We start from the raw sequence: 72,089 nt of genomic DNA, 5'->3' as shown, positions 1-72,089 counted from the left end.
ACATCTGGGTAAACGAAAATAAGTGCAAAAAGCATGGCCACCTAAAGATACGGCCTGATTTGTCACATTTTGCAGAAATTTCCAGGTTTTTCTAACTTTGGGCGAACGTTTAAATAAATTTTTCTAAAAATTAGACTTTTACGCTTTCTTTATTCTTTTCCCCAGATGACACAATAGGTTTTAACATTCTCACACGTTGAAAAACGAAGAAAATTTGATTTTGTAAATTTTTGTCAGACTGTTAATTTTCAATAACAGTCTGATTTTGCGTTTTTCAACTTAGTTTTTCTCATTTGCTACTGCTTCCCCAAGGCAACAAAAAAGTTTTTTGTCATTAGAAAACCGCTGAAAATAAAAACATTTTAACAAATGTCAGTTAAGCACTACCAGTAGCTGTAATCAAAATGTGACAATCAGGCCGCATCTCCAGGTGGCCATGGCAAAAAGTAATTAAAAATACATTGAAAATCCTGATATAATATTGTAAACGTTGTCAATATATTAAGATGGCAACACTGTCTAAATAATTTTTGTATAAACTTAACAAAATGGGAGAGTAGCTAAACAGTGCAACGATGGAAATCTTTAAAACAGTTTTATTAATTGGATTTACACAGAACAATAAAAACGTTTTTTTGCTCCAAACACTATTTCACTATTTTGCTCCAAACCTCATATAAGTACTCTGCAGCTTTATCTTCTACCAGTTAATCACTGCGCGTTGATAACTGCACAAAATTACAAACAATGATATTAATATGCAGAAAATGTTGTCAAGTTTTATTCACTTGGGTTTACGCAGCTTCTGGAACAGTAGCCATCACATCTGCACTTTAATGTTTCTCTGCAGTCGTCATCTACTTTGCAACCTCGTCCGCATGTCATGTTGTTTCTCTTCACCCAAGAAGAGCTGTAGTTTTGGCAAGATACTAAGAGGACAAGTAGAAAGAGTAAATTGTATAGCACAAGGAAGATTTTTCTAATTAAAAAACATTTTTCATTATATTATGAAATCGTTTGTGGTTGCATGATTTCAAGTGGTTGTAGGCTATTATAATCACATCTAATCAAGATCTACAAATTATTGCATATTGATCTGGGGTAAACTTTAGTCTGAAAAAATTTATGTCTTTTAAGGAGTTAATAATATGCAGCATCTGACATCGCCAACCCATGCTGCTAAGTTTAACAGTTTTGTGCTGCGGCTACTGTTACCACCGTTAACTGTGAAGTCCTTGTTATTTGTGTAATCTGCTTTAGTGTGTTGATATTTGGGGTAATCCTCATAAACCTAGTTGGTTTAAACAAGTGAAGGAAAGGAAATTTATTAAATTTAAGATTCATGAAGGAAATTTAGAATCAAACAATATTCTGATATTTACTTTGATAATTTACTTCTGATATAGTGAATAGCAAAACTATTCTGTTTTTGTAACCAGCAAACTCTCCACTTAAACGAACTTTTTACTTAAAGTGCATGGACTTACGGATACAAACTGTAGCCCCTGTCCATCCTCTTTTCGAATGGCATAAATGTTCCATGATCGGAAAGTCTCGTTTGTAGCCTGGTTTGCACACGTATTCAGCTACGTCGTCGTACTTAAACCTATTTCCTGACACCAATACGAGTGAACTGTTCGAAGATCGTCGTCTCACTTTTACATTAAGAGAGTTTTGAACTGGTGGCGGGGGCGGACAGTAGCTCCCTTCAAATATTAAAAAAGTTTTATTTGCAGAAAGTGTAAATATATTCTTTGTATTTTCATGCGTGTAAAAAGATCCATTTGTTTCTTGGAACTTCACATGATTATGAATGAAGGTGTCTGAATATTTTTTTGCGTGTAATTTTATAAAAAACCGCTCTGCAGCCTATTATTTTCATGTGTAAACTATTTTAAAGTCACGTGCATGGTCGTTAAACAAAAATCAACAAATGCTCCCTGTTGAACATTGTTTCATAACAAAGGAAGTATGAAAATGAGAATATGTGGAAAATGTTTTTTCAAGAATACTTCTTGTTCCACGATGAAAATCACTCATAAATATATTTCTGTATACAGATAATATGAATTCATTTTCGCTGCAATCGTGTTATCACGGAATATACTTTCAAGAGGCTTTTTAAGAAGACTTAACATTATAGCAGTAGACAGTTCAAGATATTTGCTTTCAGGTACGCACGAATACCCGCATTCATAATCGCAAGTGCAAACGAGAGACTTCTTGCAGTTATCTGTTTGTGTAGAACTTTTTGGTACACATTGCTTCCTGCAGCGTCGTCCTACTTCAATGGCGGCAGTGTTATTTCGTGGATTACATTGACCTAAAAAATCAAGAAAGTACTGCTGTGATTAAATCAGAAGTCTCTATTCGTACCAACAGTAGGTCTAAAACTGTTTTCAATTTTTTGTGGACTCCTGCCAAGCTATACGAGCATTCCAGTAAAACGACTAATTTTGTACGTTAACTTAAAAGCAACTCTGCGGAAAGCCAAACAATAAACAGTATAACTAGACGTTTGTGATTAGTTGAGGTCTGAACAGTCATAATCAACCTTAGCATGTGGGTTTAAGTAAAACAATCGGTATTTCTAAACAGTCAGCCTTATAACTTTATCTTTTGCGTGACTGCAACAAATGAAAATGCACAGACACAAAAAATAAAGGCTGTAGAAAGACATTTGTGAGCTGGTCAGCAGGGAAATAAATTTCACCTGCTAAATTTTTGACCTGAAAACATATAGCCTAAGAACACATAAACAATTTTTTTGACTTTTGAGTCATGCTCACTTAATTTTTTATAAAGTTGTATAGTAGGCCTACTGTATGGATAAAATATTACAAGACCACACTTTAATCCTATGATGTGATGGATTTCTTAAAAATCTTTAGAATGCCTTTTGTATGGAATTATTTCTCTGTTTGCATTTTGAGAAAAAACGTCCATTAGCCTACTTTCTTTGGTTCGTTGGGCCGAGTGACAGACCAAGCTACACTTAACAAAAACATTACCGATTTTACAGAAGTAAATTCTGGAAGATAATTTAGGCTACTGTATCACTTCTACTAAGGAATTTTATCTCACACGATCGCTTTAAATCACTGATATCTTGATAAACGAAACAATCTCACATTTTTATTTTAGCTTACTTTTCAACCGTAAGAATGTTGACAAACTATAACTCTTCGCAAGCAATATGTAGAGTTGTGTGTTAGTACTCTACAAACGTGATTGCGCTAAGACGTCATTTAGCCATTTATTAGAAAGACTTTTTTGGCATTTTGTAAATATGTTTTTTTTTAAACTGGACGTAATTATTCACCTGTTACTGGCCACGTCTCAATAACCTTGACTGCAGTGCTGTACTTTCGCTTGTTATTTTCAAGTCAAAGCTTTATTCGTATTTTACAGTAAGTTTGACCAAGGTAAGTAATCACAGATTTAGGAACTAAGTATAGCAAACTGGAGATGCAAGAATCATATTCATTGAAATTCAACGACGCAATTGAGCAAAAGCTTCAAAAAAGAAATGTAATTTATTCTGCATGGAATCAATTAATGTATTAAATACATTAAATAAAAATGTAGATCATCAAATATAATGATGATGAACTCAAGTCGTATCATTGCATAAACCCGGTAGGTGGCGATAAAGATGGTGTTGACTCGTATTGCAGATTTTGTCGTTCAAGCGTATCTTCAATTTAGATTATAATTATTGGCAGCACTTCGGAACGAAGATAGCAGTAGATTTAGATTACCTGCTAATGTAAAGGATTACCCTTTAATTTTTAAATTAGTTGATCACCTTTCACAACGCAGTGTTGATTCAACGTGCACAACCATTTACACCATTTACACTGAGCATTACCGCTGACAGGGGTGCCCAGGACCCGGCCCGGGCGAAGTTCAGGAACCCGGAACCTTTTCAAAGAGCCTAAAACATGACGAAGCTACAGCGTATTCTTTGGATGCAGTTGCGTTTTTCATATAAATGTATTGATTTGAGATCCAAAGATCTCGTTGGTACCGGTGTAATGGTCCTGGAGTGACCGCAGTCCAAGAGTTACCAGGGTTGCAAAATATAATTAATTATTTTTTTATGAAAATAATTGAAATTTCTACAGCTCAAAAAGTTACATTGACAATTTTAGGCATTAACTAATCTTAAATGAAAAGGTGTGCATTAGTTTGAAAGTATCTACTCAATTAAACTTTCTTGTAATTTTTTTTTTTTTTTCTATTGCTTTCAGAAGCGCCAGGCAGCTCTGATCATTTGTGGTCTGACGTCATTTCTAGACTGCCACGCTGCAACTGCACGGTAACTTTTGGACCGCAGTAACTCCTGGACCGTTACACCGGACCCAGTAGACCTCCCGTCCTGACACTGAGCAAGCATGTGTGAGCTATACTAGCCACCTACGTCATCTAATGGCGAGATTAAACAAAATGGCTGGAGTTGCCGCCATGCTGCGTTGGAAAAAGGAATATTTTGTTTATGAAGTATTTGATCTAATGAACACGGAAAGTCGACTAAAAAAATAAAACAAATGTTTAAAATTTCATAAAGCCGAATCACACATCTTGATTGAAAGCTCTTTCCCAATAGGTTTACACCATTCTCTTGCATATTTCAATACTGGCTTTGGCAAATCGATTATCTCAAAAAAAATTCTTTCAGATTATCTTTCGTAACATGAACGTCTTGGCAAACTTGTTGCTTTTCAAATAGCTGCATTGTTCTTATTTCCATGATGGGTTGTCAACAACGTTCATGTAATATACTTCCCTTATTTATCTTTAATTAGTTTAACTTCGAAAAGTTGTAATCGATAGAATGTATATATTTGCTGGTATTACCCAAGCAGAAATGCAGTCTAAAGCCTGACTGGGCCATGACTGGGCTACCAAAAGCAATAGCAAATACTTAAAATATGGCTGACGCGGTTTGAATTTGTGTTTGAGGTTTTGAAACCAAAGGATTAGTTGTCTGATAGCTGCAGGCACTAAGTAAACAAAACTTCCAAGTTCCGAAATGTAAAAAAATTAGCTATTTTGCAAGACATTTTGTAATTTTCCACTAGCGGATTGGCCCTACTAGCTTCACCAGAGCTTTGCCAGATTTTATTGACGATATTTTGCACCCAACTGGTGTGAAATAAATTATTACTATATTACCCTGAGGTAGTTTGCCTGGCACATGACAAGGCAGTTTGCATAATGTTTGCACAGCACAGGCTTGGATACAGAAATTAAAAACAGGCTGTTGCTGGAAAATTCTAGCCGTAGTGCGATAAGTGTGAGGCAGTAAGTTAATTATAACTTTACAGTTAGGCCCGCATGGATTTAAAGTTAAAGTTAAGGCAGGTGGAACAACTAATTTATTGCGTCGCGAAACTTATAGCTACCTTATGACTGAAAAAAAATTAGTTAAAAATGCTTGCAATATGTGGGAAATAGACCACGCACTAAAAGAAGAGAGGTAACATTAGCCTACGTAAAAACATTTTTGTAGACTTGTTCAACTTTCAGTAACTTTTTGCCTTTAATTTTTTAACACAATCTTTCATAAGAATTTGTTTTGAATATTTTGCAGACAAATTTCACCAACAAAACTACAAGATTGAAGACAATGCACTACGACGTTGAAGTATTGCAATGTAACAAAAACTACACGCTTCCAATATGTCATTGGCATCGTTTAACCACAGTAGAAGCCGGTTTCAGTGCGTTGTTTTCAGGGCCTGTTTGTTGTGACAATCGGATGTTGTTTTAAAACAACTGTTAAGATACTTCAGAAAACAAATATCGCCTTTCTTTACATTATTTCAACGTCCAGGACGTCCCAACTTTCGTCCCACCATGAGATAATCATAACTACAGTATGTGAATACAAACAAATATATTTCTTGCTTATGTTCTCTCTTCACCTGGGTTAGAACTCTTTCGTGTTTTCACTAACCGCCCAGACAGCAAAATCTATCATTTTAACGTCTGCTGACGTTGAATCAATGTAAAAGTCACTGATTTTGCTGTCTGGGTAGAAAGTACGGTGATTCACCAACATTTAAGAGTCTGCATGGTATTGGTTTAGTTTCGTGGTGATTAATGGGAAGCTTGCTCAAGTGGAAATTTGTTCATGCTTCGTTACAGTTTGCATGCAAAATGTTTTTTAACACAAACATTCCTTAAAAATTAAATAAGGTTGTTCACCAGGGATTTACAGTAATTCAATGACATGATGCGTTCTTCTTGTGTTATTAACAAACGTTCCTTTCAGTTGCTCTACAGTCTTTTGAGAATGTTTTTAACATAACGTTGAAGTTATAAATCGAGTTTCAGGTACAATAATTCAAGCAATAATATATTTTAAGGTGAGCATGCTATTTCGAGTTGTGGTTAAGTCTTAGTGAGAAATGAAGCACTACCCAAGTTTTCTTATTTCTTAGTGTATATGCGTTCTAAGACTATTTGTCTTGCAAAGTACACGAGAAAAGAATCTCATGCGTTTTTACTGGATATATCTCTTCTGCTTCTATTCGATTGCAAGTTGTGCTAAAGGTAAGAAAATAACAGGTGTAATGATTTCGGAAGAAGATACATAGCTTTAAATTGATCAGATGACTGGTGTCGAATAACTCATTTTTAATTTGAGCTTTGTATCTTATTTACAATGTCATTATATTATCCTTATTGTGATATACAAGAAGGAATATCATCGGTACCGTTTTTAAAGTCTTTGATGTGACGCTATCTGTAATTGATCTTAGACCTACCAGCACTACAGCCGAACGTGATAACCACTCGGCCACCCCAGACAGAAATATCCGTCTGCAGACGTTGAATCAACGTAAAATGACGGATTTTGATGTCTGGAACTGAGCTGGTTGGTTGGTCTCGAATGAATCCAAAACCTTAGTCACCAATGATTTAGCAGTACCGTATAGCATCCAACAGCAGGTACTCGCAGAGTTCCGGGTAATTACCATTGCGCAAAGTCTTACAGCATAAAGTTGCTTTATGCCTTGACACTACAATTGAACGAAGTAGTTTGACCCGAAAGACTCAAAACCCAATCACTGGTTTCAACTTTAAGTTTCTCGTTCGAAGTTGAACATAACGTAACTTGGTCCTATTTTAGCAATGACGTGATCTTTTAGAAGTATTCTACCTCACAAGCAACTATTGAATCTTGCTGAAGATTTTTTATTTAACCATGTAAAGACTGGGGGTGGCATAATGTGCCAACCCCAATTTCAAACGAATGTATTTTAATGGGCATACGTGCTAATAAGCTGAAATGTCTTGACTTTTCCTAAATATTACTTGGCTAAACGTATTTAAAGTTTCGTGGCTATACCTGATTCAGTTTGGGAGATATTTTAGCGTTTTTAGCTTGTACCTTGAAATATTTCATTGATTTGCTCCTGGAGTGAGAGCAGATTGCGCTTGGTTGGTTTCTTTTATAAAAAGAGTGACAGATCATCGATCGTTTATTCAAAGGCGCCAAGCCGCCAATCCGAGTCGCCTGAACAGCTTATCGCGCGTGTAATTTGATTAGTTGTGAAGACACTGCATGATATTAATTACCAATTTGCGTCTGGCGTAAATTGCATCAGTTACTTCTGTGTTTGACTGAAACCACGGCGAGCTACTTTGTACGGACATGCAGATCATGAATTCTCAAGATGTATGTATTGCAAAAATCAAAACATCTCGAGAAATAAATCGAAGCATAACAAATAAAGATCCCCATCATGCATGTATTAAATAAAGATGCTACAAAACTAAACAGTTGTTGAAACTGGGCAGTCAATCTATTAAAAATTGTTGTACTACCAGTATAGCCTATTGAAAGTCAGTATTTAAGTTAGTTTAGATTTGTTAGTTATCTCTACAGTAAGTAATCCACACAAATTAATAACATTACATTCTACAAAGATTAGCTTTGGTACTGGTATTTAAGAAAATAAATGTAATATCAGTGAAGTAATTTTTTGTGAATATTGATATCTTATGTTATCTATAAGAAAATGGTGAGTGGACAGAAGACATGTTGCTGGCAAGCAAAAAAATACATGAAGATTTGTAATATAAAGTACAGGTAAACATTTAGTATCAACATTCAAAATTGACTGAAGCTGTTAAACTAACCTACCAGTAGTGAGTAACATTGCATACAACTGAACATATAAATGGAGATTTATTAAATAGGCCTACTCTATTTGCTAACTTTAATAAACCTGGAAGAAATACAATTTTCTGCCTGAATTACCTACAACATGCTTCAAGGAAGCTGGGCAGAAACTTAAAGGAAACATAGATTGGTAATGGCAGTTTGTTGTGAATTTTCTGTGTAACCAATGACTTCATGAACAGATAAAAGCTCCTTGAAACGAAAACATTGTAGCTTATACCTAATTTTGTTAAACTAAGCTGCATAACTGTAACTGCTTCAGCTTTTCATAAAGTTTGTAAGTTGTAACTAAACTTCTACTTTCTGGCAAAGATGCATAGTTAGTGAACAAGTTAAGGAAAATATAAAAAATAAGTTCAGTACAACTAGAACCTTAGCATAAAAAATAGACTATAGATGAGACATCTTCCTCCCAACTGATTAAGTTTAGAATAGGCTGTCAGTCAGTTTGAAGTACGTGCGATGACGTGGCCTCTACTAGAGGGCGCCATGACTGAAGCAAAACCATTTATTTTACGCTGATTGAACATCATTGCACAATAAATCAACGCATGGACAAAACCGGATAGTCGAAATTGATGATATTTTTGATAGTAAAATTGTTTCATTTCGCAATCGTTTAACATTAAAAGTCGAATATTTATAAGTCGATTTGTTATGGTTTTATCCACAATTTATACAGTATCGGCAACCATTTTTATTCAGTAATTTTTCAGCCGACAAAACTGTGCTGTTATTTCGTCGATTCAACGATTAGCGACAGCTATTAGGTGTAAAAACATGAAGATCGGCTGATGGATATCATCAGTGACCAGACATTGCGGCATTGTCACGCTGAAAGCAAATACAATTTAGTATTCAAGTTCAGTGGGACTTGATTCTAGGTGGCTGGTATTGTTCAACATTGCCAGATCTCAACGTACTCAGTTGTTGAATTTAAGTAAATATAACCGATTTTATCGGCGGACATATTTTTCCTGTAATAACCTATACTTCAAAGTTTGGTTGGTTTCTGGTTTGTCTATATCAGATTTTCGTCGTTAGATGTACCTCTAATGTGAAATTGGGGAAATGAAGCAGGTATCGACAGAAATCTACCTACATCTCAAGAAACAGTTGTTTCCGATCTTCGCATCTTTCCAAACAAACTGAAGTCAAATAAACAATTTTCACGTCTAACCACTGTGGTCAAACGTTGAGTCGATATAATAATGTCGCACTTTTGCTGGCTGGATAATTACAGAATAAATAGATTTTCGGCAGTTGATGAGCGGTTACGGTTATTTGTGTGAGATACAGAACGCAAAGTGTGACATGGGATTACAGTGACGCTATTATCTCAAGCAGAGCAAGCCTTGCTTCTTTATTATAATTTACATCTAACTTTGGCGATTTGTCTCCTGTCTAATAAATCCATTACAGCTATACATAAACATATGATTCGAAATCAAGTTTGAATTTGTTGGAAAGTCAGATGAATTTTCTTTCACTTGGTAAAATATCTAACTGACAGCATGCATATCAAAGGCGTAGCAAACGTTCAAAAACGCTTTACGCCCCCCCCCCCCCCCAACTCAAGGAATCCCTTGAGAAACCAGTCTGAATACGGTTAATAATAATAATCTTTTTATGACGTATTTGAAGTGGAACAAACTAACAAGTGTGATTACTATGAAATGCTATGCAGCGTTAAAAGCATTGTGCTTACAAATGGGAGCATTCGTATTTTTGTCACTATAAGCCTAATATGGAGAGCACTAGCTGGTAGTCCCTGAGTACGTCCACCGTTGGAGACTTGAAGAGGGCACAGGCACACTGCTGCCTCAGACGTTTCGACTTACTTGGAATTAGACACGAAGATGAGAACAGAACAAGAGATAGCTAGAAGACAGATAGCGATAGATACCTCAGTTGGCAAAGCGCTTGGCTTTGTGAACGAAGAAACTTCAACATCAAGCGACGCTGGCTCGGTTTTCAGAGTGTGCGCTTGAGCAACGCATTCCAAGGATTGCTCTCGATTCAGCTGCTCCTAGTGGATGGAATAATTCCCCGGCAACAATTCAAAAACTTCACTTTACCAATCTCGGTAACTTGGCATGCGTCAGTAGTTCAAAGCCTCCACACAGTGGCGGCTGGTGAGTTGTAGAAATTGGGGTGCTGCGTGTTTTGAAAATTTTTGAAAAATCTCATTTGATTAGGTGCATTCGTATTTTCAGGTCTAAATTGTGATAAAAGTTTATAATAAAACTGGCTTATTTAAGAGTTTTGCAAATGTGTAATATTTTAAAGGGACGGTCAACAAAAAAATGTGAATAACACGTTCAAGCTTTTGTGCCGTCAAAGCATCTGAGCACGACAGGGTAATGCAACTTACATGGTAAAACAATGTTAGTATTAGTAAAATATTAATATTCATTACAGTAACAGGCGGCAGGTCTGACTGGTCAGTCATAAACAACAGCTGCAAAGCTTAAAACCAAACAAGTGGGTTAGTCATGTGAACAACGTTTAAAAGGCCAAATTAAAAAATGCCAAACAAAATTTTTTGGGCAAAAAGAAACAACAGAAAAGGCCAAAAAACTGCCAAATTTTGTAAAAATGCCAAACAGGAGTTTTTCATGCGAAACAACATAAAAAATGCCAACCTGGCAACCCTAAATTGTGCTGTTGTAACACAGCACAAGCTTTTGCTATTAGTTTGTATTGGCAAGTCAAGAAAACACCCGGCTCGTTGACGTCACCATCGAGTTTTTCTTTTATTGTAACCTTTCGCAAAATATTTCACAGCACGCAGAGTTGCCAAATATAATTTACACAGTCAGCAATTATGTGAACAGAAAACATAAACGGTTATAGGTAAATTGTTCGTAAACAATTGTTCGTAAAACAATTGTTCGTAAACAGTTGTTCGTAACATTAAATCCCTAAAACAATTCTTCGTAAAGCATTTCTTGGTATACATCAATTCTCAATTACATGCACGAAGAAATGCTTTATGAAGAATTCTTTTACGAAGAATTAATTTTACGAACAATGGTTTTACGAACAATTGTTTTACGAACAACTGTTTACGAAAAAAACGTCGGACACCAACATGAACTACATATTGGGCAGAAGAAACGCTAAGATATTTGAGAAATTTTTCGTGAAAACTTTTGTGGGAGTGCTGCAGCACCGCAGCACGCATTAGGGAGCCGCCCCTGCAGTGGCGTAGCAGCCACATGGCGGTTCTGGCTCTGCGTCAGGGGCGGCAGGCTGCAAGGGGGCGGCAAAATGAAGCTGCACAGTGCACACAGCACGAGAAATGAAGTAATGCAAAAATAAATAAAAAGTAAAACAAGAAAATGATTTACAAAGAGACAGCTAGCACACCTTAAAAAAATTTAAGGATAAAACAATAGCTAAAAAGCTCGAGTTGCTTCTTGCGTGATGTTTGACATGTTTGATGTTTTACAGTGGTTAGCTGAATCACACCTACTTGAATATTTATGCTTGTGTCTGAAAGTTTATCTTACCATTGGTGTTTCAATTGCGAGCTGTGAGAGGAGTTTCTCAAAGCTTAACCCTTTGAAGGTTGGGGGGGGCTGTCAATTTAATTTTTTTGAATCAACAGTTGTATCTCTAAAACCACTGAGGCTGCGACTACGAGATTTCTTGACTTTTCCTAACTTTTATTCACCTCTATCGTTTGAGCGAATAAAGGTTATAAATTGAGAGATATAAGGCTTTTCACAGCACATCCTCTGAAATATTTCATATTCTATTGTTCAAAATTTTCCCACCAGCTGGATAAAAGTAATTAAGTTAGCCCATGTCTCGTTAATCCTAACTTTTTATATAAAATTATGTAAAAAAAATTTAATCACAACATTGCAATGCATGTTCTTCTTTACTCTACCAAAAAATAATGTGTAAACTCACGCTACAATTACAGTCATAAGTCACCTCAACATTTCAACGTATATGAGCAGTTCTAAAATTCACATAGTTTTAATTTTCGGATATGCTCAGCGTAAATAATTTTACAAAGTGAATCCCAAATTTTGAAACAGTGGACTGCCTTACAAAATAACAGAGATATCACTCCTAAAGCATAAGAAAAATTAACGGCCTCCCTCACCCCCAAACTGAGCAAGACTCCAGGAGCCCAACCTTTTAAGGGTTAAAATGATAAAGTCGTATTTATGTTCTACCATGAATGATGAGCGGCTATCAGCTCTATCGATTCTTTCTATAGAAATAGATTACGTTCAAAAATTTGATTTTGAAGATATTATCGCTGATTTTGCTTCAGCGAAAGCTCGAAAAGTTCCATTTTGAGGCGGCTATTGATCTTTTATTTGCCTAATACATCTGTTGTCCATTTTTTGTCTTTTATTTTTGGCCTTAACGCTGAAACAGTCAGGCTTCTTTCTCAAGCAATATAGAACTTCTGAGACGCGGCACATTATTTGTAATTATTTTTATGTATAATCGTCGTCCGGACATTGGCCTAAATGAGACACAAAAAAATTGCAGTAGCCTATTTTCAGCATTTAAAATAATAATTTAACAACAGATTTCATTTTATTCAGGACAATGTAATGCAAGGGATAACAACGCTGCCACTCAAAATGGAAGACGCTGTAGGAGATATTGCGTGCCAAGAAGTTTAGTATCACGAAAACGCTGCAGAGATTCTTCTGTTTGTATCTGCGATCATGAGTGTGGCTATTCTTGCATACATCGAGGTTAGTATTGCCAAATATTCTTAGTAAATGAACCCACATTCACACGCTTGCTTATATCAAATTGTATCAGTGAAATCGTTTCTCTTTAATCTCATTCAATTCGTAGCTCCGCTTACTATTCATTTACAACATCTTACTCCGCTCACAGTTTAATTTTCGAAAGGTTTGTTAAAATGAGTTTCGTTGCTGTATTTTGGGCTTTGTCGACCTAGCATTTCAATCGCTTTTCATCTAAGTTTATGTTATTTTTTATTAACCGAAAGTTTAAAACATTTCTAGAGGCTCTCTGCCCGCCCCCGCCGGAAGTTGAGAACGCAATAGAAGCAAAAATAAGACGGAGATCTTCAGACGGGTCACTCGTATTGGTGTCTGGTGATTCGTTCAAGTACGATGATGTGGCTGAATACGTGTGCAAACCAGGCTACAGAAGAGATTTTCCGATCATGGAACATTTGTGCCATTCGAGAAGAGGGTGGACAGGGACTACAGTTTGTATTCGTAAGTCAGCATAAATAAACGGGAGATTTGATTGTGCCAACAAACGGTGATTACTGATTAATTTTTCTACCTGATATCAATAATTGTTTCCACTAAACTTCAATGTAGCACAGTAAAAATTAACATTCTGCAATATCGCTCGCAATATTATATGTTCTAATTGTTACGCTATTAACCTTATTTCCTGTGGGGGGGGGGGGGGTCGGTGGGGACTTGGTACTTTTCAAAGCAATATCATTAAAGAACTACGCGATCCACAGCTTTAAAATTTCTTGACTTTTCCTAAAATTATTCAAGTATTTATTCCGCTTTAAATGACGTTGCTATTGTCTATAGTTTTAGAGATATGGCATGATTTTCATAACATACTCTGATATTTTAGCTAGCAACTAGCTAGCCCTTTTGTTTTCAAATTATACGGATTAATAGGATTACTGAGCGCCGCCGTGCGTGGAACTGCGACGCAGATATCTCATGCGTTGGCTTTGTTGTAAAGCATTCAACCGTAATGATTCCGCCTTTTGTTTGCAAACTCGAGTTTTGAGTTGCTTTGATTAATCTTTTAATTACATCTGAGTTGCTTTGAAAGTATCAGAGAGCATCCGATAAGCTATGCTGAAAAAAATGTAATTTTACGTTGTTTTCTATGGCGAATACATTTTGTTTCTAACTTATAACAAGAAGCAGTAGGAAAATTCTTGCCAAAACTCTGTTTATCTCATAAAACAATCAGACTGATGTGGTAAGTTTCTTGATTTCTTGTCGGAAAGCAAGGAGTGCGTTCTTGACCCGCCAATAAACTTTTCCATGTACCTGTACACTTATATTCACATGAATATTTATGAATGTTGTGAAAATGTTTTATGAAAACGAGAGATTGATGGATACTGAAAAGAACTTGACACAGACTATCTAAACTGCTTGGCTTTTGTGGAAAAACACGCGCAGCTAAATTACTGTGCTTTGACAAGCATTGTGCATATTGTATCATCACTGAATCTTTACCTAAATGGTAATTTTGCAGTTGCTTGAGAGATTACAAAATTATTTTTTTATACGAGGATTGAAAAGTTTTGATATATCTCAGCAGTAACACTATTAGGACCAACTCAATAATTTCAAACTTTTCATTCAAATGTTGGTCTTCAAAAGCTTATTTTCACAAAACGGTGTAGGCCTACATCTTTTTCTCAATAAATTTAGACGTTTGTATCATTTGGAGCAAAGTTGTTTATTGGGTTGAAAGAATCTGAAATCAATGCCTCGTTTGTGTAACGTATCGTAACGTAATCTATCAGTCAGCGCTTTTGTGCCTTTTTGTTTTCGAATACATTTCCGTGACAAAAATTGGCTTTTATAATAACGCCATCAACCATAGAGTTGTATTCTCTGACTGCATCTCAAACGCTATGCCATACTCAGCAATTTTCTAAAGCATTGTTACGCAAAATGAATATCTGACAAAAGAAGGGAACTATGTTGAATTAAATTATATTTTATACGGATCGTTTTCCTTGTCCTTGAAAAAAAGAAAGAACGATTTTTATCGTTTGGCATAAAAATATGTATATTGAGGTTCACCTTGGTTTGCATAATGAAAATCACCCCAAAGAATTGCTTGAAGTGATTTTCGCAGCTATTTGATCCTTCGCGATGATATCAATTATAGTTTCTATCAGATGAAACCTGTTCGAACTATTTTTTTAAAACTATGGTTCATTCAAGAATATAATACTTTGTAAATATAGCTTACTTCATTTTTCCGTTTTTACTTCAATTTTTTCACAAGCAAGACTTTACACAAAACAAGTTATTTGCAACGTGAGTTGATTGACCATAGTAGCCTAAATGGACCAAAAAGCTGTGGCCAAAACTTGATTACTTTTTATCAAAATGTTTGCACATTGGAAACAGCAATCACTTTGTTTCAAATCAGCAAATCACTTTTTGTCATTGGTTCAACGTCTGCAGACGTCTAATCTAATATACGACAAAATTGGTTTTCTGGTTCTTCGGTTCGGAAAAACATCATTATGATGTATTGTGACGTGGTCTATCAGCCAGCAGTAGTTTATGCGTCTTTTGTTTTTGGATGTGTGTCAATTACAAAAGATGGCTTTTGCAGTAACGCCATCAACCGCAAACTGCATCTAAAATGCTATTACAAAATTTGAACAAAAAAGAAATCTTCTAATGCGTAATAAATAACTTGACACAAAATGCATGTCCAACAAATCAGAAAAAAAATGTAGAAAACGTTATTTTGCAAATCTAGTTAACAACATGAAAAAAAAACACTTCAATCATTTTGACACAAACGTGCATTTTTAAAATATCAATAACCTTCAATTTTGCCCAAGGAAAAAGTCAACACTTTAGTGATTTTTTGTTTTTTTACGACAATAGCACTCGGCCTGAAAAAGATTTTTTTTTTATTTTTCGTATCGTTATGCCACGACTTTGAGTTTGTCACGCAGAACGGGAGTTCCATTTGACAAACGACCTGTTCTATAGCCTACCAACACGATTTGACTAAACGATTATTATCACTACATTTTGTCACAACTGTTTGCAAAATTGTTTCATTCAAAGTGATCATTGTTGGTAAGTATTGAAACATATCACTTTTGTAATGCATCGTGACATAATTTATCAGTAAGGAGTTTTAGACGCTCTTTGTTTTTGGAGTGCATGATGGCCTAAAATGGAACAAGCTCCTATCGAAGCACGTCACTACCTTTGGATAGGTTGTTGTTCAAATACCACGTGACACCATAGGCTACCTTACTTTTCTGTATTCAACCGCTACCCAGACAGAAAATCAGACACTTTTTACATCGATTCAACGTCTCAAGACGTTGGAATAATGTTAAAAACGAATAAATAGCTTCCTGAGATGTTCTGTGAAATACAAAGTGTTTCTTGATCATGCATAACTAAATTCGACAGTGTGAATGTGAAAAAAATTTGCTTGATTTAGTTCCAATATCAAGTAATGACAGTACGTTTGAAAAACTGTAGACTATAAACATGTGGCTCAAAAATAACTTGAAATAGTTTTTTTGTGGTGATTTTGTCTCATTCTCTGCAAATGTTGAAACAAAGCAAATTTTTTTTACGATGCCTCCGGAAAAACAACAAGCAAACGCGAGTCGGACGCCAATTACGATTTCATTGAAGCATGGACGACGTCTCCGCGTAAGAGATTAAAATCTACACAATGGAATTAACCCGTCACACTCAATTATAAGTTAATTACGAAGCAATTTCTCAAGTCAAATAAAAAAATATGACCAACCATCAAATTATTTGATTTCTCAAGTTGCGCTGTTGAACAAATTGCAAAAGAGTTTCGATGTTATGTTGTCAGATAAATTATCTACACCGTGTGAAAATTTTGATTGATCTATCTTGCGTAGTTTTTGAGTTACACGAGCTCAAAGTGATAGTGTTGAACCGACCCCCCCGTCCGCAAGTCAACTGGCCAAAATACGTCACAGGACAAAGGGTTAAACTACAGTTTTTATCACGTCAATTGAAATCGGAGCATGTAGTCAAGCTAGAACTTTTAGACAATAACTCACAATAACTTATTTTTCGGACCGAATCCGGGCATTTCAAGTCTCCAATCCCACTAACGTAAATAAAACTACACCTCTTGGTGCATATTTAGTGTCTTGCCAACACTACAGTTTTTCTGGAGTTATTCGGAACAACATGAGATGTGGAAAAAGTTGCAAAGTAGATGATGACTGCAAAGGAATATTGAAGTGCAGATGTGATGGCTATTGTTCCAGAAGCTGCGTAAACCCAAGTAAAAATACTTTATCACATTTTTCGTATTACCGTTGTTTGAATCTTGGTCGAATCACACCAAAAGCATTGAATTTGTCCATATTTTGTTCTGTGTTAATCGAAGCAGTGAAGATAGGTTGAAGGTAACAAAGTGCTCACACTGCGCAGTAGGCTAACTAAGATTCATGGGTTGAAAAATGTACTGTATGAGTAATAAACCTTAGCTGTTGTAACGAACTCATAAATATTTGGTGGAGAAAAAAACAAGTCAATATGCTTTCCATCATCCTTTGTGATAATGCATTCTTGTAAACTGCACAACCGAGCTATAAAGGCCTTAGGCAGTCTGTGCCTTAGGCTTAGAATGACGCTCAAACAGGCACCGGTTGGACACTGCTAGTGCTATAGACCACACGGTCTTTGACATGACACTCAAAGATCTGCCTGAACGTAGACACGAAAATTGGATTTCCTATGTTCCGTTCGTATTTAACTTCCCGCTGCCCAGCGTAAGCCTGGTTTCAAAAGATGCCTTTACAATATTCCATCATGATTTATTTTCTACGTACTTAAAAAAATAGAAATTCTGGTTTGTCATTCCAAAGATGTTTTATTCTGTCCAGATGTAAATTGTGGGAATGCACTCGCAGCCAGAAACGTAGACGTGACATACACAGGAAGTGGAATAAAGCGAGAAGCGCATTATCGCTGCAGGGAAGGATTTTATCATGAATCTGGCAACACTGTACGAAGGTGCACAGGAGGTGGCACGTGGGACGGTCAAGCTATGTCTTGTCAAAGTAAGTTTAGAAATGAATTGAAGGTATAACTAGTGTTTGCTTTGTGCATTTGCAACACAGCAAATCAATCCCTGCCAAATTGTGTGTAGTTTTATGACATTTGAATGGATATTATGCAGCTTGCAGTCACAGAAAGACGAAAATAGTAACAATGCATGGTACTCAAAGTATCATTTCTGCGTCAAAATTTATGTGTCGTTATTTATTTTATCTAAAATTTAAAGTAAATGACTTTTTAAAGATTGCTAAGCAGTTTGAGAAATTAAACATTTATAAAAAAGTGAATTTACTTCAACTGGACTTTACCAGGCATCACATGTGGAGATCCAAGACCTTCCATACAAGCTACTGGTGGTGACGTAACCAACTGGAGGCGTGGTCCGTATCGTGTTGGCCAGCCGTTTACATTCAGGTGTCCACGAACACATGATATGTTGGGATCACGAGTAAGAACGTGTTTGAGTACTGGAAGATGGAGTGGATTGCTGACAGTATGCGATGACAGAGGTAAAGTTGCGAGCTTACAAAAATTAGAAAGCGAATTATCCTGTTCGACCACAAACTTTTTCGAAATTTGTTTTGGTGTCATGATTTGCCAATTTTAAAAACTCGTGATTATCGCAATACTTGTTTGTTTGATCGAAGGACTGATCACCATCATCCATTGATCCAATCTTCAGGAGGTGAGGCCAGGGATATCTGGAACAACGGGATTGCTGACTTTGCAAATTTCGATAAAGCGATGGACACTAGAAGGGTCAGCGCTGTTAACGCCCGAAAATGAAAAAGTCGAAAGTGCGTGTCAATTACGCTGTTGACAAGTCGTCTTTTCTAGATATCCCTGCTGTGAAGCTAAAATAAGGTCTTGAAAGTGGGCACTTCTAGGCATCTTCCCTAGCAACGCCCATAGCAACAACTAATGGCTGGCCTTGTCTATAACTTAAGATCATCATTTTAAAGCAAACTTTTGATGTTGGTCATCCAAGACTATTGAGTATTGAACACAGCTTTAGTTTTCATATTTAATTGATTATTGCATCACTTTTGGGCAAGTTTTAGTTATCAAAAATAGGAAATAAAAAAAAACGTGAAAAGAAGTAAGAAAATTCAATTTCGTAGTATTGCTAAACAAAGAAAGTTGGATAAGGTTGGTTGTAAGTCTAACAATGGTGGTAGACTTGATGAACTGTTACTGTAACACAAGTGTAACCTTTCCTGTAACACCAGAAAGCCATCCAACAACAGAAGATCAAAGCCCTTTTTGCCAACCTTCTACTTCAGCAAAAAAAATTAGGAAAACAAGACAGTAGCAAAATCCCTGCATGTTCAGAAATCTGCCAAATACTCGACAAGTTTTGACTTGACAAATCAAGAAAAAGAAGCTTTGACACATCCAAGGTCAGGAGAAAAACATTAAAAGCACTTAAGAAAAAATTACAAACCCAAGCAGAGGCAAAAAGGGTCTACTTATGATAAAGAAGGCTTTAAGGTGTTGAAAATGTTTATTGTTGTTTTTCGTAAAATGTGATTTTTGACCAAGTACCAAATTTTAATCCCAAATATCTGTTTCATTTATTTGCCAATCGCTTTCAAATTTTTAACACTCTCAGACAGAGTAAACATGCAAAGCCTCTGGTCAAAGAATTTTGGAAATTTTGTCCATGATGCTGTCGGCACCCATTTGTTTCATGTCCGAGAATCAAAACTTTTTAAAACAATGCAACAATTCGAATAACTTTTTATTTTATCAAAATATCTTCATTTCCTTCCATAGAGCTTCAGTCTTGATACTTATAAACATTCTGTTAAAATTTGATTCAAATCCAGTAAGTGGTATTAAAAATATTTGTGTTTAAAATTTGTGTATTTTTCACCAATTGGTTTGGAAAAAAACGGCCACATTTTCAAATTTTCTTTTGCTTTTTTTAAATTATTTCATCTTCAAGCATCATTTTAAAAACAAGAAATGGGTTGTATGTTGACAAATCCACATTTTAGTTTGTGCAGTAATGATGCAGTAATGATGCAGTAACCCTCCTATTGTCCACTTCAAAACAGAGTCAGCAATCCCGTTGTTCTAGATATCCCTGGGTGAGGCGTTTGTCCACGCCAGAGGTGGTCGATTACTTTTATTGCCCATTCTCCACGCTTTCCGCTTGTTGTTTTTGGGCCTAAATCTATCTATTTTCTTGCACTAATGTTGTTTCTCCAATTCCAGTCATCTCTTTTTTGGTCTTTTAATATTTTTCCGCTAAAGTTACATGAGCTTCTCGTTCTTCATAACCATTAGACTATCTTTTAAAATATCTTCTATTATTCATTTGAGCAATAAAAGATATTGTAAACAAGTTGTCATCACAAACATAAATAGTAACCGCTGCTTCACTTCATATTCAAATTCACTAAAAATAATATTGATCATACAAAAAATGCATTCCAAATCATTCTATTTTAAACTGTTGTATTCCATTCGATAATGCATTCCAAACGCTGAGCAGGCAGTGGATCTTGAAAAGCGGTTAAGCTCCCGTCTTTGAGAACGAATAAGCTGTAAGGTTAAACAACGATTCAGCTCTTGGCATATGTCTCACTCTCGAGCATATGCCACTCATCGTTGGTGCGTTTGTAATCATAATGTATGTATGGTTCATGGGTTCAAATGCTCATGATGTCATTTGCAACTAGGTGAAAGGATCCGATGCCGGCATCCAGGAGTCCCCATCAATGGACGTATCACTTCCATAAGCAACCTGGAAGTTGGAAGCTTTGTTGAGTTTCAGTGCGATACGGGTTATTCAATGTATGGTGACGCAAGACAGGAATGCCTCTATTTCCTTCAGTGGAGCGATGATAGAGCTCCGAAATGCATAAGTAAGAATATCATGTTCTAATGGATAGCAAATTTGAACAGTTACTCATCATTCTGAAACTAAGTTTGATTAATGTTTAGCGATAGGCTTCAACACGATTAAAATTGCGAGCAGTTGCAAAAATTTAAGTTGCTAAGAAAGATAACGATGAATAGACATCAGATATCGATGAATGTGAATACTTTGAAAAATACAATATTTTCGATTCTGCCGAAATAAGGTAAGCCTATTACAGACATTTTTATAGCTGTATTAGTTGTTGTGTCATACAATAATAAAGCATTGTTTTTAAAGTTTTCCTCCTGTTAATAAAATACTGGAACAGTTTCCACAAGTGTATAATAATCTGAATTTGGTTGCATTTTGTTTTCGTCGAACACACTAGTCTATTGGGTTATAAACTAGTAGTTTGCATAATTTTGTAATCGTAATCATAATCGCAAAGCTGAAAGTATCTATTGTATAGTTGCTGTCATTGCCTGTCAATACATAATGCAACAGTTTGGTTGGTTTGGTTTTGAATCTTTATCCTCGGACTGACAAAGCCTTAATAGGTTATTCCTAGTATTTTCGCATGCTTGTAGAGGCTCTTGACGCAGGGCCGGTTACCGAGATTGGCAGAGTGAAGTTTTCCGATTGTTGCAGTGTTTTTGCCGGGGAATTATTCCATTCACTAGGTGCTGCTGAATGGAGAGAAGTCCTGAAATGCGTTGCTCAAGCGCACACCCTGAGAGTCGAACCAGCGCCGCTTGATCTTGAGCCCGGCGCGCAACCTCTAAGCTAACGCGGCGGCAGTTGTTTTGGCATTACGCTGCTTAACGTTTGCATTACTAATTCCACAAAGTCAAAAGATTTATGTTGTAACATTTTGTGTAATCTTGAGTGGTTTAGATTTGCAAGGCCTGTGCGTTGTGTGCAATGTGCATTTGCATGATTTAAATGAGTGGTTTCTAACCAGGGAAGACTGTCTCCCAAGGGAGAAATTTCACAACTGCTAGGGAGGAATGTTTGTGCTTTTCGAAAGCAAAACAAACCTTGAAAGGATTTACCTCAACAACAAGTTATGTGCTTTGTTTTCAAACCAAGAAACATGTTTAGCCGTTGGCAGTCTACCTCGACATGGCTCAGATGAAATCTGTGGCTGTAAGCAACTTGCCTGAAGCAATGATGTGTTTGATCACGTTTGTTTTATAATAAAACATGTATTGATTCAAGCTTTGTTGTTTTGTGATTCAAGCTCACACGCTTAGTATTACTTAACTTATTGTTCTCCCTGGCTAGAACCAGTTCAGTGGCCTCTTGGTTACCGCCTTAGGCTCTTACGCTGGTAGCTCTGAGATCGATTCCAGGTAAAGTTATACCGACGACTTTAAAAACGGTACCGATTGTGTTTTTTCTTGTATAAAGCAGTGAGGATAATTCGGGTATAATATTGCGGTGACATCCGAAATCTTAGATAAAACTAAAAATGAGCCCTGTTACTAAACGACCTTAGCAGTTGTAGAGCAACAATAAATAAATCATAGCATTATTATTATATTCAGACCCTAGATATCCTTTCGATGGCGAGAACGTGGTTGGCAAACTCTTACAAGCTGCTGAAGCTCCTTTTGTTGGAAAATCTATTTCGGGTACAAGATCATCGAACATCGAAGCTTATTTCGTCATCGACATATCGGATGACGTCAGAGATGACGCATTACGTAATTCTTTGAAGTTTGCAGAAGAACGAATAAAAAATGTGAGTGTAATAATGTTTGAAAAAATTCAACTGGGTTTTTTAATCTTAAACGCTAAGACAGCATGATTAGGTGGCCAATATAACACCTAACACATTTCATATCGATAATTTTCTAAATTCTAAAATATTTTCAAGCCTTTTCTGTATAGAGCTCAAGTGTTTTATTTATTTTATTGAAGCTGCAACCTTGAGAAATTTAAATTACAAGAAATCTTGACCTCAAATTTTAAAACTGGCAACTATTGTTTCAAACATTCATACCGAGATTTGTTTATGGAAACCCAATAAATAGCTATAATACATCATTTGAGGCTGAATACATTTCATTATTTTTTGGGTATTGTGTTAGTAAATACAGAAATTGTTCCAATAATAATTTATTAAGGAAAGTTTGTTGTATAAGTATCATGACTATTCGAAACTACTTTTTTGATAAAATACAACCAAACTATGTTTTATGAGGAAACTCACTTAAAAAAAAAATCAATTCAATGTACAGTAGTTTCACTTTGAAAAAAACTCTTTCAAAATCTTTTGATATGATTGATTGATTTGATTTTATCTTCGGACTGGAAAAGTTTCTTTGAGAGCTCTCTCCTGGCAGTTGAGCCTACTTATAGAGGTTTTGAACCACTAATGCGAGCCCAGTTACGGATATTGACAGAATGAAGTTTCCGCTTATGTTGAAGTGTTGTTGTCGGGAAATCATTCTATCAACTGGGTGCCGCTGAATGCAGAGCAGTCCTGATACCCGCTACTCAAGCGCATACCAAGCATAATTTTTTCGAAAACGAAATTGATAAAACTAAAGTTTAGTTCAGTTGATTTTATTTCTGACCATCACAGCGAAAACAACAGGTCAACATAGCAAAGATCGAGAAAAAGGTATAAGCGAATACATTTCCTTGACAAAAGATTGGGTTTTGTAATAACGCCATCAGCCAAAAAGTTGCATTTTCTGACTACATCTCAAACACTTTACCATATTCAGCAATCTTTCTAAAGCATTGTTGCATAAAATGCATATCTGACAAAATAAGGGAAATATGTTGAATTGAATTATTTTTTATACGGATCGTTTTCCTTGCCTCATAAAACTATTTAAAAAAAAAAAAAGGAAAAACAATTTTTATCGTTTGGCATAGAAATAATATTGAGGTTCATCTTGGTTTGCATAATGAAAAATAAAAATCATAACAGAGAATTGTTTGAAGTGATTTTCACAGCTATATGATTCTTCGCGATGATATCAATAATAAGTTTCTATCAGATGGAACCTGTTCAAACTATATTTTTTTTAAACTATGATTTACTTCATTTAACTTACTTCAAATATAACTTACTTCATTTTTCTGTTTTTACTTCGACTTTTTCACAAGCGAGACTTTACACAAAACAACTTCAGTGTGAGCCTATATCCAGTAATGTCAAGTTATTTGCAACGTGAGTCGATTGACCAAAGTAGCCAAAGTGGGCCAGAAAGCTGTGGCCAAAACTTGATTGCTTTTTATCAAAATGTTTGCACATTGGGAACAGCAATCACTTTGTTTCAAATCAGCAAATCACTTTGTCATTGGTTCAACATCTGCAGACGTCTGAACTAACATACAACAAAATTGGTTTTCTGGGTCTTTGGTTCGGAAAAACATCATTATGATGTATTGTGACGTGGTTTATCAGCCAGCAGTAGTTTATGAGCCTTTTGTTTTTGGGTGTGTATCAATTGCAAAAAATTGCTTTTGCAGTAACGCCGTCAACCGCAAACTACATCTAAAATGCTATAGTATTTCAAAATTTGAAGTGAAAGTAATCTTCTAATGCAGTGGTTCCCAGCCTTTTTGTTGTCACGGACCCCTTTAGTCAAATTATTAATTCTGCGGACCCCTACCTAAATTTTGCCTGAAACTCAATTAACATACGATTGACTATTGTAATAATTATGCTACTCAACTACTGTACTGTGTCATATTGCATTGCCGCTATGACTCCTGCGGCAAATATCAGCTTAAACCAGTGGTTCCCAACCTTTTTGTTGTCACGGACCCCTTCAGACAAATTATTAATTCTGCGGACCCCTAACTAAATTTTGCCTGAAACTCAATAAACATACTATTAATTATTGTAATAATTATGCTACTCACTACTGTACGGTGTCATATTGCATTGCTGCTATGACTCCTGCGACAAATATCAGGTTAAACAGTTGCTCAAATAAGACAATGAATGGATTGTTCAAGAAATGTCAGCAGTATTTGAATATTAAGGTGACCCAAAGTGCCATGCCGAAACTTTTTCAACGTAAGCAAATTTAATGAGAGGGCTGTTGTTGCCTTTCCTGAACTAAACGACTGAACCGTGGTTGAGTTTTTGACAATGCAACACGCATGTCATCTTCAACGTCCAGCCGATTTCGATGTTTAGTTTTTATTGTAACAAGAGCTGAGAATCCTGCCTCGCAAAGGTAAGTGGTTATGAATGGTAACAAAACAATAATCGCCTGCTTTGTCAAGAATGGGTAAGTTTGCAGTTGTGAGCACCAAAATTCTTCCACAGTTTTTGAATGAAATTCAATGCGTAATAATTCTTTTGATCTCAAATCAATTAGGTCATCTTTACTGAGATCGTCATCGCTAATATTGTTAAGTCAAAAAGAAAAGGATTTCAAATCCATGTTTCAACTTCGTTCGGCAGGTGTTCTAAATTAAAATAACGTTGAAATGAGATTTGCAGGGTTTCCAAGTGTGGGCAAAATTTTTCTCTCACAGAGATCAAAAGAGTACATTCTCTTTGAGTTTCATCCATTAAGATAAGATCTTCTAACATTGGAAAGTTAGCGTAATTACGTGCTTTCAATCTGCGTTTCCAAACCGGCAACTTGGCTAAAAACGCTTTCAGTTTTTCAGCTGCATCAATTATTGTCACACCTGGTCCTTGAATGCCACGATTAACATTGTTAATATGACCGAAAATATCGGCTAAGTAGGCCATGCCGTATAGAAAACTTTTACTCTCAAACAATTTTTAGAGGGGACTTCCTTTTGCTTTCAAAAGAGTTGATACTTCATTTTTTAGCTGCTGCAGTCGTTTTAAAACTTCTCTAGATCACCAACGTACCTCAGAATGATACAAACGTACTTCGTAATCTGACCCTACTTCTTGACAGAGCGCTTTAAAAGTACGGTGGTTTACAGCTCTACTTTTGATGAAATTAACAACTTTCACGCAATTCGTCAGAACTTCTTTGAGACTTGCTGGTAAAGTTTTTGCTGCTATGGCGTACCTGTGCAAGAAGCAATTGGTAACAACCACACGAGGAGCTTCGTTTGTTACTAAAGCAGCAAATCCGGATTTGTTCCCAAACATAGCTGGTGCTCCATCCGTGCATATAGAACAAAGTTTTTCATTCCAAATTCATCAAGGTAATCCCAGACCCCCAAATGCTATCTCACGGACCCCCAAGGGGTCCGCGAACCCCAGGTTGGGAAACACTGGGTTAAACAGTTGCTCAAACAAGAAATGAATGAATTGTTCAAGAAATGTCAGCAGTATTTGAATATTTAGGTGACCCAAAGTGCTATGCCGAAACTTTTTCAACGTAAGCAAATGTAATGAGAGGGCTGTTGTTGCCTTTCCTGAACGGAACGACTGAACTGTGGTTGAGTTTTTGACAATGCAACACGCATGTCATCTTCAACGTCCAGGCGATTTCGATGTTTAGTTTTTTTTGTAGGTAACAAGAGCTGTATCAAGATCTAACGAAGCACTCACCTATATGCTTACCGATACACACCTACTGGCCTACCCAGTAGCGTTGCCAGGGGGGTTTGGGGTTACAACCCCCCCTTTGGCACGCGTGTGACGTCACGATATTGAGAATGATGCTTTCAGTCTCTATGTCTGTAAAATAAAGTTTGCCTAATTTTAAACAAAACTGCATTAAAAGAACGAGTTTTGCCCAGGAATTAGCAACAAGAAAACATCGAGATGATAGAGACTTAGCTTTATTACCGAAAAATGCCCAAGAAAACATGATCTTATATCCTTTTGCTATGCCACCGGACAGCACCATTTTACAGGAATATTTATACCCACATTTTTGTTGAAAATGCTCTCAGAATGCACCAAATTCAAAGTAATTTTTCAAAATTTTATGGGGGAGGCCTCCCAGACCTCTCCCGCTGGGTGTCACCTTTGACGAAGACGCCGACGGGCTTCGCCCGCCGGCCGTCAAAACCTCCCCTTTCAAAATTCCTGGTTACGCCACTGGGCCTACCACTGGGCCTACAGCGTAGTCTCCAACTGCAAGCAGTGGTGTCGGTCCCGCCACTATGAGGTAAACTTTGGTTGCACCGCATGCTTTCTATTAACTAATAAACGAGCCAATCCTGATTTGACTGTAATCGACATGCGTTGTGGTAGATGTAGTTTAAGGTCAATGTACACACTGTAGGCAGCAGTATAGATTTATTTTAATGCATAGGCCTACCAGTACAGTTTATTTTCGCGGGCTTGAGCTTGATACATTTGCATTCAGAGAGAAATGAAAGTAAAAAGATCGCTTTTCGTTTTTTTTTCAAAATTTATGAAGGTAATCACGGACCCCCAAATGCTTTTACAGGGACCCCCAAGGGGTCCGTGGACCCCAGGTTCAGAACCACTGTTCTAATGCGTAAAATATAGCTTGACAAAAAATGCATGTCCAACAAATTAGAAAAGAAATGTAGAAAACGATATCTTGCAAATCTAGTTGACAACATGAACAAAGCCATTTCAATCGTTTAGACACAAACGTGTATTTTTAAAATATCAAAAACCTTCAATTTTACCGAAGGAAAAAGTCAAAATTTTAGTGATTTTTTTTTCGTACGTCAACAGCAATCAGCCTAAAAAGATTTTTTTTGCAAGATTTCATATCTTGGTAAATGGATTTAATTTTCGTATCGCAATGCCACGACTTTGAGTTTGTCACGCAGAACGAGACTTCCATTTGGCAATGTACAAACGACCTCTTCTATAGCCTACCAATACGATTTAACTAAACGATTATTATCACTACACTTTATCAAAACTGTTTGCGAAATTATTTCATTCAAAGTGGTCATTGTTGGTAAGTATGGAAACATATCACTTTTATAATGCATCGTAACACAGTTTATCAGTCAGGAATTTTAGACACTTTTTGTTTTTGGAGTGCATGGAGGCCTAAGTTGGAACCAGCTCCTCTATCGAAGCAAATAACTACCTTTGGATAGTTTGTTGTTCAAATACCATGTAATACCATTAGGCTACCTTATTTTTCTGTATTCAACCGCTAGCCAGACAGCAAATCACACTTTTTACATCGATTCAACGTCTCTAGACGTTGAAACAATGTTAAAAAATGAATAGCTCCCTGGGATGTGCTGCAAAACACAAAGTGTTTCTTGATTATGTATAACCAAATTGGACTGTGTGAGTGTGAAAGGAAAACTAAACTAAACACAATTGATACAAATAAAATGTTTACTAAAGCTCATTTCTTGATTTAGTTCTAATATCAAGTAATGACAGTACGTTTGAGAAAGAAAGTGTAGACTATAACATGTGGCTCAAAAATAACTTGAAGCATTGTTTTGCGGTGATTATGTCTCATTCTCTGCAAATGTTGAGACAAAGCAAAAATGTTTTACAATGCCTCTGGCAAAACAACAAGCAAACGCAAGTCGGACGCCAATTATGATTTCATTGCAACGTGGACGACTTCCACGCGTAATAGATTACAATCGAACACAAAAGAATTGGCCCATCACACTCAATTATAAAGTAATTAAGAAGCGATTTCTCAAGTTATATAAAAAGATATGACCAACCATCAACGTGTTTGATTTTTCAAGTTGTGCTGTTGAACGAATTGCAAAATATTTGCGATGCTGTGTTGTCAGATAAATTCACTGGTCTACACAAAATTTCAGGTTTGGGTTTTGACAACTCATTTTAGCTAATTTTGGGGCGCTGAATCCGAAAATGAACTCAGATTTTCTCTATCACATCACGTTTTTGAGATATGAAATATCCTTAATTTTTGAAAAAGAATCAATTTTTGCCCCCCCTCTGTTGTCAAAACAAGGAATTCTGATGCAATAAACACTGTTTTACCTGCAATAATCTAGCTTTAACCCTATTCGGACTAAGCTATTTTTGTGAGGTAATGGCCTGACGTGTGGACTTATTCCATCCACACTTTCATTTGCTAATAACTTTTTATATAGAAATGTTACGAGGTTGCTTTTTTCGCAAAGTTAAAGCAAAATTATTGACAAACTGGTTAAAATTTTAAGTGGACACACATACTCTACCAGATTTTTGCTATTGCTTTTTTGCTAAAAGTAGTCATTTTTTTTTAAATTTTCGGATTTCTCCGTCATAATCTCCTGAAATCGTTAATATCTTCGTTAAAGGCACACGGTCCAGTCATGCATGTAATCCGAAATGGTCAGTAGTCATGTAGGTCACGCAGTAAATCTTGGAAGGCACAAAACAATACAAATGTTTGCTAACTTGCTTGTACAAGATGATAAAGTTTTTCAGATGACCTAGCAATTTTAGGAGTAGGGTATCAAAAACTGCTGATAACTAAAAAACTATACCACATAAAAATGTCATTTTGTTACTAAAACAAAGATGAATAATTTTTAGGAAAAGTCATAAAAATTCAGCTAATTTGAGCCAGTAACTTTTATGTAATTGATGAAAGTTTTAGGTATGGATGGAACCCGTCCACCCGTTAGTCCGAATAGGGTTAATGAGCAAACAAGCATTCTTTATTATATTCACACAAATTTGCGTTGTCTTTATTAAAATTTCATGCCTTGGAATAAAAAATATACATGCAAAAGAGCAACCATAATATCATCAAACGCTAGATTATGCTGACGAACATGTCGATAGGACAGTGACAAGGTATTATCTGAATTATAGCCTACAGTTCACACAATATGCACATAGACATTTCAATGGAGTGCAGAAATTCTGAAGACACACACAGAAATAGCAAAGTGCCAAAATAAAGATTGACTCAAAGGGACTTGGGCAGGGCGAGTTCAGAAACAGTCAAAAAAAGAGCTTTCATAAAATATGAACTCTTCACTTATTTATAAGCTTAAAAATGCTCTTTTGAGGGATTTTGTTTATGAGCAGAATAGGGATAGTAGATACCGGGATTGTTAACTACATCCGCTTTTTCGTTCATCCGCAACATTAGAAGGGTAATTTTTTTATTTATTTACAAAATAATGTATTTTTTATAGGTTATATAAAAAGAGTGAAGTTGGTTTTGAAGTAATTTAAACTTTTTAGTTGAAAGCAAGCCAGCAGCAAAGCGTGAAAAAAATGTCAAATTGGCAATTTACCCTTCTAATGTTGGCGGAACAACGGAGTTGCTCGTCCCGGTAATCTACTGTCCCTAGAGCAGAATCTGGAACTTTTCTTTTAAAACTCCAGCAATAGTCGGCCATCATATGACAATCCTACCGACCTTGATAACGTTCCTCCATAATTTTAATATCCTGGTGGAAACGTTCATCCTGTTCTTCACTAACTTTCCCAAGGTTTTCTGGATACTCATCTGCATGGCTCTTCAATTAGTGAACTTTGATGCTCATCCTGCATCCCAAATCTTCAAAACTAAGCAGTAGCTCCCTTAAGAGATCTTTGTAATTTTCTGCTTTTCTGTTTCCCAAAAAAATTCTCACAACAGCACCGAAAGCATTCCAAGCTCTAGCCTCGAATGGCAACATTGATTTTACAAAATTTTCATCCTATAACAATTGCCTGATTTGTGGTCCATTGAAAATCCCAGCTCTTTTTTTCTCTTCACTGAGACCAGGAAAAGCATAACATATATACTTAAAACACTCTCCTTCATGATCCAAAGCTTTTACATATTGTTTCACGAGACCAAGTTTGATGTGAAGAGGAGGCAAGAGGATCTTTTTGATATCAACTAACTGATCACGTATGATATTTTTGTCTCCAGGTGTCAAGGTGAGCCTTGGAGGCCACTCTTCTTTGTTCCAGTGCTGATCCTTGGCCCTGCTGTCCCAGTAGCATAGGAAGCATGGGTATTTGGTGTAGCCACTTTGTTGCCCCAGCAAAAAGTTCACCATTTTTGAATCTACACAGATGAGCCAACCATGCTCATGGTATTTTAACTTTTCAAGAACGGTTTTTATGTTCTGATACTCTTCTTTCATTGTCACCGAATGTCCTATCGGAATAGAACCGTACACGTTACCATTGTGAAGTAGAACACACTTCAAACTTCGTTTGGAGCTATCAATGAAAAGTCTCCATTCGTCTGCATCATACTGCGGTAATCCCATTTCTAGAAGAAGCCTTTCTATATTGTTGCAATAAACGAAATCATTGTGGGAAGCAAAATATGGAAGCAGTTCTTCTTCTCGTTTGCGATAAAATGTCACGCTTGTACCAGCTTTGAGAAGTTTCCTTTCCTGTAGCCTTGATGCCAATAACTCCGCAGATTGCTTAGGCAAATACAATTCTCTCACTAAATCATTTAATTCCATTTGATTAAACTGGGAAGGCTTGTCTGACAGATCCTCGGGTGCTGCGTGAAAAATTTCACTTTCTCCTTCACTAAACGATGCTTCTGAAGAAGAAATAGCCTCTTCGTGTAGTTCTGGAAGTGATGTAAATACTGGCAGTGGCTTTTCATCACTGTGAGGAACTGGCCGCAATGCCGAATCCAGATTTGGATATTTCAAACGATGTTTACTCTTTTTGTTATACTCTTTCACACTAACAAGACAAAAATAACAATCGTCAACATGATTTCGTTGCTCTCGCCAAATCATGGGTAGCCTATTCCAAATTTCATTTGTGAACCTTTTCCTTGCGACCAACTTCTCAGACATTCTACGCAGGTCTTGCACACTTTATGAGGAGCCCAGCTTTTGTCCTGGTCCCCCAACTTGACTTTAAAGTAAGGAAGATATGCCCTTTTTACAAACGTGGTAATATTGCATTGTTGAGACTTCAACATGAAGCATCCACAAATGTAACAAAATATTTCCGGATCATTACAATATTTTCTTCTTTTGCTGGAAGCAGACATAGCTTGAGATCAAATATAACCTTTCTTTGTTAGTAGTTTTCTAAGAGCAAGTTTTTCCACAGAAACACCACTATACCAAAAACTCTAACCGACTTGAACTCAAACTTATAAAGTATGAAAATACCTTTTCCTTCTACAAACCACTTTTCAGCTTGAACTCTGATGTTGGTCTGTACGATGTACATGTGCTTTATGAAACTTCTAAATAAATCTTCCTTACTAAGTAACAATTTATTACTAAGTCAAATCTACTCCCACCAGCTGTCTTCCTACGATATTCAATCTGCACAGTGCACAGAGATAGCAGCTGACCCACAGATAACGCCTGAGAAGCCAAGACAGGGAGTTCAAGCGAGCATGGAAAAACTCAACGCTACCAATCTCCACTATATCCTATTACGATTATCATAATTTTTTTTTATTTTAAAGGAAATCTGAACCAATTTATGAATTTAGAGTAAAAATATCTCTATCTGTGAAAGTTTATAGCTGTCAGAAAATAATTATATTTGACATTTTAATGCACTAAAAAGGGTAAAAATTGGTCAATTTCATAAAATAATGGCAACGATAGAAAGAAAACTTAATGTGATAGAGAAAATCTGAGTTCATTTTCGGATTCAGCGCCCCAAAATTAGCCAAAATCAGTTGTCAAAACCCAAACCTGAAAAAAAAAATTGAAATTTGTAGACCAGTTTATCTGCATCATGTAAAAATTTGATTGATTTGTTTTGTGTGGTTTTTGAGTTACACGAGCTCAAAGTGCTAGTGTCAAACCGACCTCACCGTCCGCAGGAAAACTGGCCAAAAAACGTCACAGGAAATAACGTTAAATACTGTTCTAAAGGTCCCATTGGAAGTTCTATTTGTAGCATAGAGGTGGGACCTTTTGAACAATTAACAACGATTTAATAAAAAACTAAAGAAAACAAAAACTACGTAGAAAGTGTCAAAGTATCATGTAGACGTGGAGGCAAAATAACAAAAGCCGTTTCATAGGCCCCACACTTTTCCTACATGCCGAAATTGAAGAGGCGAGAGCGAAAAGTACTTATTTCACATTTAAATGAAATGAATTCAGAGCAGCTCAAGAATCTGTACTATGAACACTGAATACATTGCCATGATACTTACATATAAAATTGGTACCTAAGTCTCCAAAGACAGTTATTTTACTGTAGATATCTCGCCAGAGTATTTAACCGTATTCGGACCAAACTATTTTTGCTAGCCAATGCCCTCACGTATATTTCTAATAACTTTTGATATAAAACCTTTACGAGGTTGCTTTTTTTGCAAAGTTAGGGCAAAATTATTGACAAACTGGTTAAAATTTTCAGTGGACACACATACTCTACCATCTTTTTGCTATTGTTTTTTTGATAAGAGTAGTCAATTTTGTTTTAATTTGTTTGATATCTCCGCCATAATCTCCTTGAAATCGCTAATCTCTTCGCTAAATGCACGCACGGTCCAGCCATGCATGTAATCCGAAATGGTCAGTAGTCATGTAGGTCACGCAGTAAATCTTGGCGGTTGAGATAATCCCTCTTCAATTTCACGCTGATTAATTTTTTACTAGTTCTGCAGACAATTTTGGGAATGGGGTGTCAAAAACTGCTGATAAAACTAAAAAACTATACTTCAAAAAAAGGTCATTTTATTACTAAACCAAAGATGAATAATTTTTAGAAAAAGTTATAAAACTTCAGTTAATTTGAGCCAGTAGCTTTTATGTAATCGATGAAAGTTTTAGGTATGCACGGAACCCGTCCACCCGTCAGTCCGAATAGGGTTAAAGCTTATGGTATACATGCGTAGAGAGCTCTGATTTTATTAGTTTTTCAAATGCGACTTAAGTATTTTGCGTTTTCACCTCTTCAGTTATTTTCTTCTCAAAGTTCTGGTGGCCTACATCAAACAAGCATAAATGCAAAAATCTTGTTAAATGCAGATGTCAAGAAATGGTCGAATCCAATGCGAGATATCAGCATTTGCTTCAGAACGTGCAGTATTGTTAGACCTTGAAACTACGACAACTGAAGAAGCTATTAACAATTTAAATAACGCACGAGCAAACCGACGTGAGTATGGTTAAGTGTAGTCGTTCACAAACACCAGCTTTCAAACGTCGCTTAGTTTATTTACTTTGTGCATTTGAGGCACTTGGAGGTGAATCCGGCCACCCTCGGTAACGGGGACATCACCAAATTACAACTGGACTACTTGTGCAAAGTAGACATATAGTTTACAAATGAAAGCCACATTAAAGGACCACTCACTGAATTCAACACCATTCGTCATAGCACATGTCTAGGGAACTGTGTTCCGAAAGCTAGTGTAATTTGATATTGCCATAACGAAATCGCAGCATCAGGCTAAAACAGATCGTTAGAATCTACACTGTCAAGTAAGCAACGATCATGCTGCTAAAAGCGAAACTCAATCAATTAGAAATTAAATTTGTGGTTTTTAACTAATCAGAGAAACGTAATCGTAGTATAGATTAACAGTATTTAGATGAAAGTTGATTAATATTCTGTTCCATGTACAAGCTTGTTAGAACACGAAGTGACATTTTTGTGTTTATTGTGTACTGTAAAAGTGTGCATATTTGTTTGATTGATTGTGAAGTGTTGCATGTGTGTGGTTGAATGAAAATACACTTTATATATCGAATTATCGAAAAACATATGTAGCTGTGTTATTTCGAACTAAACTTCGAATGTACAGTAGGGGAGAAAAACAAAAAACCGCTCAAATGAATCTGATCCTTTAACCCTATTAGTACCAATGTGTTTTCAGTGAACATTTTGGAAGAAATTGATACACGACGGAATACCCACAGAGCGATCGAATTACTTAATTTGACTCTTTCGTCTTCGTTCTCTGAAGACCCAGACAGAACAAGATACGTGTTTCTATTCGTCAACGGTAAGTGAATACAATTCTGATAAGATTTCCTTTTTGTTTATTTTGTTCTGGAGTCGTAGGCTACAAAATAATAAAACGATGACAAGCAAAGTACGAAAAACATGGACAATATCAAACAAATTATCAAACTAAAAAGCATGCCAGAATTACTAACACAAACAATCGACAGATCAAAATGGAGAAAGTTTACAAGGGAGGTTACAGCTATTAAGCATGATCTATCTGTTGAAGAAAAAGAGCTTCATGCAAACCTTAATCCACAATACTTTGTTGCCGGTATTAATAAATATATTTTCCGGTTGTTAGTTGCCAGTTGGTGGCGTGGAGGTTCATAGAGTTTTTTCTCTAACACTGTTCCAGACAATTGTTCACCTAATCAAACGTCATATAAAAACCGTTCAGGTCTTCTGAATCTTAGCGTATTACGTCATGGATTTTTTCCTAAAAATGAGCCAAAATTGCACCATCGTTCGTAAGACTTGTATCACACCTGTTTAAACATAAACATTGCATCATCACCTTTGAACACCTGTTGAGAATTGCTTCACAATGGCTTTCATTATTACGTCACAGTAACTGCCTACGTGAGTTTGAGATATTGAAATCTATTCTGGTCATTCGTAAAATGGTTGCTTGAAAATTAGTCGCATATTTAACTGTTTGCTTAGTGCTTGCTAGCTGGACAAAATTTCCGTCTTTTATCTAAGTAGTTTGTTGTAGTGACAAGTTTTAGTGGTGTACGGTGTTGCATTCCAATTTCGACAGCCAGGTAGCTAATTTTACAGAAATACAATTTTGAATAGACGGTTTCAAAAGAGTGTTTCTTTCGGTCATTACATACAGACGAACGGATCCGGGAATCTTATGTTACAATTTTCCCACGAAGAGATTATGGTTTACCGCTGTGACCAAACTCCCGTGATGATTTTACGACCCGGATCTTTCTAGGTGGCTCGGGAAGTTGAAGAAATCAAAGCATTTGTAGATATAGCTGGATTGCATCCAATCTCCTTTTTGGACAACTCATGATTTTTGGTTTAAAACTACCTTTATTCTCAACGAATGTCTTGGTATTTTACCTTGAGGTTTTTGTTTCGAAAATTTGTCTTCTTTTTTTTTCAGTAGAGATGTTTGTTTGGTGACACGGAAGTATCATTGGTACGGGGCCTAGTTTATCTTCGCAAAGGCCCTAATTATTCGTATCTTATAACGAATTTCGTCAGTGAAAAGTTCTGACAATTAGAAACCATTCTTGTGTTCATGTTTTCAGTTTAAAGTATGGCTCTGTTGATAGGCTACTTATCTTTTAAAATGTTTAAGAAACAGAAAGACATAGCTTCAGGATACAGTTTGCTGATTTTGAGTTTCAAACCATAATTTCTGCAAGTGCTTAACAAAATTTCAAATGCATCTGTGACCTGTCTACAAACGATTTTCAGTTAAAAACTTAAAAACTTTTGTTTCAGGACCCCACGCACAAGGAGAGCCACCAAATGTGGCAATGGACAACATCAGATCAATATATGAAGGATATTTGCTTGAGGTTGTTTTGAGAATAAATCAAAATCTTGTTTTTATGTTGGTCTACTGTAAAACCTTTCATTTCTATGACAAAGGAACGCTTCAAATAAATTGAAAACTTTGTTGATTAATTATAAATCCCTTGTTGCTTTAGTTTGTTTAGTGCGTACCACAACTGTAGTTGTTCGAGCCAGTCGCTCTCACTTTGTGCAACATGACTTGACGTTTTCGCTATCGTCCGTTCACGTTGCCTTTGTCTGGACGGCGCTGAAAAAGAAACAAAGAACATTGTTTCCAATGACAATTGCAGTCTGACAGAAACAATTCAGTAATTATGCAATTCCATCTAAAACAATATACATCCAACATTGACTTTTACGGGTTATCAATACGACAAAATAAAGATACAGCTACGAAACAAAATTAAACAATAAGTTATTGCAAATCAGTCTCCGGATCAGTAGGCATGGGTTCGAAACCTTGACGCCATTTCAAATTTAACATGAATTGTTCAGGTTTACGTCATTGCATTTGGAGACGAATTTCAAAACGATCAAACATTAAATGAACTTCAGTCTCTTGCACCTAAAGGAAACTTCTTCCCAAACCCGCCTGCAGATCTGTTTGTGACCTCACAGTCAGGAGAAAGTGAAACAGGTTTGTTATATATTTTGATACAAATTAACTTTCATTGTCGTTTAAGATTTTTATCGTGTTGTTCTTTGCTTTGTTAATGAATAATAACTAATAAAGCAAAGCATTTTTTAAATTTGATATCCTACGATAAAACATTGTGACATAATATTGCTGGGCTTTGTATGAACGAAATTTTATTTGTATTAGGATATAATTTCAGTTTTCCTTTGCAGCTTTTTTCTTTCGCTTTGAAGATTTTAAAAGTTTAAAGTAACTAAAACGAAATGTAATTTATTTAATGTTATATACTTTAATCCATAAGATTGCATTTACTACTACCCTAATAATAGAGAAATAAAACAGAGTAACGTTAGCGAGCATACTTTATTACACACAAAAAATATATATAACATAATTAAAATAAACTCAAACGTTTTCGAGACGTACGTGTGTCATCAGGAATTAAATCTGCGATGGGTGATGATGAGGACACACGTACGTGTCGAAAACGCTAACGTTACTCTGTTTTATTTCTTTATGGTTCAACAAAGCAAACTCTCTACCAAAGCTTTACCCTAACAATGTAGTGTAACAACTTATTTACAGTGCATAAGAATGTATGTCCATAATTGTGTAGTATGATCACCTATTGTAACAACTTTAGATTGTATATATATATATATATGTATGTATAGTACATAAAATAAACGTGAATATGTTAAATCTAAATACGTTTCTCGGCTTCGTATGCCTATGGTTCAACAAGACAAACTTTCTACGAAAATATGTAGTATAATTTCCAACAATCTAAACTGGTTAAGTTATGCGCTACCTATTGTTTTATGCTTGAAGATAGCCTTGTAATCACCATATATATTTATTGAAATAGAATAAATAGAAGTAATAGTTATTCAATTTCCATCAAATCATATCATCTAAAGTTGGTTTTGTGCCCATTAGTGGAGGTGGGCGATTTTTCCTTGCAGCAATTGTGTTCGTTTCGATTCTCCATCTTAATGCAGAAAGTTCTAACGCAACTTTTTCTTTCAGTTCGACTTTGTCTGCCTCATTCTTTCGCTGTTCTTTTTGGATGTCCCCATTTCCCTTCCCATCTACCTTCAAAGTCAATGCCTTTCGAAGAATATTTCTTTCCTCCTTCCTTAGTACACGCCCATACCATCTTTTTCCATTTGTTCTTGCAAGTTGGTCCATAGTCTTCATCGTCCTTTTGCATCATCGCCATAATTTATGCACTTGTGCAGTCTCCCCGTGTCGACGATTGGCTGTCATTTGTTTCCACATGTCACGTTCTTCCGCTACCCGCCTTTTACATACGATATTGAATCCAATTGATATTGATGAAGATGAAACATTTTCTTAAGATTACAATGACTGTGGAAGAGCAGGAGATGTTGGAAAAATCAAAAACCGAGTCGCAGTTGGAAAAGTTATTGGAGGATCGTTTGCAATAGATGGAGCTTGGCCTTGGCAAGCGGCATTTGCTTACCGAAGACAAAGCGTGTATTCGGTGTGTACTGTGGTAACTTGTAGTCTGTAGATCAGGCATCCTTGAAACACAGGGTCCTGGTCGGATATAGTTTACTGATAAATTTGATGTAAAAAAAGCAAAAAAAAAAAGTAAATTGAAGACTTTTAATAGGATCATTGCAAATCTAACATTTTAGTTCGTAAGTCTTAGTTCAAGCATTTTAGGTTTCAACAAAGAAAAAGCAGTGAAATGATCAGCTGTAACACAGACTTACATAGCTTGGTACCATTAATGGTTTTACTATATTTTATTCACATAAAAATATACAGAAATAAACGATTATTATTGTCTTGAAACTGGTTGTTGAATTTCTGCTGTTCGGTTTAAAACGGGTCTGCTACTATTCGGTGAGTCCGATTCGGTGAGTCCGATTCGGTGAGTCTGATTCGGTGAGTTCCTAACTTCTAACCCCTAACCTTAACTCCTAACCCCTAACCCTAAAACGGCAATGATAATTAGGCTATGGTACCCGATAATTTAAAAAAAAAATTGAAAAAATCCTCCTTTAAGGGATCGGACTCACCGAATCGGACTAACCGAATCGGACTCACCGAATCGGACTCACCGAAACGGGCCATTCCGGTTTAAAACTATATTTTGCAGGTAACAGTGTACAGTCAAAATTGTCACTTGTTTTTTTATTGCAGGTTTAATCATTATCAGGCTATTCCTCATACAGTCACAACGATGGGTTTACATCGTTGTAAAAATATGTTTTTGCTGTTTTATTGATGTATCATATTTCTCGTAAATAACCGTATGACGATTAGTGTTATCAAGTTTTGTACGTTTGTGTTACAAAAAAATCAACATTTACCAAATCTTGCAACTATTAGTTATTCAAGAAAATCTTTTGGTAAAATGAATCAAGTGCGTACATCATTGTAACTTTTTCTGGCGTTGAAATATTTCACGCTTGCGGCTGTTTAATGTGTAAATGCTGTTGTAAAAACCTTGTTAATCATTGAACATCAGGTGAAAGAAAAGTTTGAGTAAAGCTTCTTAACGCATTTTAAATCGTCAACAACTTGAAAATAATTAAAATATCTCATTTACAGACATACAACTCTCCAATAGGTATTTTTGGAGGCGGTTCGCTGATAAACAATGGATGGGTTATTACCGCAGCACATATCTTTGCTACAGCAAAACGAATACCTAATTGGCCACAAAGTTTTATTCTCACTTTAGGTAAGAATATAATTGCAAATGTACTTTTTTACATCTGTATAATTGACACTTTACATTTCAGAACATTGTCTCTTAGAGTAAGGCAATTGGCTTTCTGCGTAAGACCTCCTAACCTTAACATGGAATTTTGATTTATTTACAATGGAATTTTGATTTATCTACAATTATTTCCGAAGGAGTCATTTTGACTCCATATTGTTTTGTGCCTAACAAATATTGCAAATTAGGGTCTTGGTGATAACATTTATAACTGTACTTTATTTACATTGTGTTTCTTCATGGTTGTCATATCTAGAAGCGTAGTCGATGGGAGGCAATTGCCGTCTCCGGAAATATTTTAAACAAACATTTTACCTTCTGTTTCAACATTAATTGAGATGTTTTAACATAGATTTGGGCTGAAAGTACTCCCAGGAAGAACAATTTTTAATTAAGTTTTATATTTTCAACTTTTCCTGGGTGAGATCTCCCAGAACCCCTCTGAGTGCTTCATGTCCAAAGAAATAAAACGGCTTTAATTAAATACGACAATTATAACGAAAATGCGAAAAAGCCTAGAGGGCATGCCAGAGACTCTCCAATTTTACTTAAAATAACTCCTACGAATTTTCGGGGATCGCTATTTTCTTTAATCCTTGAAAAGGTCCTGACAACACAAAAGCAGAGAGCCACTAATTTAGATAATTGTTGGAAATTTTTTTGTTGTTCAACTGTTTCATTCGCATCAACAACGCACGGATAAAAAACATTGACATGGCGAGAAGAGCACAGCAAACATAGTAAGATCGAAGACTTTAAATAACCGGCCTACCACACCCCGCTGCTTCAGCTGTGGGGAGCGGCGTGATTTGGGAGTGGTGATGCATCCGGGAGGGAGGTCCACCAGCTTAGGTAGCGGGGGCCATAATGAGGAGTTGAGGTACCTGTGGAGGGAGAGTGTGGATCGAAAACTTTAAATGAACCCTGGCCCCTCCGTAACTATAAGATGGCGGAACGGGCCAGGGAGACAGCTTCGTTTAGGGTAACGCAGAAAGTCGGCCTTCCGGGCCGGTAGGGCAGTTGCGTGTGGTCGCTGGAGTCGGAAGTAATTAATCGCCGGACAGCGCTCATGTCTCCTTTGCGCGACCGGCACCACAGGTACTTTTGACTCTTATACCCGGTTAGTCCCAAATCCACAATGTCAGTTTTCCAAAAGAAAGCTTTGTGCAATTCATTTTGTTAGTCACTTGTGAAATTGTAAAACGAAGTTCTAACTTTATCGGTTGAATTTGTCTAAGAATGTTTGTTCTTATCTACAGGAACAACACGGTTGCTAAGCAACAGATCATCACACCTTTCACCTCACACAAGGGCATTTCTTCCTGAACGCGTCATCATCCATGAGAACTACGTGAAAGGAACTTATGACTATGACATTGCATTGGTAACACTTGAACGAAAAAGCACACAAAACAATACTATTTGCATTATTAATGCAACTGTAGTATCATTATGAACGTTGTTTGAGCGTTTAGGCGGAAGGTTCACTTCATTGAGTTCAGGATATATACTTTTTTAGGTTAAACTTGGACAAGAACAAGAACAGTTTGCAGATATTTGGCTTCCTTCTGAACGAAGCGGCAAAGTCGAATACAGCAAACGAATACAAAGAGTTTGTTTGCCTTGCACCGAGAACAATTGCGTTGGAAAGTATTTGAGAAAAATCCGAAAACTTAATGGCAACGAAGGAAAAGAAGAAAGTTGTCGAATTGAAGGTAGTTTCAAACAATTGTTTATTGCATTGTATACATAGACTGCAGCATCCCTTTCGATTGTCTGCTTTCGTAGAAACTAAAGTGATAAATACATTGCCAATTCACTCAAAATCACATAATTTGTCTTTTGAAGTGTGCGAGCTGAAAGTTGTAGAACAAAAACATTTTTAGTTTACAGTCCTTGAAAAGCTATTAATTCTCTATTGTTTCTAAACTTTCAGGGGAATGGCTTTTGGAAGAAGGCGACAATGAAGTCATAGAAGAAAAGAATATACTGACAGCGGTGACGGGTTTTGGTTATACTGATGAAAGCGAGCCCATAACTTCAAATCATCTCAAACAAGGACTAATCCGCCTGCGAAACAGGGACAGGTGAGCCTACCTACAGTGTAATAGTTTCTGCAGACTCCTTAGTCCTTAGCAAAGAAAAAATTATAGCAAGTCAGCTACTTCTAACTTGTTTCCAAATATATGTCTGGTCAAGTTGCTATCACTATTAATTAATATATTTGGTGAAATATAGCAAAATGACTCATGTATTGTCACACTGTAACAATTCAGAATGAGATCTTTCCACTGCATCTGCTTATCACAATATCGCCCTTGAGTGTGACGTATCACTGTACCGCTGTGCTGCTGTACCACTGTGCCGTGCATATCGTGTAAACGGAGTTACGATGTAATTGTTTCTGCAGACTCCATCGTGTTTAAGTTTAAATCAAGTTTAAACATGAGAAAGAGGCATCACACCACAAATCTAGTTTCTTATTCTCTGATATAATAGTTGTCCATAGGTTGGTTTGATCTGCGTGTTTTCTTTCTGAAGTAGATTTTGAATAAAAAAAAAAAAAAAAATTTTGAATTCCATATTTGCTTTGACGGTTTCCACGCTTAATTACCTTTCACCAGGCCTTGTATGCTGAGAGTTGTACAAAAATGATATAAGGCTTAAAATCAACAGGTGTAGTCAAGATAGAGATTTGATGACCCGTCATAGACCCCCACTTCCAGAGAAAGTAGCCTTTACTGAGAGAATGACTTGTGGTATTGGTGGTGGATTGAATTCCGTGGTGGACTCTTGTACCGGAGATAGTGGTGGCCCTTTAGTTAGAGAGGTTAGTATGCAGTTACTGACATTTGTGACATACGGACTTCTTCCGTTAGGCTACTGGCGTTTGTGACATTTCTTTATGCAGCCGTTTTTTATTTCATTTTTCAACCGCGTTGTTGCATATAAAATGCACACGTAATGCTCAAACTAATGTATAGTTTGCTTATAAAGATAGTATCAACGTGAAATTTTGTGTCGATGGAAACTCTTAACAGGTCGAACATGAGATAGGCTTTGTTATTGCATTTACTTTTTGTGTGTATTTTCTGCAGATTGTTGATGAAGAAACTGGAGAGAATTGTTGGGTTTTGATCGGTCTTGTCAGTTGGGGTCTCAACTGCGCAACTAGCTATACGGAAAACAATACAAAAAAGTATTTTCCTGGTTTCTACGCCAAAACTACACCATTTTCACAATGGATAGCCCAAAACATAGACGAAGGTTTGTTTTGTACGTTCTTCTCGCGTGCAGTCGCTATACATCAGGGAGCCTGTCGGTTAACCACTGCCTGTTGTTATCGCCAAAGGAGACTAGGCCTTTCATACCATAAGGTGGACTGTACAGCTGGCAACCCTTGGTTATGTGAGCTATCGTCTGCAATTCACTACACTCACATGCAGCGCTTTCTGCAAAACCCCAACCCAACATTTTGTACGTTAAATTCACTACATTCTGATTATCTTTCTCTTTGCAATTGGTCACAGCGGAAAACCATAATACCTCCGTGGGTAGGTTGTAACATAAATTTCCTGAATCCTTTCGTCTGTAGGCTATGCGATAACAACCAGCGAAACACACTTCTGAAAGCCCCTTCACGAATTGTGTTTCATGAAAAACTCAGCAACACGGGCTGTTAAAAATTAGTGCAATGCGTTTGCACTACACAGTAGAAAACTTGTCACCACAATACAGACTTCTGAGATAAAAGACGGAAATTTCGTCTAGTTGGTGAGCACAGGCAAAACAGTTTTAATATTCAACCAACCTTTCCAGCGACAATTCTAAAATGACGAAACTGACTTGGGATATTTCAAACCACATTACTTGCATCTGTGACGTAATAGTCGATAGGCATTGTGAAGCAATTCCACATGTGTTAAAAAGAATGATGAAATATTTCACAGGTCTTACAAAAGGATGATGAAATCTCTGCTCATTTTTAGCAATATTCCATGACGTAAGACACCAGGTTAAGAAGACCTTAGCGGTTTTATGTGACGTTTGATTTGGGGAACGATTGTCCGTAACAGCAATGTACACCTACACTCTCCATTTAAAATAAACTGTAGCCTAGCCTACAGATATTTTTTTGTTTTGATTTTACTTGGAAAGAATTTTCGCGTTATTTTTGTAAGGGCTAGCGGAGTTATGACGTGGCATATAACGTTTCGTGTACCAAACATGCCATTCGTGTCGACTGTCAGCAAAAACTGCTTGTTAAAAATCCTGCTCACCTTGGTTTGGTTTTGAAACTTTATCCTCGGACTGACAAAGCCTGTGATAGGTTATTCAGGGTAGTTTCGCATACTTGTAGAAGCTTTGAACCAAGGTCAAATAACGACCTTGAGCAAGCAAAGCCACAATGTGCGCTTGAGCAATGCATTTCATGGACTGCTTTTTGTTCAAAGGCACCTAACCTAGCAGATGGAGTTCGACAATCGGAAACTTTATTCGGCCTCTCTCGGTAACTGGGCCTGCGTCAGTGGTTCAATTCCTCTACAACTATGCAACATTGCTTAGGAATAACCTATCAGATGCTTTGTCAGTCCGAGGATAAAGATTAAAATCAACCAACACTCAACTTACCTTCCCAAATTCGAATTTCAGCAACTATTGTGTATAACCACGTTCAATTCTTCAGTTGTATAGTCACGTTTTAGACGAAGAATGTCAAGAGCGTATTCCCGCGAACCTTCCGCCCGGTAGAAAATGCAAGAAGCGCTGCCAGACTAAGACCGATTGTGGAAGATCATCAAAAGAATGTATATGTGATGACGTATGTGGAATGTCCTGCATTAATCCAAGTGAGTATTTTTTCATTGATTTTGACTTTTCACAATAAGTTGCACTTAGATTGCAGCTTTTATATTTTCGTTTGTTCAAACCCCTATAACTTTTTCTACTGCTTGTGAAATTGATCTAGCGTATTATTATCCCATAGTAGCATTTGAAGTCAATACATTTAAATGCGAATCCCCCCTGCTTGTATGGAGGGCTGTTGGCTCATCCGATTTTGTATCAATCAGTCATTATGTTCAGATTTAAGGTGCGAAAATTCAGAGACATTTGAAAACGGAGTCATCGCTGGTAGCCTGATCTATAAAAGTACCATAACCTACACTTGCAACAGAGGATATGTTTTATCAGGATCAAACCAAAGAACTTGCAGATCCGACAAGAAATTCACTGGAGTAGCACCTACTTGTCGCCGTAAGCATTAAATTTGATTTTGTGTTTTTTGCACTTATGCTGTTACCGTACCGTAAAAGTACATTTTCCTATCTTCCATCAAGAAAACCCAAACTACAATACATGTGATTGTTTGGCGAGTGAGCATTGCATGGTAAAAGTAAATTTTAATTGGTCAAAAATTGTGTCTGACTAAGTGATATTTTATGCTTTAAACTGACTATTCTGAATCGATATCAAGCACATCATGACGTATACGTTTTGTCGCTTCTACCTTTTTGTAGACCTCTGCTATGTTTGGCATATATTGTGTTTTTGTACTAGTCAGAAATAAAAACAAAATTGACCTGACACAAAGTAGAACACACATTTGAGGCTTGGGTTTAACATTGTGGATTTGGTAACCCAAACTTTACCCTAACCCAGGGGTCACCAAACTACGGCCCGCGGTGCTGCGAAAATAACAGCTGCACTACAATTGTTAAGGAAAAAAGTTACTAAACTTTTTGTAAAGGACTGACGTTGCTGTTTATCATTAGGCCACCAAAAATGGGGACAGCCTAGCTAGGCAAAATTTGGAAAGATGTAATGTTTTTTCAAGAGCACGATGCCCTGTAGTGTATCACAGCAGGGGATAAATTAGCTTTTCCAACAACCTTTCGATTTTCATCACAACTTTGCTATTCATGGCCGTAGCCAGACCGCAGAGCAAGGGGGCCAACTTTTTTTTAGGGGGCCGAAAAAATTTAAATGATTTTGGCATTTTAACCTCTCAAATACTGGTATTCACAAAAATTGCAATGTATCAGATTAGTGTTAAGACCAACACTGGTCTCTTATTTTATCCGCTAGTTAAATCATTGCAACCATTTTACAATGACCAACATAACACAGCAGTTGTTGACTTGTTGTATAAATAGCGGTACTTGTTATGAGCAAAAACTTTAACTGGCTCGAAGAAGCTAGTGCCGAGGATTTTGATATATATGATTACATTCCGCCTATACACCTGTGAGCTACTCTATTGCAATTGCAGTCGCGGATGTTTGGATGCAAACCATCTCACAAACAAGTCTAAATCGATAGATTTCGATACAGCATGTTCAAAGGCCATAAGCACCAAGTTTGCCTGTCTTGGTTGTAACATGCTCCGTCTAGTCTAGTGGGAGCGTCAACCCTTGTTAACACTGAGAATCCACACTCACAAACAGCAGTGCTAAATCAAAATGTAGCAATATCTGCTGCAAGTTAATTGGGCCTAAGTTGGAGCTCTGCAAACGGAAAGATGGGCAAAATCATAATTCTAGCTGTTGCTCGAGAATGTTGGGATTTTGCCAGGGGGGCAATTTTTTCAGGGGGGGGGGGCATGAACGAGGCTCCCCCGGCCCCCGGCTGACTACGGGCCTGTAATGTTATTCCACCGCTGACTGTTATTTATTGTGCTCAATTCAAGTCAATGGAGATTCTAAATAGTTGTAGGCTATATCTTTTCGTAATTTGCATCCGGCCCGCAGCTGTTAATCTCGCAGCAATCAGGTCCCCAGAAAAAAAAGTTTGGTGACCCCTGCCCTAACCCAAACCTTAAAGGAAGGAGAAACCTTTTGGTTTCGTGATCGTCGTTTTCAGAAAACAGACAAAATACTAAAAATGTTTTCTGACAACAAATTGCAACAGCATTTATAATCAAACCTATTGACTTTAAAGGCAACAAGCATTCAATACTCAACATTGTTTACAAAATGATTTATGTTGAAAACGTGTTTTTAAAACAAAAGTTGATGGAGAAAGAATTAGTTTCCTTTTCTCATCAACCTCATAAAAGCAGGTTGCAATGAAATTTTTTCTTTCGTCGCAGATCAGGTTTCGAATAAAGACTACTAGTAGGCTACAAGGCAATATGTGTTTTAATTATATTATGTTCAGCAAATAACCTGAAAGGTAGAGCTACGACACAAAACACAATTTTGCTTTTTGAAATAAAATAATCAATATTTTTTTATTTCAGAACAACGGTGCCTTGTTCCTAGAGCCCCGCGGTTTGGAACAATATCAACAAATGAGAGATTTGTTTTGTTTGGAGAAAGTATCACATTCACTTGTAATCCCCAATACGAGATTGTAGGAAGGTCATCCAGAAGTTTGACAATTGAATGTGGAGGAAATGGAGATTGGTCGGATGAAATTCCAACTTGCAGAGGTTTGTATCGTCACTGCAATGCTGACTTGTAAGAAAGCAATTCAGGTGGCACCCATCAGCTATTGCAACTAGTGCAAGTTGTAACGTTTTGCTCGGTAAGATTTAGATTTTTTGCTAAAAAAATAAATAGAAGATCAAGAGCAAAGGTAAAAAAAAGGTTCACGGCTTGAGGGTCTACCACAGAAATCTGCCAAGCCAAAATTCTATTCTCAGATGGCCTACCTTTGTAGATTACTGTGATAGACCCTCAAGCCGTAAACCTAGTGTTCTTAGCTTTGCTTATTTGATACAGACCACCATGGTCACCACTTTGCGATTTTCCCCTCTGTGTTAGACTGAATGTCGGGGTTCTTGTCTTCTTGTTTCTTTCAATGGCCTATATTAATGCAGTGTTGGATGATGATATGATGAGCCTTTTGAAGTTCACTTAGGTGTAGTCGGAAGAGTTGTACAGACCCGGGTAAATTATATTCTTTATAAAGCAAAGAATTTAAAAAAACGGTTTTCTGGAGACAATTCAGAGCTATCTACTATATTCTTTTTAACCCATATAAGACATGAAAAATAAAGATGCTTAAAAATTCCTGAAAGTCACATATCATCTTTAATAGTGTGTAAAGGGATGATAATTGCCAAAAAAATTTTTAAGTTTTGTTGATTTATTGAAATATTTGCAAAAATCGAACGTTGCGAAAACGCATCGTTTGTCATCCCGCCGGCAGTGGATGTTGCGAAAACGCATCGTTTGTCACTACGCATACTATTGCTGTTGTCACAATTGATTCGTACAGACTTAAAACATATATGTAGGCTATGTCTGTCTAATCTCTTGATCTTCCTAGCTATTATCTTCATCCGTTTAGTTGTATGCATATCAGTTTATGATCTGTCTGCAGTGTTTTTTCTGAAATATTGTAATATTTAGTACACTAAGTCAGCTTGGCAGTTTGCAAGATTTATTGCTGGAAAAACGGTTGCATTATCATGTACTCACTCGTAAAAACGTATTCACTGTTAGTGGTAATGTTGAGAGCATTTCAAATGTAAATCAACATCGCATTTCTTGCAGATGTATACTGTTTGGCTCTGGCATTGTCTGCATCTTCGGCAGCTTTTGGGTTCACTTGGAACGATATCATGAGCAATTTGATCAAACCGCATCTCTGCATTGATCGCGTTTGTTAGCGACCGTTGTCTTCCTGTTTTTTTGAAGAGGGACTCCACATTTTTTAAGCCAGATTTGTACCAGTGATCTGGTAAAGGTCAGCATGTCTTGGCTGTAACCACCTTCACTCGCAAACAGCCAAGCGTTGTTCACACATACATTCAACATGTAGGAGTTGATTGAAAAGTACCATTTCTTGCCTCGAATATTTATCCTGTATTGTGAGACTGAAGGGGCGGGACCTTGCCACTATAGCTTCAGCCGTAAGCTGATCACGCGGTAAATGGCCCAGCTGCACATTTCCTTCGTCACCTGAATCTTCATCAGTGATATTTCCATTATCCGGTGGAGCGATAAACACTCTAATTTCTTCAGACATTTGAACGACAGTGATGTTATCATCATTTTCTTCTTTAGAACTTTCTTTGTCAGGGTATCTTTCAAGTTCTTCCAACTCTTCATCCAATCTCTTTTTCCTAACAATGGAGACAAAAATAATTCTCCACACGTGTGGGAAAACTAGAATTAGAAAAGTAGAACAACAATGTAATTTGCTTTCGAAAGCAATCACTAAATTAGGTCAACAGTTAGCACAAAAGATTTCCTGTAACACTGAAAAATTGTTATGATATGGAAGATAAGTTGGGCTTGTGGGGTATTACTTGAAAACCTTCAACAGATCTTTGAAGCACATTGTAGAATTTTAATAATTAATACAGAATTTCTAATTGACAAATGAATTCTAACTTGGATAGCGGTTAAATATTTTTGCATGAGGTTTTCGTTATACTGTAATTATGTACGAAACTAATGTAATATGTTATAAAACATTCAAAGACAGATAGCAGATAGATTGAGTTGGGTCAGATTATAGTTTGTAAAGAAAACTTTATTTACAGATTAGCATATTTCATTATCAACAGCAATCAATCCATAATAAGATGCAGAGCGGTCGCACACCGAAAGCTCACGGTATGACAAACGTTGCGAAAACGCATCGTTTAGCGCATCTGTGATGACAAACGTTGCGAAAACGCAACAAAAATTGCCACGCATTTTGAACACGAAAACACTTCTACTTAGAATACAGCTAGATTTTATATAAGTGAACCAAGCAATACCTAATACATTAAATTAAGATACACACTAAAAAAAATTGTAAATTCGTCATATAAAAATGCAACTTACCTAATATTTCTTGCAGCCATCGCATTCCAAAAAAATGTCGAAATTCAGAACTATGTTAAAACTTCAGTAAAGCTAATAAACAGATAAGCTAACTTGTTTCTGACTCTCATAGCACTAAACTAACTAATGAAACTGAACTAACAGCAAAATCTCAAGCAGATCGACCTAGAAATAGAAAAAAGCGCGACCTATTTGTCTGTTGCGAAAACGCAACGTTTGTCTTATATGGGTTAAGCAACATCTGGGAAAAGTGACGTTTCATAGCATCAACACTACGTTATACAATTGTTGTTTTTTAAATTTTCTCAACTGTGAAAAACGTGTCCAAGTAAAAACATTTTCTGAAATGTTACAGTATACTTTGTGTTGTTTTACAGAAATTCGTTGTAGAGTTCCTGACCCACCTGAATTTGGGTCAGTGTCAACGCACAAACAGTGGGTCCTTGTGGGTGAAATCATAACGTATTCTTGCAACTCTGGATATGAAATGGTCAACCAAGCGTCGGGTCGTTTAATTGTTGCATGCCTTAGAAATGGTGAATGGTCCAATGATACCCCACAATGCAGAGGTAGGATTGTTGTACAAACAACATTACCTAAATTATATTAACAAAAAAACTCTGCGTGGACCAATCTTAATACTGCTGATCAGTAGTGCTGACAAGAGGTTCCAGGAGGTACGTTTGGACCCTGGCTATGGACAATTCTAGGTGTTCCAAAGCTGTTCAAAGGGCCCGAGAATTTGAAGAAACCACCCGTATTCTTTGGATACAGTGCATTGTTTTGGCACTAACTTCCTTTGATGGCCAGGATCTCATTTGTACCGGGCCCAAAATATTCTTTCAACGGTCCTACTTCCAATCGTCGCTAGGAGTGATTGTTTGGCTTTCAGTGTTTGCTTTGTCTAATATAACGTAGCAAACAAAACATGAAACAAAATTACCATCTTCGTTTTCTTTCATTTTATTTTATTCATTTTTAAAGCAATTTAATTCAAAAAACTTTCATAAAATATAAGAACGATAAACGGCAAATAGGTTAACCCTTTTCAACATATCACCCTTAAACACTTTACGACTTTGGAAAGTTTTCGCCAACGTTGAATCAGATTCATTATAACCATCCACTGGAATAAGCATGTCTCACTGAAGTCCACAAAGCGGCATCTATTCATCTGCATTGAAGCGTATTTTACCTCGAAGAAGCGCTTCAAAGATACTAAAAAATCAACCATATTATGCAACCTAGACACTCGACATTCGACCAATCTTGTTGAAGATAGGAAATCGCAGTGGCTCATAGAGACAAACTCATCTGAAACACTCATTCATACAACATATCATATTAGGAATACTTAGTTTAATTATTCATCAGAGCCCGTCGATGCCTGTTCAGGGAGGGCAATTGAAGACGATAAGCCTCATTGTATATGAGACCGTCTCCAAGTATGACAAAACAAGTGTCACCCAGAAAGAAGACAAACGTCAAAATTGATCTGCCGGTCAGAATTCTCCACAAATCCAATGGCAGGCTTTACATGTTACTGTTGCAGCCGTGCATGCCAGTCACGAATTGGAATTTTTATCTATAGGAAAGCCTCTAAATGACATGACTCTGAATTACAATCTTTAGTTGGGTGGTTTTGAATCTTCATCCTCGAACTGACAAAGCCTTGATAGGTTATTCCTGGTAGTTTCGCATACTTGTAGAGGCTCTTGACGCAGAGCCGGTTACCGACATTGGCAGAGTGAAGTTTTCCGATTGTTGAAGTGTTGTTGCCGGAGAATTATTTCATTCACTAGGTGCCGCTGAATAGAGAGCAGTCCTGAAATGCGTTGCTCAAGCGCACACCCCGAGGGTCGAACTAGCGCCGCGTGATCTTGAGCCGGGCGCGTAACCACTGAGCTAACGGAGCGGACAGCCAACGGCGCGGACTAATCTTTGTTTCGAAGTCTGCCATGTACATAATTCGACTGTCGAAAAAAAAAGGCGTAAGTGACATTTTTGAGAAATTCCCTTTTTTGTATTTTCAAAACCTATGCATTTTGGGCTATCTACTACTATTTCCAGCTTGTTTCTATCGTGTTTGTATAACGAGATATCCCAAGCCATTCATGAAAAATTTGAAAACAAAAAAGACGTATGTAACACATTAACATAACGTAACACAAGTGATTAAATTGCTCTTAATTCCTTTTATTTGAAAATTTCATCGAAAGAGAAATGTGGCAATCAGTAAAGTATAGAAACGTGCTTCATTTAATAGTTACAGATATTAATGTTCAAAATAACAAAATTTGAAAAAGATAAAATGTTTTTGTTTTATGTCTTTTACTCCAAAGTGTAAAACTGCACTTACGACTTTTTTGTTTTCGACCGTCGATATGGTCAGATGACATTTACATACCTAGACAAATGAAAAAGGTTAATTGCTTCCATAACCCTTTGAAGGTTGGAGGGGGCGGGGCTGTCAATTCAACTTTTTTGTATCAACAGTTGTATCTCTAAAACCACTGAGGCTGCGACTACGAGATTTTTTGAAGTTTCCTAACTTTCATTCACCTCTATTGAGCTGAAATTTTGAGCGATTAAAGGTTATAAATTGAGAGACATAAGGCATTTCTCAGCACATCCTCTGAAATATTTCATATTCTATTGTTCAAAATTTTCCCACCAGCTGGATGAAAGTAATTAAGCTAGCCCTAAGCCCATGTCTCGTTAATCCTAACTGTTTATGTAAAATTATGTAAAAAAATTTTAATTACAACATTGCAATGCATGTTCTTCATTACTCTACCAAAAAATAATGTGTAAACTCACGCTACAATTACTGTCATAAGTCACATCAACATTTCAACGTATATGAGCAGTTATAAAATTCACATAGGTTTAATTTTCGGATATGCTCAGCGTGAATAATTTTACAAAGTGAATCCCAAAATTTCAAACCCTGCCTTAAAAAATAGCAGAGATATCACTCCTAAAGCACAAGAAGAATCGACATCCCCCCCCCCCCTCCTCCTGACATTTTGTATGTCTAACTTGATATTTAATTTTTTAATTTTTGCAAAGATAACCACAAAAGGTATTTTTGCTTTATCTTGTCGCCTTTGAATTACCATGCTAATCTAATTTCAAGCAAAGCGCTGCAGAACAATGATTGCCTTACAACGCACTCCCGAATGTGTGTGTCAGTATCTTGCAAAGCATAGCATTGCGTCCAAATCTAACGTTGGGCATTCCTTTAAAAAAATTCGCTGCTAAAAATCCAGAGTGATTTTATCTATTCAGTCGCTATCGCTTGCAGAAGATTGCGCATCAACACGGTTTATATGTTTCCATGAGTCACGGTTTTTAGCTAGCTCTCCTAGTGCCTTCAAATTTAGTTTAACATAAAAAAACACACTGATTTCAAAGCTATTCTCCTGGAAAAGTATGTAGCGGTCAATTTTGGTCGCTCAGTCTTTCTCATAGCCTTCAGTGAGCGCTTTGTGAAAATTGCATGAATTTAACGTTTTTACTTCTTGATATATCTCGCAAAGTTAGGAAAACTCATTGAGTGACAAAGATTAATTTGCACAAACAACGCGATAAGAGAGAAAATAAAATCATTTTACGGTCAAAAACGACCGCTGATCTTTCTAATGTTAATTAATTTCTAGTGTTAGTTAATTAATTGCGTTAGTTAATTTATTAGTTAGGTAATTTCTACTGTTAAAAACGTAGTTGAATCTGTAGCAATACAGTCTGACACGTCAAGTAAGGAAAGCGCTATCAAATTGTGTTTACATCCTTTAGGTAATATTCATTTTTCTATAGTTCAATCCTTTTAGAAAACCAATGTCTTAACCCTTAGAAGGTTGGGCTCTCTGGAGTCTTGCTCAGTTTGGAGGGGGGCTGTCGATTCTTCTTATGCTTTAGGAAAGATATCTCTGTTATTTTTTAAAGCACGGTTTCAAAACTTGGGATTCCCTTTGTAAAATTATTCACGCTGAGCATATCCGAAAATTAAAACTATATGAGTTTTAGAACTGCTCATATACGTTGAAATGTTGAGGTGACTTATGACGTTTGGGTTATTTGGTATTTTTTGGTAGAGTAATGAAGAACATGCATTGCAATGTTGTGATTAAATTTTTTTTACATAATCTCAATTTGAATCATTTGATTAACGAATCATTTGATTAACGAGGCCAAATTAATTGCTTTCATCCAGCTGGTGGGAAAATTTTGATCAATAGAATATGAAATATTTCAGAAGATGTGCTGAGAAATGCCTTATATCTCTCAATTTATAACCTTTAATCGCTCAAAATTTCAGCTCAATAGAGGTGAATAAAAGTTAGGAAAAGTCAAGAAGTCTCATAGTCGCAGCCTCAGTGGTTTTAGAGATACAAATGTTGATACAAAAAAGTTGAATTGACAGCCCCCCCCCAACCTTCAAAGGGTTAAGATCATAAAAACTTAAAAAATAAACATAAAATATACAAGGACCACTTGTGTGACAAAAATGCTGCCTATTGTGTTGTAAAGTTAATAACAACCTTCGACCTCAATTGCAGCAATCACTTAGGCGCAGAACGCATGATAAAAGCAATGCAATGTAATGGTTTAAGCCAGGGGTGCACCAACATTTTTTTCATGCGGGGCACTTTAGCACTAAGGAGAGCTGTGGCGGGCCGCACTAATAAAATTTTAGGTAGGTTGACTCTTATGCTAGAAAAGAACGCATTTCGTACACAGTATTCAGCGTTACGTGTTGTTAATATTTATCTTAGAATACCGCAGCAACAAAATTAGTCGAACAACGCTACTGTCAGGCCAAGCTCCTTTAACAACACTTTTGACTTCTTTAGCAATGCCTAATAAACGAGGCCACTTGTTTTGCGCATTTGTAGCGAGGCGAGCGGTTTCATCAGAATATTCATCGCCAAGCAAGAGTGGTGTCGTCACTATGCATTAGAGATGCAGCGAACCCAAAATTGTTATCCGCACACCGCACCGCAACTGACTCATCTATCCGCGCACCGCAACGCACACAGCAATTTATCTGGAATTTTGACACTGCACCGCACCGCACACCGCAAATTACAAAAATTTAAAAAAATATTTTAACGCGTTATTTTTTAGAAAGAAAATAAATCAATAGCTTTTTTTCCCTAAAAGTCTGAACCTTAAAACATTTGACCAGGCTAACAGTCACAATAGTATTTCAATAAATATAATTTAATTTATGTTGTGGAACATGAGAACATGAGAACATGTTTTAAGGTTCAGACTTTTAGGGAAAAAAAGCTATTGATTTGTTTTCTTAGTGATTACTTTCTGTATTAGGTTGATCGCCCATTTGAGGAAGTGTCATAGTACCAGATCGCCTTTTCCGGTTAGTTTTTCCCACTTTTGATTTTTTAGAAAGTCAATTGTAGCAAAAAGCACCCATGGCATATAACTGGTAACCTACCAGTACAGTTGTGCACTAATTGGCTAGGCTAACCAGATCATATTCTCTTATCAGCAATGCATCTAAGTTCTCAGACATAATACAAACTAAGACAAATAGAATGTTCCTGGATGCAGTATCAGGACTTTTGAACACTTTTTGTAAGAAATAATGCAATTTTACTGTCAGTGGCTACCGGTATATGAACTACACACACAAGAGTAAAACTTATAGCCTGAACTCACTGGGCTAACTGTTATAGTAACTAATGCGATAGTTGCGCTAGGCCTATAGCCTGGGAGCTGGGCTTATCAGCTAGGCTATTAACCAAAAACATTCGTACAGCTTCCCTGAAAAGCCAGCCCCAAAACCCTGTCAACTGCAAACCATTTGCAATTTGCATTGGAAAAACCTAGAACATCACACAACTAAGGCGAAAGAGAAAATTGAACTGAGTCCTGTCTTTGTCATGAGTTACCAAGGGGGTTGGGGGGACTTATATACCAGTCCCAGGTATACAAGTCCCCCCACCCCCCTTGGTAACTCATGACAAAGACAGGACTCAATGGACATGGCTTTTTCGCCTTAGTTGTGTGATGTTCTAGGCGTTACCATTTGCATAGCTTTCCGGCTTAGGGTTTCCGAACGAAAAAAAACTGATCCGCGTTTCCAATTTAAATTTGAAGTTTCATAACTGATTTTCTTGAAAAGTTGAAAGTTTGCGTTTACGAAAGTTTAATTTCTTGAACGTTTACGGGGCAAGCGGCGCGGCACGGCTTTGTCATTTCAACCTTCCACGCAGCGCGGCGCGGCACGCGGCGAAAAAGTCAAAAGCGGCCGCGTACGAGGCGCGACGCGGTGCGGCTTGCATCACTACTACGCATCACAAAAGATATCTTGCAATTAACAGTTTCAGTAAACAAGGAAATGTTTGACACATCGCATTACTGTACAGGCATCAATAGTGACCTGCAAACATATCAGTGAAAAATAGGCTCCAATAACAGGGAGAAAGAAACCAGGCACCATGAAACAAACGCTTGTGGAAATCACAGAAAAAACGTTTCTATCGTAACTCATGAACAGTGTTCCTTCTAAAAAAGCAATGAATTGGTTTTTCATCCTTTTTGTGAGAGTCTGTGAAACCGTCTTTCTTTGATTATTAGACAACTGTCACTTGTGGTACTTACCAGCATGCCAAGAATTGTTGACATTTTGCAGTAGTAAGCTAAATATTTTCATAATACAACCAGAAAAGGTCTTTAAATTTATATACAGTATTATATTTTGCCAATTTATTATAAATTGAGTTAGCACAGTGGCACACCGACCTATTTTGCCAACAAAAACTTGCATAAAGGTAACACTGCTCATGAAACACAATAACAGTGAAACGCACAATAGTGTTTACATGACATTTACAAACTTAAAATAAGCAACCTTATGCTCACAGACAATTTCGAAATTCGAAAACAGACGTTTTAATCAACCACTGGGACAGTGTGGTTGGACATCGCATTGGAATAACTTTTAGCGACCCATACCTAGAACTACCTTCTGATTGGTCGGTCGGTGGAATCGTATGTAAAGCGAAAATATGCTTCCAGGAAAGTATTTTTTGCATTCATGCTCTTCAACTCCTCAAGAAAAGTATTTTTGGCTATACTTGTACGCTGATACGTTCCGCGGGCCGCACATAACAGCGTGACGGGCCGCCAGTTGGTGACCCTTGCTTTAAGCGATCACGCAAATCTTCTCATGGAAAAAGTAATGAACATTGTTTGTAAAAATTAAACTAAAATCGAAAATCTAACCTAACAAATAATAGCCAAGTGAAAGGAAAAATGGCAATGGAAGTCTTGTTCTGATTATAGAGACTCCTACAATTCAGCAGGGCCTATGAGAGGGGGGTACGGAAGGTACGGCGTACCCTTGAGGGCCCAGGCCGGTGTTTGTTGGGGGGCTCGAAATTGTGGTTTTATAGTTTACGCGCAAAAATGTTTGGTTAAAACCATCTTAAACGACTGATTTCAAGCATAAAAGTTGTTATTCTTAGTCCTGGGGGGGCCCCGTAATCTAGCAAAAGGGCCCAGAAAGGTAATCGAGTGCTTTGCGAGCAAATTAGTGGCCCAAAGTGGTAATTTAAAACTTTACATGCAAAAATGTTCTGTTAAAAGCACCCTAAATTAAATCATAAAAGTCAGTTATTCTCCTGTCCTGGGGGGGGGAGGGGCATAGTGTAGCAAAAGCAGGTTTGAGAAAAACCCAGGCAAAAAGCCAGGGTGTTTTTTGTTTTGTTTTTTAAAAACTATTTGACAAAGGTAGTTTCACGCTTATTTCACTTCAAAATGAATTTCGGAGTTAGAGCAGGAGCCGGAGAATACTTTCGGAGCAGGACCGGAGCCGGAGTCAAAAAAGTGACTTCTCTCGTTCACTTCTGCTAATGCTGGGCATGTGGTGAATGCAAAAGTTAATGAAGAAAGGTTAGGATTGGTCAGATGATTAACTTGATTATATTTTAACAAGATGTTATGTTTGAGCCTTGGCAGAGAGCTTGGCTTGTACCAGATACACATAACACTCAGTAACGTTAATGGATTTAACATTAAACACACAAAAAAAAACATGACAAAACTACTAAATCCAACGTTTTCGACATGACATAGCCTACCGGTAGTGTCCTCTTCAAAAATAATTATAAACTACATCGAAGAGAAATAAAAAATGAATTTAGAAATTTTACATTAAAGATGTAGGCTACTGTAGCTGCAATACGCGACACCTCTCAACAGCAGTACAGCACCATCAATAATAACCGGGAGATGACTGTATTTATTGTAGTAAACAATAATTTGTTTCAAAGTATTTTTTTGAATGTTTACAAATCATCAAAATTAAAGTTCGAACAAACAAAATTGGACATAAAATGACTAAATGCCAGAAAAATGCACGTTTTAAGAGCTTTTTTGCAACATATGTTTTTAGAATACACAAACTAAACATTTGTTTTAAAAACAAATAATTAGGCTACAATATAAAGTAAAAGCATTTGACTATGTGTATGAAATTTTCTCAAATGTGCGATATTTAACGGCTGAGTTATAAGCCATTAATCATGGTGGGCTCAAATGGTCCCGTCTCGTGCTTTTCGTCCTTCTTTGAAACGAATGGCAGATAGGGTTAAGGAATAGTAGCCTACCGGTATAGTTCTTTAGGGTCCCTCAAAAACCAAGATACTGATAATTTGAAGTGTGTTTGAAATGCTGTAGAATTAGAGTTATCAATAGATGTCAAACATCATTTTTCCAATTGCCGATCCAAGAGGCTATTGTTCTTTTTATAACCGGCTCGTGATAGAAAAAATAATAGGGCACCGCTGTGTTAGATCATAAGTTAGCCAAAAAAACATAGTTCATAGAAAGCACTTTTTTCTGCTGGTATATCTTTATCTTTCGTTTCATTTTTTTTATAACATTTTTTAAGTACCAGGATCTACTCATCCTGATTTTTTATCACTTTTTGAATACAATTTACGTGTTGCCAGACATTGTTTAAAATTTGTTATGAAAGTGTTACATACAGGCTAGAGAGAATTGACATAAAAAGAGCCAGACCCGGACATTTTTATAATAACCATTTTTCTTCTTAAAAAGATGGGTTACCTATTTCACACCCCAAATCTAAAATTCTTCAAAATTCGGACATGGGGGCAAAGCCTTTTTGAGGGGTTAATTATTATTCGGCGCGCCAGCGGAAGCAAAATATATATGTATTTGCCGTCGTGCTAATTCCTGAATTTCAAGTGAAACAAGGATGACTAACATAGTGTCTAGAGTTACGCTTAAGCAGAATTTGCTATTTTACGTTGATTCAACATCTGGCGACGTTGAATCGACTCAAAAGAACATATTTTGTTTGCTGATTGCCTCATGTAACATAAATTAGGCTCCATTGATTGTGTAAAAAGGTAGTCCCACATACTTAATTCAAGTGTCGGGTATGAGAAGATAAGGTTCTCATTGTACAGTACTAAGCCTTCTGCACTAAGGAGAGTAGGGTGGCCAGTCCCTTTCTCTCGGCCGCCGTTCCTGCAGCAATTACGCCCACCCATTTTATTACACCCTAGGTAGAGGAAAGCTGTGTTTTCAACAACCAGCTGAAGCCGGGAGTCGAACCATGTTTGCATAATTGGAAAGCAAATGCCTTTTGCGCCATCCCACAGTATAGTGCTTTTAAAATTCTACAAAACTCTAATTAAATAAGATTGGTTGCGGAAAATGTAATTTCGTTTGTTACAACGTATCCGACGAACATGAAAATTATGAGCACATAAAGTTTGGTAACGATTTATACCTTAAACTTTTACAAAGAAAAGATTTCATAAAAAGCATAATTAATGAGTTGAATAACAACTATAACATCAGACCAGCCAAGTCATTAAGTCCATTACATCATCACCAAAGCTGCACAAAAATACTTACCTGAAGAAATACGTCGTTACATAGGTAGCCATTGTTACGTTGATGCAACGTCGCCAGACTTTTATTGTCAACTGGCATTTTTATACATCAGGTCACAAAATCGAGTATTCTCTTGGATGTACTATCATCCCTTGGCCTTTGTGCACTTTATGGTCAAGTAATAGCGTTTCAACGATCAGCTACTGTAAGCCAAGCGAATGGTGATAATACGGATGAGGTAATGGACTCTACAAGTCATCCCAGTTCTTTCTGTCAGTGGGTAGCAGATAACTTCGGTTTTAACGAAGATACTCTGACAGGTAATGAACTCATGATACAACGCATGTGATGTGCAATATAAATTGACACGACATGTCAGTGCAACTGAGCTATTGGAATTAGGTAGACTAATTTTGGCAATTTAGCCAAGTCGTATATTTTGCTGCAAAGACGGGTTCTTGGAAAAACGTACGAATCAAGCAGCTGAACGCCTCTCCCGTTTTATTTACTCACCATGAATTGCTTGACACTCTATGGCTGTGTTCAAACATATTCAATTCTAAGCCAGTACAATGGCAAGGGTTCATGGCTAATGTAGTTAAAGGTGAGTTTCAAGTTTCGTCAGTATCATTTAATCCTATTTTACCTCTTAATTCCGCAACAGATGAAGCTGTTTACAGTACAATGATATTCGTTCAAGACCAAGGGAAAAAATGAGCATATGTTGTACACCGTTAACATTTGACCAACCCCTCTACTTCAGAGCATTTAAAATTAAACAGGACAATTTTTGTTTTATCAAAAATGTTCACTCACGGTTTGATGGTTTTCATCAACTGATGTCCTTTCTCGGAGCAGGGTGCAAACTGATGGGAGGAAGTGGTTTGGATAATTTATGGAAAACTGTGTATGCATCGAAATCTTTGCCAAAAATGATGGAGAAGATTTGTAGGCTACAACGTTAGTAGTTAAAGATGGCTAGTATTTTCCGTGTATTGGCGGAAGTGGTACCGCCAGGTACTGGCGTCGTTAACGGGTACTGGCGTCGTTACATTTAGGTGCGTGGCGTGACGTCACTCTATGAAAGTATTGGTTTAGTTTTATTAAATACGATAAACGATGATAGTTTTTGAAATAAGTTTTCTGCAACAAGGACATGTAGTAATTTTTTGTTCACAAATTCGGCAACAACATAAATGTCCGCACGGTAAAAGTATAACATTCGTTGGGTGTTGTGGCTTCTGGAGATTGTTGGATACGAAATCGTTTATACCTCCCTTGTGGATGCACAAACTCAGCCAGCTTCTTGTACCTGATCTGTTCAGAATAGCGTAGCAAGCAGCAGGTGCAAGCATAATGAAATCATAGCCAGTTAATAGAAGTTTAAGATTGTGTTTAAGATTGTTCCAGAAGTTTAAGATTGTGTTGTGGTCACAACGGTAAACCATAATCTTTTCGTGGGAAAATTGTAACATAACGTTTCCGGATCCGTTCGTCTGTAGGCAATGACCGAAAGAAACACTCTTCTGAAAACGTCTATTCAAGAATTGTATTTCTGTAAAAATAACCCCAAGGCTGTCGAAGAATGGTGAAAACATCGTACCCACTAAAACTTGTCAATACAATACAAATTACTGAGATAAAGACAGAAATTTCGTCTAGTTGGTAAAGCACAAGCAAAACCGTTTGAATATGCGACCAACTTTTCAGGCAACAATTTTAAAAATGAGAGAATAGATTGCAATATTCCAAACGCACGTAACCATCTTCTGTGACGTAATAATGATAAGCATTATGAAGCTATTCAAGCACCTGTTCAATTTGGCTTACACCATACCTCGTAATTACGAGAGAAGAAGAATGCACTCATCAGGATTTTGATGTTCTGATACACTTCTTTCATATAAACTAAGTGAACCAGAGGAATGGAGGGACGCTTGTTTGTGTTGTGCAGTAGGGTGGAGTGAAAACACTTTTTATAAAATTTTCATTAGCTTGGGTTTGGAAAACTTGCCAATTACTAGTAAAAACAGTTGTGTAAAATTCAATGACGTGCGGTGAGGTTCCTAGATGGTGAGGCACTAATTTTTTCAAGTCACTTTTACAATAAAATTTTTTAACAACAAAAACGGTATCATACTAATCAAAAACATTAGCAGCATGCTTTCACATTTATTAAAAATAAAATCCATGCGCCTAACCTTTTGGACTAAAACATCTGTGACTTTGTTGTAGAGACCCTTCTTTAGTCCAAACATTATCACTAGATATTGAAAACAAGAGACAGGGAAAGCAGAAAAGGCGATTTTTAAAGCATAGCCACACAGCCACTTCTTTTTTGAGTAGCCTACCAATCTCTTTGTAAGTTGCGAGTTATTTTTTTTTGTCCAGTCGTCTAATGCAAACCTTATAAATTTGGAAAAGGTCTTCCTTTATTTATGACTTCAACTTTGGATTGAAAGTTTAGTTTTTAAAAATCTCTCAGATGCTAAATCTTCCTCCATTTTAGTTAAATTTTATAAGAAACAATCCTTTACACTGCAAGAAGTCACATACCACGTACTATGCGGGCGTTCCAGCTTGACGAAAAAGGTTTCATAGCTGTGACGTCACACTTGAGGCATGCCTCAAATCGTAGCTAAATCGTTCATGATGATCTCTGGGCGACTTTGCGAAACAAAAAGGCACGCATAATGCAGTGTATGGAAGTTTTCTGATCTGAAGTGAGGCACAGCTTGGCGTTGCCTCTCCTCGCGTATTTCAACGATTTTGACCGCGTGAACGCTCGATATGAATGTCGCCACAGAAACAGAAAAAATTAAAGCACAGTTTGGGTGTAGAAACGTAAAATTTGGGGGAAAGGGGTTACGACTACAGCAATTCAAACAAATTAAAGCAATATTTACTACTTTTTAACAAACAATATTTATTCTGTGATAACCATTCCTTTGATATAACTTTTGGTTTCCCAGATGTTGGCAGGTGAGGCACTGCCTCACCTGCCTCCCCTGACTGCACGTCCCTGGTAAAATTAGAATGTAATCTGACGACATCTTAATCTGCCACCAGCCACTTGAAAATTTACTATTTCCTTCTATATTAGGGTGGATCAATTTAGGGGTGTGTAAAACTTTTTTCCTCATTTTGCTTAGCTTGGGTAGCTAAAACTTGCCATTGGTATATAGAACACTGGGTTAAAAATTTTTGATCTGCAACCAAGCCATTACTTATCGACTAAAAACGCAAAAATACATTCAAATGTATTTGAATTTGACGTTAGCATAGAGATTTATTGCAATGCAATGGAATTGGTAATAGCCTATGTATCAAACTTCTTCGCTATAGATGAAATAGTCACGTTTCGATTCGAACTTGGGCATTTCTTGTCGTGATTCAATGCGTGAGCGTATAAATCCCGTGCACCACCGCTGAAGCTTCCGTCACCAACTTGACGCACCTTTCCACCACCTGTGTGTGACACGGAAATCGAGGGAATAAAAGTTCTGGAGTGTCCTTAGCTGCAATCATGTCTCGCAGTTCTTTGTTCCCCATGTTTCTTGTTACAGGAGGCTCGGTGAGATTGAGAGCCTGCCAGTCCACCATATCGTAGTATTCGTTGGCGTCAAACTTTAAGGGCGGAATGCAGAATCGTCGCATTGTTCTCTATTCGCGCTGGCTTGATTGAGCTTTCTGAATTCAAGCTTACGGATTATCTCTACCAATGGCAAATTTAAAGTGGCCAATAAGAAGTACGCCCTTGCAGTGAAGCAGGAATGCAGCTGGCTCTGGAACGCCCCAAGCGCAGATGGTCATTTGTTAGCCCCTTCAGCAACAGAGAACTTGCATCTGTCACACAAGTTAAAAGTGGGAAAGCACAAGGGCCCGATAATATCCCTCCAGAATTCTTAAGGCAATGTGGTCCCAAATGTTTGGCATGGTTGAAAAGCTTCTATTCTGCTTGCCTGACCCTCCAATCCATACCTAAATCCTGGCGAAAAGCACCTGTAGTAGCACTTGCCTACTTAAACCAAACAAGCCAGCTGATGATCCCAAGAGATATCGTCCAATATCACTACTCTGCGTTCCATATAAGCTCTTGGTACGGCTACTGCTAACTAGACTCGAGCCAGTTGTTGATCCCCAGGTACCAAAAGAACAAGATGGATTTCGGCACGGACGCTGTACGACTCATCAAGCAGTCAAGCTGACCGAGGATATTGAGGAAAGTTTCGAGAAGGACAACAAAGCTGGAGTAATCTTGGTAGACCTCACTGCTGCCTATGATACTGTGTGGCGTCAAGGGCTAACCCTAACGATTCTCCGCGTGATCCCAGACAAAAAGGGAATCGGACCTTTTTGCTGAAGACGAGTGATGGGCAGTGCAGCCGGCCCAGCCGCTTAAGAAATGGTGTTCTGCAAGGATCATGTTTATCAACCAGCAGTGGCGCCGGCAGAGGGGGGGGGGCAGGCGGGGCAGCTGCCCCCCCAATGTTTTGGGCATCATCTTATTAATTTTTTTTTTTTATTAATACATATTAATATTTTTTTTTTAATATTTGGATCCCAACCTCAAGTAAGTCAACTCAAGTTGCAAGGGGGGGTAAAAGCTCTCTCTTTGAAAAAAGTATGGAAAACCTTGATGACTAAATTGTACAGTAGATTAAAAGATTTTCTACAGAAGCGAAGATATAGACTTTTTAAAGTTTTAACTAACGTCACATTGATGTAAAAAAATAACAACCTGTTAAAATTTTGATACCTCACACTCCCATGACTTCTTCCCCACTCATTTTGGCATTGGTTGCTTGCAGTGATTTTTTCACTTAAACAAAACGTTTTGTTTCAGCAGTTTTGCGTTGTTCGATTCTTAAGTTGTAAAGGATCGAGACTCAATTTCTCCAATATTTATCATTTATGTTTCTTCTTTAATCTCAGCAGAGTATAAAACTTGTAAAAGTTTTTCATCCATACGACGTCATGCATGAAATTATATCTCAAATCAGCGTAATGACGTGACATCATCTAAACATTTTACCAAATAATAAATTAACAAATTCGATCGTCAAAAGTGGTTTGGTGGTGGTAAATATTACGTAATGAAAAAAATGTGATAAGGTTGGAAGACATTACATCATGTATTTTCAATACAAATATGAAGTTTAAAATTTATTCTTTTGTTCATAGTCGTAATCCACCTTCGAAGCGGTACTACAAAGAACAATTTTCGATAAGGGGGGCATAAAGAATAAGTCGACATGACTTTTAACCCTTAGAAGGTTGGGCTCCTGGAGTCTTGCTCAGTTTGGGGGGGGGGGGGGGCTGTCAATTCTTCTTATGCTTTAGGAGTGATATCTCTGTTATTTTGGCATGGTTTCAAAATTTGGGATTCACTTTGTAAAATTATTCACGCTGAGCATATCCGAAAATTAAAACTATGTGAATTTTAGAACTGCTCATATACGTTGAAATGTTGAGGTCACTTATGAGTGTAATTTGTAGCGTGAGTTTACACATTATTTTTTGGTAGAGTAATGAAGAACGTGCATAGTAATGTTGTGATTAATTTTTTTTTACATTATTTTACATACAGCCAATGCCCTTCACGCTATGAAACAGTTAGGATTAACGAGACATGGGCCAAATTAATTAGGCTACTTTCATCCAGCTGGTGGGAAAATGTTTCACAATAGAATATGAAATATTTCAGAGGATGTGCTGAGAAATGCCTTATATCTTTCAATTTATAACCTTTATTCGCTCAAAATTTCAGCTCAATAGAGGTGAATAAAAGTTAGGAAAAGTCAAGAAATCTCGTAGTCGCAGCCTCAGTGGTTTTAGAGATACAAGTGTTGATACAAAAAGTTGAATTGACAGCCCCCCCCCACAACCTTCAAAGGGTTTGCATTGAGTCAACAGATCTATGCCTGGTTTACGTCAGCTCCGGGGATCAGTGAAATATAAGGTTGTCATCTTCAGTGCAGCAAGACCATTAATTGATTGGTTTAGTGAGGATTCGTAGTCCCATTGCTTTCATTTTGAGTGATCATACTGATTTTCAATTTATTCTTACAAGACGTTACGTAATGAAAAAATATATAACTAAGGTTGGAAAACATTACGTCATGTCTTTTCAATTCAAAATGAAGTTTAAAATTTATTCTTTTGTTTATAGTCGTAATCCTCCTTCAAAGCGGTATTACAAAAAACAATTTTCGATAAGGGGGGCATCAAGAATATGTCGACATGACTTTTAAGGTTTACGTCAGCTCCGGAGATCAGTAAAATATAAGGTTCTCATTATCGTGATTGTAAGCAGCGGGAAATTTTTTCCGGGAAGCTAAACATTTTTTCCAGCACTGGTAGAAAACAAAAGAAATTAAATAATATACCACTGTCTTGCATGTCTTGCACCAGTGGCGTAGCCAAGGGAAGGGGGTTCGTGGGTTTCAACCTTTCAAATTGAATTTACGGATGTTAATACATTGTTTACAAGAAAAGTTGTAGCCTATGATGTAGTTTCTCGTCAAACTGTGCAAGGATGCAAGCCATCTGCAACTGCTGAGATCGCTTGTTCGATCTAGATTATCGTCGAAACAGCTATTCGTTATACAAAACTTGAATATATCAGAAATAGCCCAAAGTAACTTCATTGTCTCAAAGCTTTTTGTTTGACACTCATCAATATGTATGACCTCTATGACGTTACATTTTCTAAACTTTGGGTTGACTTCAGAGCATAAAAGTTAGTGACTTACCGGGATAAGATCGTTTTTTAAATCAACCAAGGAAAAAAATTGACCTAATAAAACTGTAATAATCTCGCAAAAAAAAGCAATCAACCTATGTCTCTAAAACAAAGTTTGCCTAATTTTAAACGAAACTGCATTAAAAGAGCGAGTTTTGCCAGTACCAAACATTCAAATATCTCAGTCTGGAATTAGCAACAAGAAAACATAGAGACTTAGCTTTATTTTCGAAAAATGCTGAAGAAAACATGATCTTATCCTTTTGCTATGCCACCGGACAGCACCATTTTACAGAAATATTCATACCCACAATTTTGTTGAAAATGCTCTCAGAATGCACCAAACTGAAAGTAAATTTTCAAAATTTTCTGGGGGAGCCCCCCAGACTCCCCGCCGCTAAGTGTCGCCTTCGGCGAACACGCCATCGGGCTTCGCCCGCCGGCTGTCAACACCCACCCTTTCAAAATTTTTGACTATGCTACTGTCAGTATTTTGCCCCCCCCAATGTTGAAGGTCTGGCGGCGCCACTGCAAACCAGTCATTGATCAAAACAGCTCATTGTTAAATGATACATACACTAGATTGTCAAATTTCTTGACAATATGAAACCAGGTTAAGAAAATTCAGGATTAGGTGTAGTTATCACACTATTGCCCTTAAAAAATTCAAGTGATTTGTTTCCATGAATTCATATTTCAAACTCATATTGCCTACGTTTCAATTTGACAAGTGTGTCTATGTTAGATCACAGCTCAGTTTAAGCTGATGTTGTACTTACTTAACGCATGTTGAGGAGAAGTTCGAGAGATGTTACTTGGGTCCAAGGATACTTTCTTTAAGGCATGTGCGACTTTCAAGACCTTGTTCTTCTCAATAGCATACAATCGCTTAATATGGCTAAATAAAGCCATGCAAGATTCTACAAGTATGTGTTCAAAGCCATTAGTAGGAATGGACATCCTACCTTTGTTAAGCCAATTATTGAAAAATATTTTTAAAGTTATGTGTAAAATCAAATAGAAGAAACAAAGGCTGATCTGGCTGTGTAAGATGGCTAATACATGTCCTCAAGTCTCCTCCACACAAATCAACATATAATTTCCTGCAAATGAGACAGAGTGTTACTCATGGATGAATAAAAGTTTTCATATTCTGACACAGGTCATTGAACGTTTGTCCAAATCAATTCAGCGAAAGATAATGTACTTGATACATACGTTTCAAGTACGATATTTTCAATAGCAGATACTTTTTACTTTGTCCTGTTTATACTATATATAATGTATATAAATCAGTTTCGTCTTTCAAGAACAAACAAAAATATAAGATTATAGGACACATACCTGTTGCAAACATGATTGTCTACAGAAACAGCTATAACCAAGCAGACTTCATCCAGTGCCAGCATTACTTTGTCGAACCATGGCCGTAGTAATTCAGTGTTCAGTCTACTCATTGGTATTAAACAAACCACATCTTTGTACTTGGAGCATGTAGACTGGATCATAAAAGTTAGCACAGTTTTTGCAGGTGATCCATCTTCAGTCAGACCAACAAACATGCCATTACTGTACTCGATGCGTTGAGCAGTATAAACTTCATCGATCATTAGCGTCACAACCTTTTCTTTATCAGAGAAAATGGACATACGTTGCTTCAAGTATTGCATATCTATTGTTCCAGTACCTACTGTTGTAGCACAAGAAAGCTTGCGCAATGTACTAATAGAAGGTAAAATAAATACATTGCATAATTTTTTGTACAGTGCAGTGCTTGTCAGCTGCCACAGAAATGATGTAGTGATTATGGTTGTAGAGTACCGTCGACCATTTTTTTGAACTTTAAGAAGTTTCAACTGTTCAGTAATAAATCTAATTAAAACACAATCATGATCATCATCTGTTATTCCATTTGCAATGAAACTTTCCAGTAATGTCACAGCTACACCAATACAATCCATAGTAGGCTTGTCTTTGCTGGACTGGACATTACTCAAAGACTTGCATAGGGCAAGTATGTTAGCTAGCTCAGTCATTGTTTTCAAGGAATCTGAGCTCAACAAATGTTTATAAGCAGTTTTTGGAACGAGTGCAGAAGAAACAAAAGCAGAAATCCTAAAATCTTCCATTACAATAAGAGACACAAGTAATTGTGGTGCTACTGATGCATCATCACAATGCTTGATATGTAACTAATCTCTCTTCAACAACTGTTACAAACCCTGCAGGCAAAATCACATCTTTCAGTTGTGACACAAAGGAAGAAAAATCAATTAAAACATCCTTAATACTGAAAGTTTGGGTGTTCATCAGGACAATTATCATTTCTAGCACTAGTTTCTACGTTCATCTGATGAAATTGAAAGTAAAATTAACAACAAACAAGATGGTTTATTGCTTCAATGACGTTTCGCGCACCATGACAATGCGCATCCTCAGAGCGAATAACATACAAAATAAAATTTCACCAGGTTATATACTGCAGTGCGATTGAAGGCAAGAAAAAATAAAACACGCAATATTTTAAAAATTGGCCAATGATGTGTGAGCGGTTACTTTCCACGTTAAATTACGTAAAAACTTCCAACAATAGACATAAAAATTCGAAGCGGTGACGACCAGCAGAAAAAGTGCGATTGAAGGCAAGACAAATAGAACACAATGTTTTAAAGATTGGCTAATGATGTGCGGTTACTTTCGACGTTAAATTACGTAAAAACTTCCAACAATAAACATAAAATCGAAGCACTGAATACCACTAGAAATTCGAGATAAAGTAAGATTGCAATAACGTTTCCAACTGTGTTTAAGTAGGCTTGAAGCCTGCACGTAGAGACAATAATGATTTATAAGGTTTTGGTAAAAGGTGTCCGTCGTTCCGGTTGAGTACATTGCAATGTTTGGATGTGATGTTAATGAAGCAACTTTCTGCGGTGGTGCGTTGATAATAATTACTTTCATTTTTCAAAATTTTTGTTTCTGAGCAGTTAATTTTGTGATCCTCTTCTAACATATGTGAACAAAGGGCTGACTTTTCATGTTCCATATTTTTGACAGCTCTGCGATGTTCTTTAACCCGGGAATTTATACTACGTTCAGTTTGGCCAATATAAACTGCGTCACAATCATTACACGGAATTTCATAAACAACACCACATTTATTGTCAAAAGAGGTGGGGTCTTTTGGTAGTGATAAAATATTGCCGATGGTTCGAAATGGTTTCATAGCGACTTTAACTCCGGCGCGATTCAATGCTCGTCTTATCGACTCAGAAACTCCATGTTTGTATGGAATGGTGGTGAAACTGTTATAAGTTTTGCTGTAGCTTTGTTTGACCTGACGTTTGGTCGAGAAATGAGTGTGCCGTTCTGCCACTTTCTTGGGAAATCCATTAAGTTTTAAAGTGTTATAAATTTGTTTGTGTTCGTTTTTCTTGTTGTTTGCAGAGGTGACCAAGTTGTTGGCGCGGTTGTAAAGTGTTTTGGGAATAGATAATTTGTGTTGAAGAGGGTGGTGTGATGTGTATTGCATGTACCTGTTAGTGTGTGTTGGTTTTTTGTAAATCTTTGTGGCTAATGTACCGTTGGTTTGTCTGGTGACCTTCGCATCAAGAAATGCTATGCTTTGGTTGTTTTCAACTTCTTTAGTGAATTGGATGGAGTCTGATATGGCGTTTAAGTGTTGATGAAATTGATCTACTGCGTGGTTTTGTAGTATAACATAAGTGTCATCTACATATCGAAGCCAAATTTTTGGTGGTGATGAAAAAGTGTTGAGAGCTAATTCTTCGATGTGTTCCATGACTAAATTGGCCAAAACCGGCGAAAGTGGGAACCCCATTGGTGTTCCAAAAACTTGCCTGCAAATTGTCGTTTTGTAGGTAAAAAACGATGCATTAAGGCAAATCTGTAGAGCACGTTCAATATCCGGAATTGTCCAATCAGTTCTGTCTGAAAGAGTGCAATCTTGGGAGAGTTTATCTAAAGCGATTCTACGGGCCATGTCGACAGGTACGGAGGTGAACAAACTGATTACATCAAAGGAAATTTGAACTTCATTGGGATTTATTTTATAATCGGCAATAATATCACAGAACTTACTGTTTTGAATTTTTAACCGAGAAATCGGTGCAACCAACCAAAGGATTGAAAATATTGGCCAAGTGTTTTGCCAAATAATAAGTAGGAGAACCGACAAACGAAACAATTGGTCGAAGAGGAACTTCCGGTTTGTGTATTTTAGGTAAACCGTAAAATTTTGGAGCAATGCCGTCTGAACTTCTTAACTGTTTATAAGTCAAAAAAACAATTTTATTTTCAGTTTTTAATTTCCAAATGAACGTAATTTACGTAATTTCGCGTAATTTAACGTGGAAAGTAACCGCTCACACATCATTGGCCAATTTTTAAAATATTGCGTGTTTTATTTTTTCTTGCCTTCAATCGCACTGCAGTATATAACCTGGTGAAATTTTATTTTGTATGTTATTCGCTCTGAGGATGCGCATTGTCATGGTGCGCGAGACGTCATTGAAGCAATAAACCATCTTGTTTGTTGTTAATTTTACTTTCAATTTCATCAGATGAACGTAGCAACTAGTGCTAGAAACGATAAAACATCCTTCTTCATAAATTCTTCATTCAACTGTTTGATTCTGTTGTTTTCAGAATCTCGCCTGGAGGCAGAAGTGCTGGAAGTTGTTGGACGAGATGTAGGCAAAGAACTAGAAAGATATTTTGGCAACTTAGAAAACTTACGAGGAATAGCTGTAGCCTTTAAACGAATATACTGCAACTGTTGAGTTTCTCTAGCATTGCGTCGGTCGGGTCGCTTATCAGCAGAAACTTCTTGAAAGTCCTCCTCGTAAAAATGGTCTGCTCACACTCTGTGTGAACTATTCAATTTCCAGTCTTTTCGTGGAATAGCTCTAATCCATTTTTTTTTGTAAGTTTTCTTCTTTTGGAAATCGAATAAAGATATTTTTTCTGTGCGCTCGTTTGATTTATAACCAGTCTTGCAGTTAGGGACACAGCAAACATTGGGCATAGTTCAACAGCATGCTAAAATTAAATCATTACAAAAGATATATTTGCACTACAGTACAAACTGCAAAATGTGTATTTGACAATTGTTGGTCAATATCATAGAATAGCATTATACTGAGCTAAGCTAGGTATCTTAAATGTTTAGGCTAACTCAGTAAAGTATGTTGCCACTGACTGTTGAAAAAAATCCTCTACCATGATGCTTAATTCAAAATTTTGCAAAACTGCAATGATGGTAAGCTTGAATACCTTTAAGCTATTCTGTCACAAGCCTGCACACTGGACCAATGCCATCAAATTTCAACTAGTTTTGCAGATGCAATTAATCTAACCCTAACCTAAAAATTTCTTTAATGTCAAGTGTTTGCTCTCTGCGACCTTAAGATTTATAGGCTATCCCAGGGGTGTGCAACCTTTTTTACAGGTGGGCCAGATATAAATAACTCGGTGAAACCGCTGGCCGTACGTTTATTTAACATATGATTTCTAGTAGTTGCAGGCACAAAACAATAGTTTTTGTTATTCATGGTATTCTTATGGTATTATTAAGCGTTATCTCCTTGCAGAAATAATAAGTTAAGATACATAAATTTCTGAAGAAAACTGCTATTAAAATTTATTGTCACACCGTCCTTTTAAACGAGTTCAGTGAGAAATTTGCAGTTGGCTTCTTTTTCCGACGGCTTTTTCCAAATTTACCGTACTTTAATGGAAGTGTTCGCAATTCGAAGTCCATTTTCCAAGTGTTCGTCTGTCAGAACCGATCGATAGGGAGATTTCATGACGCCCATTTTAGAAAAAAATTGTTCGCACAAATACGTTGAGCCAAAAAGAGCCATTTTTGAAGCAATGGATTTTTTCCAATGTGAAAAGTCATCTTGGTAGAGATGTTTTCAGTAAAAATCGCTAAGATTCATTTCTAAATAGCCTACTTTGCTTTCAAATCCGTTTTCTCTTGAAGATCAATCAGTTCAAGTTGGATATCAGCAGGTGCTAGTCA

The 72,089-nt window shown here is 36.9% G+C and overlaps 1 protein-coding gene across 1 annotated transcript; it reads left to right on the top strand.

Moving 5' to 3' along the window:
• The first annotated feature begins 12,897 nt into the window (after positions 1-12,897).
• Positions 12,898-48,230, top strand: LOC145780467 (complement factor B-like). Its single transcript, XM_082592084.1, has 21 exons — positions 12,898-12,927; positions 13,191-13,425; positions 17,844-18,020; positions 18,330-18,527; positions 20,706-20,891; positions 22,435-22,631; positions 33,698-33,827; positions 34,549-34,677; positions 36,144-36,220; positions 36,714-36,855; positions 38,217-38,362; positions 39,442-39,574; positions 40,873-40,997; positions 41,133-41,328; positions 41,550-41,700; positions 42,290-42,443; positions 42,712-42,880; positions 44,320-44,463; positions 44,699-44,869; positions 46,854-47,045; positions 48,115-48,230. The coding sequence occupies exons 1-21, from the start codon at positions 12,898-12,900 to the stop codon at positions 48,228-48,230; spliced, it is 3,198 nt and encodes a 1,065-aa protein (XP_082448210.1).
• The last annotated feature ends 23,859 nt before the right edge of the window (positions 48,231-72,089 follow it).

The sequence above is a fragment of the Aplidium turbinatum genome, chromosome 1, assembly GCF_918807975.1.
Source record: "Aplidium turbinatum chromosome 1, kaAplTurb1.1, whole genome shotgun sequence".
Classification (NCBI taxonomy): domain Eukaryota; kingdom Metazoa; phylum Chordata; class Ascidiacea; order Aplousobranchia; family Polyclinidae; genus Aplidium; species Aplidium turbinatum.
The sequence above is the reverse complement of the archived record's forward strand: the minus strand, read 5'-3'. Positions and strand labels throughout refer to the sequence as shown.

Excerpts from the sequence above, each read along its gene's own strand:
- LOC145780467 (XM_082592084.1), top strand. The coding sequence starts at position 12,898 with ATGAGTGTGGCTATTCTTGCATACATCGAG. Across the intron at positions 18,528-20,705 it reads GACAGTATGCGATGACAGAG|GTGAAAGGATCCGATGCCGG; the intron begins GTAAAGTTGCGA and ends ATTTGCAACTAG. Across the intron at positions 40,998-41,132 it reads ATGACTATGACATTGCATTG|GTTAAACTTGGACAAGAACA; the intron begins GTAACACTTGAA and ends ATACTTTTTTAG.